Raw genomic sequence first — 72,089 nt, forward strand, 5'->3', positions numbered from 1 at the left:
GCTGGCAGGTTGTTGTACGAGGCGCCACGCCTGCTTAGCGAGCATTGCCATGTTGAAAAGCTCAAAGTCCTTAAAGCCCAGGCCCCCCAGTCCTTTTGGCTTAGTCATCTCGTTCCAAGAGACCCAATGCGGTTTCCTTTTGCCATCCTTGCAACCCCACCAGAATTTCCGGATCAGTTTGTTTAGATGCTCACATAGTCCCCTTGGCAGCTTAAAACATGACATGGAATACACCGGAACCGCTTGGGCTACTGATTTAATCAGTACTTCCTTCCCTGCCGCCGACATAGAACTCTCAATCCAACCTTGCACTTTGCTCCATAGGCGGTCTTTGAGGTATTTGAATGCTCCATTCTTGCTGTTCCCAATATCAGATGGCATCCCGAGATATTTTTCATTCAAAGTTTCATTTGGTACATTTAGAGCAACCTTGATGTTATTTCGAGCACTATCTGGCACACCTTTGCTGAAAAAGATAGTTGATTTTGCATGATTGACTCTCTGACCAGATGCTCTGCAATAAGTGTCCAAGACTTGGTTTACCTCCTCCGCTCCCTCACTATTTGCCTTGAAAAACAGCAGGCTGTCATCAGCGAATAGGAGGTGGTTAATCTTAGGTGCTGTTGATGACACCTGTAACCCCTCCATGTTGGATGACTGTCTTCTAGATTTTAACAGGCACGACAGGCCCTCTGCTGCTAACAAGAACAAGTAAGGTGACATCGGATCCCCTTGTCTTATGCCACGGGTTGGCTTAAACCCTTCAAGCCTCTTTCCATTAAAAAGCACTGAAAAATTAACTGTAGATACCATGTTCATGACAATGTTTACCCATCTGTTCGAGAATCCAAGTTTGAGCATGATTGCCTTTAGATATGGCCATTCAACCCTATCATATGCTTTCATCATATCTAACTTCAGTGCACAAGATTGGTGTTTCTTTGCTTTGTTCCTCTTCATGAAATGCAAACACTCGTATGCAATGATAATATTGTCAGTTATCATCCTCCCCGGCACAAAAGCGGACTGTTCCTCGGATATGATATCCGGTAAGATTAGTTTCAGACGATTTGATATCACTTTTGAAGCAATCTTATAAAAGACGTTGCACAAACTTATTGGGCGGAATTGAGACAGAACGGTAGGGTTTTTTACCTTCGGTATAAGGACCAAGATGGTCTCGTTAATGCTCTCCGCTGACTCTGTGCCATCAATTATCCGCAACACCATCCTGGTTATCTCTTCTCCACAAGTTTCCCAATGTCGCTGGAAAAAGTGTGCCGGGAATCCATCCGGTCCGGGCGCCTTGGTTGGAAACATTTGGAAAAGAGCTGTCTTGACTTCCTTGATATCATATGGGGCGTTTAAGGTAGCATTCATTTCATCCGTGACCTTCCTCGGCACCGTATCAAGCACTTGATCCATGTCTTGGACCCCTTCCGAAGTGTACAGGGTTTTGTAAAATTTCGTTGTCATCGCCTCCATTTCCTTCGTATCATCAGTTAACTGGCCATCATTTCTCTGGAGAGCTTTTATTTTGTTTTTCCTGCGGCGGCGGCTAGCACGTAGGTGAAAAAAATAAGTGTTTTTGTCTCCATGTTTCAACCACTCAATTCTTGCTCTTTGCCTCCACAATATTTCTTCACGATGATAGAGCTCAACCAATCGATCCGTCACCTTGATTTCAGCTCCTGTCGGTCCAGATCTACCTGGGGATCCCCGCATCTCTTGTAGCTGATTCTGCAGCTGTTTTATCTGAGCTCGGACGTTACCAAAGTGTTGGCGGTCCCACTGCGAAAGGTCAGTCGCCAGAGCCTGGAGTTTGTCGCGCATGCCAGCGACAGAATCTGTCGGGCTTCGCGCCCATGCAGCCTGCACCACTCCCGCCAGGGCTGGATCCCTCTCCCAGCAGAGCTCGTACTTAAATGTACGCGGGTCCCGTCTGCATGCATGCACTCCACCCACGTCGAGGAATATGGGTATGTGATCAGAAGACGCTGCCTCTCTGTGCTCTGTGATCGCGTTAGGAAACGCCGTGCACCACGCCATGTTTGCGACACATCTATCTAGCCGAACCCTGGTGTGTGTTCCGCCTGCTACTTTCTTCTCAAAGGTCCAATTCCTTCCCTTGTATCCAATGTCGGTCAAGCCACAAGTGTCAAGTGCATCCCGAAAGGAGTCCATCTGGGCTTGGCTTCTGTTGCCAACTCCGTCATGCTCGCTCTGCAGAAGAACTTCATTGAAATCGCCCATGACCACCCACGGCTGGGTGTTGTCTCCCGTTATCCCCCGTAGCAGGTCCCATGTTTTGTATCGCTCGGTCACCTGCGCTTCTCCGTATATAAAAGTGATTCTCGTCGGGATATTAACTAGTTCCTCCACAGCAATGTCAATGTGATACTCCGAGTAGCCAATAACTTCAAGTTTTATTTCCTCGTTCCAAAATATTCCAAGTCCCCCACTTCGACCACAACTACTAACTGCAAAACTTTTATCATAGCCTAAAGTGCCTACCAAATTCTCCACCCTGGAGCCCTCTATCTGGGTTTCAACAATACAAACTATAGAGGGGGCAAGTTGCCTCGTGAGGTCACGAAGCTCACGAACTGTCGCGGGTTTGCCAGCCCCACGACAGTTCCAGCATAGAAGACTCATTGCGCCTGGCGCGACCCCTCATGGGGGCCCGCCAAACGCGCATCATTTTGTTTGCTAGAGGCCAGGCTCTTCACTGATCCTTTCTCTGTGGCTATGGTTGTTGACTTGTTTCTCTTCGGTTCCTGTTTGGTCGATGGGCTGGGTGGTATTTCTGGCGCCGGTAGAGGTAAAGGTGGGGTACCCTTTCCGATTTGAGGAGAAAGGTTAGGGAGGGGGTCCTTGAGATCAGCAGCGCCCCTCTTGCGATTCCTCTCGCCGTCTGCCATGGCTGTGTCCATTGTGTTCACAGTGTCATCATCGCTCCTGGGCACGAACGCATTTTGCTGCATTCCCCCTCTTCCTCTGCCGCTGCCTCGGCCACCACGGCCTCTTCCTCGGCCACCTCTGTTTCCTTGATTTTCGCCAGGGCCTCTCCCGGGTCCTCGAAACCAAGTTGCTTTAAGCTCTTTGAACACTAGTGCATTGGGAGGATGAACCCCATCCCCACACTCCTTGAAAGTGTGGCCCAAATATCCACAAACCGCACACCAGTCCGGCAATCTCTCATACTTCACCCTGAAAAGGACCCTCTGAACCTCTCCCTTCTTCTTTACCACTAGGGAGACGGCGTTCTTTAGGGGTTTCGTGACATCAATGTTCACACGCACTCGAGCAAAATTTCCTTCAAAGTCCTGCGCCATTGGTTCAGCATAGATGAACTCCCCCACTGTCGACGATAGGGCTTTGATCTTGGAGAAATATCCTTGAGGGAAGTCGTGTATCTGCACCCACATCTCTATCTTATTGAGCTCGATAGAGGAGGGCTTAGTAAAGCCATCATAAGGCGCCATGACGACTGCCTTTCCTTTGAAATTCCATGGTCCGTCTTCCATGACCCGTTCCCAGTCCCCCAAACACGAAAACTGCATTGTATAGAGATTTTCCTCGAGTGGTTTAATCTTCACCTCTTGGGCTAGATCCCATGCCACCCGCATATTGCGGAAGAACCAATACTGACTGTAGGTTTTATCAGTATGAACCCTAGCAATTGCCATCCAGCGGGTCGCCTCCTCCGGGAGCTCGTCCTCTTCTACGATCACATCCTGCAGATCATCCTCCTTGAGTCCCAACTCTGCCATCATCGCCTCGAGCTCAGAGGAGCCCGAACTTTCCGCTTTATCCGCCATCGATCAGATCTCTTGCCCGTGGTCACGATCCGCGGGCGGTAGTGTCCCTAGCTGTCCCGATCTCACCCGCACCTCGGCCCGGGGCCTTGATGACCGGCGATAGGAGAGAACAGCAGGGGAGAAAGATCTCTACGGCGGAGACTGAGTCGCCGCCGAGAGGAAGAAGAAACCCTAGCGAGATGGGAGTTCTCTAGAAAAAGGTAGGCCGAGATACACCATGTGAGATTGCTGCTCCCTCGTGCATCTTTTGGTCCCTCCTCGAACCTTCTCGGGCCTCTTCGGGTTTGGACCGGTCAATTAACGAGAGCGTAAATAGGCAATAGCCCTGGCCATGTTAATCAGGCCCCATCCACTAGCGCATTGAATGTGAGTGGACGGCAGAATGGGCGCGTGGGTCCTCGACCACCATGACTCCTCGTGTTTCGCATGAGACTTGCGTGTAGCGGGGGTTTAGCACAAGACCATGGCCACGTGGTATAGCACGTGGGGCGCTGTTACCATTTTGCTGGTTATATAAGGGAGGCAATTATCAAAGGGAACTACATCTAGTTCTTTTCCTCTCCCATCTCCTTCTTCCTCGCATTCGCTTTACCATTGCCAAGTAAGGTTCGCGCACAGATTTTTTTCCTCCCGCACTTCCAGCCAAGCCGAAGCCGAATCCAGGTATGTTATGATCCAAGTTTGTTATGATATTTTGTCAAGCCCTTATCCTTGATTTTTTGTTGTTCCTCGTAAAGTTTCTCTATAGTTTCCAATTTATTCCAACTCATTTTACTAATTTTGTCAAAATAATTCCTCTATATAACAATCCCCATGCCATACTCCTTTCGGTATCTCGAGATCTATGATTCCCCATTTTTTCTTATGACCGCGATGATGCACCTTGAAGCATCGCACATGACGAGATCTATACTTCAAGTCATACCTCATTATCCATCTTGGAGAATTTACAGTGGTATTTTGGTAATATTTTTTTTGTTGCCGTGTGCTGAAATAAGGCCTATAATTAATTCTACTTCATGATCCATTTCAAAGCATCATTCTTGAGATATGAATTTGCTCCCTGCCATGAAACTATCTCAAAGCCTCACTTCTGGTGAGATATGTGCTTTCAACAACCCCTCTACTTGAACATCTATGTATGCATCTTGAAGATATGTGGCTATCATGCATTATTTTTCATCACATAATACATTCTTATGTTTTGTGTCCTCATATAAATACTTCTACAGTTTATTCTATAGTTCTTTACTTTCTTAGATCTACCCTTGATTTTATTGCCACTCTTGGCTAAAGTTCTTTAGAGTTCTCAAAGTTTTCCACTCGCTTCATAGTTTTTCCCTCAAAATCATGTTTCTGAAAGAACAATTCACACCGCATAATTCTTTTTGTGCCTCTTGATGTTCTTGTTGGTGCTACCAAAAAAAAGTTCCTAATCCACCACGATTCAATATCTTGCTTATTTTGTTATCTAGCAATCAAACATGTACATGTTTCATTCCATTTTCCAATAGATCTTATTGGGATCCATCACAACCTTTATTCAAAAACCACTTTCCCATCCACCTAGATCCAATCGTGCTCTTTTATCAACATTTATATGTTAGCCTTCTTTATATGTTCTAATTATTTCAAACTCTCTGTTCATGATCTATCAGGAATGGTCTCAATATTTCTTTGTTTTATCTACCATGTTTGGCTCGAACTTCTTACATGGTCTAAAAATCATGCCACTAAATGATTTATATTTCTCTTCACAAGATATTCGACACAATTTAATAAGACGAGGAATGCTTCGGTACAAACCCCCCCCCCCCTCACAAAGCGTATAAAGGGTAATTTAGACTTTTGACAAATCGTATCCAGTTTTGTACGTAGGAGGACCTCCTCTACGCTGGAATACGGCACAGGCACAGCTAACCTGGGCCGGCCCATTTGCGCTGGAAAATCAACAAAAATTACGCCCTATATGGGTATCGAACTCACGACCAGCCATATAATTCCAACTGCTGCTAGCCACTTCGGCTGCCTAACTCAAGTGCTACAGACTGCCACGCCTAAAGAATTAGTGAAAGCGGCAACACTTTAACACCAATTCACAAATACATAAATGGATGCGCGGATCTAACACACAAGCTCCTGCGAGTGCATAACATCACTAGTCCAAAACGATCTATTTTTTTGAAATTTCGTATGTGAATTTCTGTTTCACAAAGTATTTTTTTTAAACCCAAACATTTTCAAAATCTGTGAACATATTTTTTTAAACACAAACCTTTTGTGAACAACGTTTCAGACCCTCAAACTTTGTTTTAGAAAAATAAGAGCACAATTGAAAGTGAGAACATTTCTTGAAACTACAAAAAAAAATTAAAATACGAACATTTTCTTGTAAGAGGAACAAAACTGAAAACATGGACATTTTCTGAAACTATGAACAATTATTTCAAAATGCGAACATTTTATGAATTCCTTGGAATGGTTTTGTATTTTCAAATTGCTCATAATGTCAAAACACAAACATTTTTACAAAGAGCTAACAAAATTTTGAACCCGAACATTTTTCTTTTAACATTTTAGGAAAGTCACTATTAAATTTGGAATTTCAAGAAAACTACGAATAAAATTTTGTAACAATTTTTTTCAATTTGCTCGATTTTTTTGTATTCGTGTAGAAAAATCACCATGTTCAACGTAGGGTGTCGGGGTAGGTCAGAAGGCTCCGTTTGGGAGCATGTTTTTTCTCGACATCCGTCCAATGACCTAATTTTTTTCACTGGCAACAATTCAGGGCACCATGCCAAGGTTTTTTGGTTTTCTACAAATTTTACATTTTCTGAAGCTTTCTTTGTCAAAAAAGGGTGATAAATTGCCGAACGTGTCGCAACTTGCATACGGTGTCGAAAATCGTTCAAACTTGGCGTGGATTCCTACCATGGGTAGGCCCACCTGCTTGCAAAAGTTGGGTTATTGCAAGCGTATCCAAAAATAGACATCCATTAAATGGCCCCAATTATTCCCATGGCCTTGTATGGCCAATTCAAGACACCATGGCAAGTTGTTTTGGTTTTCAATAATTTTTGCATTTTCTAGAGTTTTCTCGGTAAAAAAAGAAAATAAATGCTCGGACATGTGGCAACTTGCATACACTGTCGAAAATAGTTCAAACTTGACATAGATGCCTACCATGTGCATGCTCAACTTCTTGGAAAAGTTGTGGTCATTTGAAGGATATCTAAAAATAGACCATGTTCAAATTAGTGTATTCAGGTAGGTCAGAAAGCTCCGCCTGAGAGCATGTTGTGTTTTGACATCCATGAAATTGCCTCAATTTTTTATATGACCTTGTATGGCCAACTAAATGCACCATGCCAACTTTTTTTTTGTTTTTTTGATGAATTTTGTGTTTTCTGGAGTTTTCTCAGCCAAAAAAGGTCGATAAATGGTCTGACGTGTCGCGACTTATATACGATGTCAGAAATCATTCAAACTTGACATGGATGTCTACCATGGGTATGCTCACCTACTTAGAAAAGTTGTGGTTATTTCAAGAATGTCCAAAACTAGACCATGTTCAATAAAGGGTGTTCGGTTGCCAGAAGGCTCTCTTTGAGAGCACGTTGTTTTCTTCACATCCTTGAAATGGCCCCAATTTTTTCATGGCCTTGTATGACCAATTCAAGACACCATGCCAAGTTGTTTGGATTTTCAACAAGTTCTGCATTTTCTGGAGTTTTTCCGATGAAAAAAGACCGATAAATGATCGGGCGTGTCGCAAGTTGCATGCGGTGTTAGAAATCATTCAAACCTATCACTGGTGCCTACCATGGGCAATGCCCACCTTCCTGCAAAAGTTGAGGTCATTCCAAGAATATCCAGAACTAGACCATGTTCAATGAAGGGTGTTCGGTTGCTAGAAGGATTCATCAATTTAGAAAAAAAATCTTTATTCATCTTGAGAAATCATTCATCTTGAATAAAGATTCATCAATTTAGAAAAAAGAAATCTCTACTCAACTTTTGCAGGAAATGAATAAAGAGTCATCTTGAATCATGCTCGGAAAAAGAAATCATGCATCTTAAAAATCATCTACTCTATCTCGAGAAAGATTCATCAATATTAAAAAAAAGGTTCATTGATTTTTTTAAAGGAAATTGAAAAAGTTTGCACATTCAAAGGAAAAAGTAAAACAAAAAGGAAAATAAAACTAAAAAGAAAAAAAAGGGAAATGAAAACCGAAAAAAATGTTTGAAAAACTAAGAAAAAAAGGAAATCAGAAACAGGAAAGAGCAAGGAAGAAAAGGACAAGACAGAACTACCTAAACACAAGTGCTCAAGTCGCCGGTTGGTTATCACGTCGAATTTTGTACAAGGTAGAACCTAGTTCGATTCCTCTTAGCCTCATATTTTTTCGCGATTTAAAATCAGAAAAAAAGAAGGGAAAGATGGGCCGGCCCAGCTCACTATACATCGTATACAGCAGATGAATGATTTCTAATATATGACCATCATGCCCTTACTTATGAAAAGGTATCGATTAATCTGGGCCGTTCACGTGTTTGGGGGGTGAGGGGGGAGGGTGTACCGAAGCAGAAGGGTAATAAGATATGTTGCTATTCTACCATTCATATATTAGAAAGCAGTCTTACACGTCCATATAGAACATTACATATTGTCTTTGTGTTATCAATGATATATTAAAGTTTGTATGATCTCTTGTTCTTTAGATCCTTTTTTTTAGAAATGTTCCTCTTTTTAATTGTCGCAAATACTTTTGTCATTTGCCCAGACATACTGAGATAAATCGAAGCATGTTGGTCCCCTATGTGAGAGAGACATTTGAGAAGAAAGATGACACACTTTTGTTTCGGTCATCACACATGTTGAAGAAGAAGATATAATGTGGCTAACATCAAAAGGAATGGAACCTCGTGTATGTTCACTTATCTTATTTATCACCATTTTCCATTGTTTCCTTTTTGTGTTACTTCTCCATTGAGATGCACTTTCATACTCCTAGCATAGAATTGAATTACACATCTCTACCAAATAAAAAATGTGGGAAGTGGTGTTTGAGAAGAAAGAACTTTTTTAAAAATCATGATTTTTTTTGAATATGCAAACATTTTAGGATTTCTTAGAAAGATAATTCACAATGTTAAATAATTGAAACTGTTTTGAAATCCAAATTATTCAAAAAGAAAAAGGAAAAATAAATAAATGCAAAAATGGTTAAAAAAACACCACTTCCTGTACAAAATGTTCATATCTGGTTATCTAAGACAAGAAAAAATGTTCATGTTTAGTTATCAAAAAATGTTCCTGATTTGAACAGATATATTTGAAAAATGTAATAAACTTCATGATTTAAAAAAATGTTCATGTAGTCAAAAAATTATCGTGAATTGAACAAATGTTTGTGAATTCCAAAAATATTCATGAATGTTTTAAGAAATGTTCACAAAATTTAAAAAATGATAGTGAATTACAAGAAAAGCTCCTCAATTCAAATTATGTTCGATGATTAAAAAAGAATGACGAATTTTGACAAATGTCCTTAAAAATTGAAAGAATGTTTGTGAATTTCGAAAATTGTTTCCCAATTTCAAAAATTATTAGTTTGCCTATATAAAGCATTTGCATTTGTCAATTTTTGGGCCGGCCCATATTCCGGACGCCCAGTTCTTTTATTTCTTTTTCCCCTTTTTTCTTCTATGTTTTTTTGTTTTTTCCTTAGTTAAATAATTAGGAACTAAAAAATATCCAAATTGAAAACAATTTTTGTTAAACGAATATTCAACAAATAATAAAATGTTCATCTATTCTAAAAAATGTTTGTAATTTTTAGGAAATGTTCACGATTTTGAAAAACAAATTTTCAATAAACAGTTGTATAATTTTGAAATTTTTTATTGTTTACGAAAATGTTCATGAATTAAGAAAAAACATCGATTCAAAAAATGTTCCATGATTAGAAACAATTCAGGAACCCAATAAATGTCCATCCATTTAAAAAGAATTCGTCATAACTAAAAAACCAATTGTGAATTCAAAAATTGTTGAAGATTTCAGAAAATGTTCACGATTTCCAAAAACTGGAAAATAAATAATATCACTACTAAAAATAAAAGAAAAAAACGTGAAAAAAATGAATAAAAGAAAAGAAAACACAAAAGTGAAAAAAAGAAAGAAAATGAAAAGGTAGAAAAAACGAAATAGAAAACACAAAACTGGAAAAAAGAAAGAAAATGAAAAGGCAGAAAAACCAAAATAAAAGCACCAAAAACGGGTTTGGGAAGGTTCTAGAAGCTGCGCGCTCGGTCGCTTTAAGCGAGACCTGTGCACCGAATAGGATTCCGCCTAATAGCCATGGATGTAGCGTGTGGGATGGAACAACGTAACGGTTTGCATAGAGCAGAGAGGAGCCATGTTCGCCCGGCCTATGTGGGCAGTTTAGGCCTCGCTTGGATTGTCGTTTCAGCAGCCAAAACCTCCGGAAAATATACATATGGAAAAGAAAACGGTTGGCGCTCGACTGCCAGCTTGGATCATCGTTTCTGGGGTGTATATTTGACACGTGTATTCCACCGGTTTCATATTTGACGCTTGTATTTCATCGGTTTTGAAGACATACCTCCACCCATCGTTTTCTCCCTGGTATTCCGTCGTTTTAGGAAATACTACTCCGCTGCTGCCGCCGCCGCGAGCCCTCGACCCCAACGGCAAGCGCAGGGCACCTACGCCGCCCCAGCCGATGCAAACCACCTCGCCGGCGCCATCACCAGAGCGGCGGGAGTGTTGGTGCTCTGCCGGCCGACAGAGCCGAGCTTCGAGCTCATCTCCACGAGCTTGTCCGCCTTCCACTTCCGGCCGCCGGCGGCGCTGGACATCGGCCTCACCCTCACCGTCAACGCCACCAGCCCTAGTGTGGTGCCCGTGCGCTACGGCGCCTCCAATGTCTCCATCCTCCACGTTGGTGCGCTCCTCGGCACCGCGCGCCTCGACGCCGGCCAGCAGCCCGTGAGATCGGAGGAGTTGTGGCGGTGAGGAGAAGAAGATATTTCAGACAGAAGAGCGCCCGGGGCAGGCGGCCGTGGGGTTCGATCTGAGAGGATAAAGGGGAGAGCGGCGGTGCTGCGTACGTTGTTGGCGGTGAATCGGCACTGCTCGAGGAGCTTCATGGAAGATTCGTACCCAAGCGCTGGTTCACAACCACCTGTAAAATACTGGTTATTTTAGTAGACCAGTAAAATACGCCTGTATGTTTTTTGCGGATGTATTAGTTTACACCTATTCCAATCGGGGCCTTAGCGGTTCCCTCCTTCTGCAACGCACATACGCCTTTTTCTGTTCTGTGTTGACCTATCGACGTGGTCTCCAGGTCAGGTGTTGTTGGACCCCGTCGATCAGGTCAAGATGCTCCGACGGATTGTCCTATGGCGTGGTAAAATGCAAGGCCTACATGGCATATCATTTTAGCCTACTATGGGGCAGCACGCCAGGTCGATGCCTGTGCATGCGGGAGTCCAAAGCTACGTATGTTTGGATCTCACTACATGAGAGAACTAGCTATCGCAGGCACTGAGAGGATCTTGTCAAAGTCTTAAGCTAGAGGGTGGCCAGGTTTGCTCGGATCTCTTGACTGCATGAATAGCGGATGGAAGAACTGTCAAAAAGGTTTTCAAAGGAAATATTAGGGTCATGTTAAGAAGTCCATCATCATTCTTGAAGCAGTTGGATCACAAGATCTTTGGATTTGGCATGCTTTCTTTGGCATGTCGGGTCTCACAATGACATCAAACTGTTGAAACGATCGCCATTTTTTGCTATACTGACTGAAGGGAAAGCTCCTCATTGTCACTACACTGTCAATGTGTATGAATACAAGTGGGCTACTATCTGTTTGACAGTATATATCCTTTGTGGACTAAACTTTGCGAAGACCATCTCTGACCCACTTGGACAGGAAAAATCACACTTTGCTCAAAGACAAGAAGCAGCTAGGAAGGATGTCCAGAGGGCATTTGGAGTTTTGCAAGCACGTTTTGCAGTTGTTCGTGGACCTGCTAAATATTGGGATCCGGATACCTTGTGGGAGGTGATGACATGTTGTGTGATCATGCACAACATAATCGTGGAGGATGAGGGTAAGGATGTGGCCGCAGCTCTTGAATTTGGGAACATGGGTGATCCTATTAAACTTCCAAAGCATAATCCGAACACATTTGATGAGTTTGTTCACATACATCAATAAATTCGGCATCGTGCAGCTCATGAGCAACTGATAGAAGATTTGATTGACCATCTCTGGGAGGTTCAAGGGGACAACTGGTACATATGTGCTAGTTAAATTCAAGTTTTAACTATTACAACTTGAATACTTTATTGGATATTGGATTGAATTATCTAAATTAGAACTACTGTTGCATTTGAACATTTGTAGCTGGAACAAGATATGCGCCTATTTTGAGCGTGCTGACTTAGAAAAACAGGTGATGGATGTATCTAGCTAGATTTGGATGGCCGACTTTTATCAGTATCCGTGGACTGGTCCCATTCGGTTCGCGGATGGATTCGATGTCTGATTTGTAAGTCAATATTGGAGATGCCCTAAGGCCTGGCACAACACGGTGTAAAGTACCATCTAAAGTGAAGCAATCGCCTTCTCGGTCAAAGCTAGCATGCCCACGCACGGTCCCATTGCCGGCCTTGCCATCCCAGGCGGCGCCTGCCCACCCGACGCCGTCGGGGGCGTTGGCAGATGAGCGGCTGTTTCGGTCAAAGCAGCTCCCCATGGTCGCCGTCCGCGTGGCGTCGGCAGCTCTCTTAGCCCTGCCTGAAAAAACGACATGTGGCCCGAAAAACCGCCCCGAGCCGCTATATCTACCGGCCGGATCGCGATTTAGGATTGCCTTGCTTTATTTCCTCCGTCGCCTCCCATTTCGTCCACCTCCTCCCTTTCTAAACTCTCGCGAGTGATTCCCTCTGGAGGCCAGCTTTTTTCGGGTGCGCGATGGCTGGATCCGGACACGGGCGTGGAGGCCGTGGCCGTGGCGGGTCACCGCCGCGCAAGATCTTGCACGTCGACACGGAGGCCAGTAGCTCGCTTTTCGCCCCCGTTGAACCTTGGCAGTCAGAGCAGGCGTGGCAGCGCGTCCTCCTCTCCCATAGCGGTGGGCAGTCAGCTTGGCCCCACTTCAACAGGCTCCACGAGGAGCTCTACCGGCAGACCCTGTCTTGCCGCAACGCGGAGATGGAGTTCCTTGCCGGGGCGAGCGCCGTCGAGGCCGGAGAACCAGGGGCCGTTGAGAGGCTTGCCGCGGCGAAGGAGGAGCGCGCCTTCGTCAATGCTTGCCGCCGCTCGGCAGAGGTGTTCTTCCTTGGAGTCAAGGACTGAGCCGCTGCCGTCACCCCTCTTGGTAGATCTATGTTTTTATCTGTATTTTCTATGTATGTGTGATGAACTCCGATGTGTTGTGTGATGAGCTATGTAGTGGGAAGAACGTTTTATCCAAGTTTTTAAATTTACAATAAGTAGATGTGAGATCTGTTCTTTCGAGACACATCACTTTCCGCAAAATCGTTTTAGAGAAACAATAAAACGATTTTAGGGGACGGGAGTAAATGACATTGGCAAGAGTTGCTCTAAAGTAGCAGCACTGCAACAAGTAACTGAAACTCACTGACTGGAGCGTACTCGACTACACCCAGGTGCATGGCCGTCCATGTGAGTGACGGCTTTTTTTTTCTTTCTTAGGCTGTAAGCTTCATGTGTATAGATGAATGATCTCACGTTGAGTTAGTAGGTGCCCCCCATCCTTAACAAGCTGCAACAAAATGCGTTTGACCACACTTGCGGACGAGTACAAGCTGCATGCCGCGCACTGTGTGCCACAGCCACTGCGCTCCCATTGTCACATGCCTGGCTTCGCGGTGGCAACGGTGCTTGTCAGGTTGTGCTTTAAGACATTGAGTTTTTTGGACATGCCCGCTTGGTTGCACCACGACACCAACTTCGCAAGTGCAATGCAGCCTCGGTTCCGTTTCCTTCCATAGGGCTCGATTCATCTACACCACACACGATGAGAAGAAAACAAGGCAACCAACCAGCTTTGGCCTTGCCACGCGAGGAGTTTGGTCTGGTTCACGATCGCTAGAACGAACTCTCCCGCATGCAGATCGCTTCACCTGATGTTGATAGAAACAATGAGTCACTGCATGGTGCCTGCCGCCTACCCTTAATTGTAGCGACAAAATGAGGTCGACCGTACCCGCAGATGGGTACATGTAACTAACATGGTCGCTTCATGAATGTTTTTACATATCTTGTTTTTTCTTATACGGTAACTAGACATGAACATTTTTACATTTTTAGTGAACATTTTTTCAAAATTATGATGCAACCGAAGTGGTCATGTTCAAAAGACTCCCTAGACACAAGCACCGCTGTTGTTGCATGCAAAGTCACTCGACCTGTACTCATCTGCGGATGCTGTCGACCGCATTTTGTCGCTTCAGTTAAGGATAGGCGGCAAGCACCAGGCAGTGACTCATTGTTTCTATTAACATCAGAGGAAGCAATGTGCATGTAGGAGAGTTCGTTCCAGCGGCCGTGAACCGGATCAAACTCCTCGGGAGGGAAGGCCAAAACTGTTGGTGGCCTTGTTTTCTCCTCATCATGTCCGGTGTAGATGAACGCGCCCTATGAAAGGAAACAGAGCCGATGCCGTATTGCATTTGTGAGGTTGGTGCCGTTGTGCAACCAAGCGGTCATGTCCAAAAAACTCAATGTCTTAAAGCACAACCTGACAAGCACCATTGGCGTCGCGAAGCCAGACGTGCGACAGTGGGAGCGCACTGGCAGTGGCACACAGTGCGCGTCGTGCAGGTTGTACTCATCCGCAAGTGTGGTCAAACGCATTTTGTCGTAGCTTGTTAAGGACAGGGGCACCTACTCACTCACGGTGAGATCATTCATCTATAGACATGAAGCTTACAGCCTAAGGAAGAAAGAGGCTGTCACTCACATGGACCGCCATGCACCTTGGTGCAGCTGAAGACGCTCCAGTCAATGAGTTTCAGTTACTTGTTGCAGTGCTGGTAGAGGCCGTCACTCACAAGGACGCTCCGGTCAGTGAGTTTCAGTTATTTGTTGTACTGTGCTGGAAAGTGCTGCTACTTTATTACTACTACTCCACAAAAGACCAACAATAATCCCCGGTCGCCAGCAAGCAAGTAACTGATCCATGGCGAGCGAGGAGCGGCGGGCGCCGCGCGGACGGCGAGATCGCGCGCTGCTTTCACGGTGAAAGTTTCACCGAAACAGCCGCTCGATCATCTGCCAACGCTCCCCGCGGCGCCGGGAAACGGCAGAAACTAGTAACCGAAGGCGAGGCGAGGGTGGGCCAGCGCCCCGCGGGATGGAAGGCCGGCCGGGGAGCCGCACACGGGCGCGCTAGCTTTGGCAAGGACGGCGATCGCTTCACTGTAGAAGTGTAGATGTACTATACAGTATACACTGCGCTGTGCTCGGCGTCGGCGCGTTACTAGCGTGCGTACACACGTTACCGGCAGTGTTTTATTGCTTACGAACATTGCGTTGTTCTCTCTTTGGTTCATATTGAAAGAGTAAAAATAGTGGCACTATTCATATGTCTAGTGTAAAAAGAACTGAAGAAAAGGAGATTTTTTGTTTTGTTTTAGTAGCGTAATAACATTGTAATGAAATAATTTAGGTTGTTTGATTTTATTTTATTTTGGTTTTAGTAGCGTAATAACATTGTAATGAAATAATTTATGTTGTTTGATTTGATTTTATTTTGGTTTTGATTTGTCTGTGTTCACTAGGATTCCAGTGTTCGGGCGTCACTATGCTACCAACTACCAACACTCGACAGCACCTTAAAAGTTGTATTCTTTTGGAAGAGGAAAACAAGTGAATCGATAAGAGAAGTGTTATACAAAGCATGGATGCATCATGCATACGAATCCGCTTTCATAATCTTAAAGAAAAATTACAATTGTACTTTGTGTCACTGTAGACACAGCGCTGCGCGCCAGCTGCATGGCCTTGAACTCGTGACAAACGGTGCTCGCGTATGTCGGGTGCTTGATCGGCGCACAACTAATGTTGCTGATGCGTTCTTCTCTTGTAATGAAGAGAAATTGATAGAGCACCATTATGCGAGATCGGCCAAACCTTGCCATCATGCACAAATTTGAAAGGATGCTACATTGCTAGCTCTGCCAACAAGGTGTTCCAATGTGGAAGTATCCAAGAGAAAAGGTGAATTATCATTCTTGATTAACACATGATTCACTATAACGAAGTAGTATTTGTGAAATCTTCTTTTGAAGTATATCCATATATGTACTAATGTTATGATCTTATATACTAGTGACATTGTTTACATGTAAAAGAAAATGCCTTTCACTTCACTAAGCGTGATGATGTATATTTGGTGTATTTCATATGCACAGACGAAAAGTGTTTTTGGGTACTGGCGTGCATGCAAGCTTGGCTTTCTGAGCTACAACAAAAGGATTGCCCTTTCTGTTATGAATATGTCAAACAAGTATCGTATGCTATTACAAATAAGTATTAGTTTCGTGACTTGGTGGATAATTAAATCCAAAGCACGACAGCTTCTCAATCGACTGAATCCATCCAAATGGTTACCCGTTCTTCGTTTGTAAGCAAAGGCAAAAAAAAAAAACCAAGTATTACAAGCAAAACTACCTAGCTGTAACCTCTAAGAGATACCAACAATTGATTCCATGAAAAGAATTGCATGCCTCTTGTTTTCGAAAAATAGTTTGCCGCTTTTCTAGCAGATTTTGATTATCAAATCGTCAAAAGTGCGTGCGTGATCGCCTTTGGTTGCTTGCGTGCCGGGAGCGTTGGCAGGTGAGCGGTGAACGTAGCAAGGTGCATGCACGTCCATGCGAGTGACGCCCTTGATATCCTCAGGCTGGGTTTAAGCGTCTGCTCGAGTCTATAGATGATGATCAAACGATGAGTCGCTGAAATTGCGACGAAATACGTCTGACCACATCTGCAGACGAGTACACGTTCAGTGACGCGGTGTGCATGCCAGTATGTGCGCGTCCTACTGTACATACAGAAAAAAAGGCCCACTCGAAGCTTCAAGCACACGCACGGGGTCACAGCTGTTGCATGCATGCGACGTGAGAAATTACAATTTTAACTTCAACAAACTTAATAGAAAACAAGTGCACTGTTATTTGAAGGAAATTAGCATTTGCCACCCCTAGTGGAAATGAGAAAATAGTAAAGCTACAACCTAAGGCACTAATTTGCATTGTGCTTTTCTCATTTTTGTTTTCCTAATAAGTTGGGGATGGTCATAATTGCTTATGACAATTTACATGGGTATGTATATATTCTAATACTATGTGCATGATGTTTTTTGTAATTTTATAAGAAGTACAAATTTTACCATTTTTTTTAAAAAAAGGGTCTTGTGTAATAGGTTCCGAAAACTCTCCTCTAACCCATGCTTACTTCATATTTTTTTTCCAATCAAGGAGTATGGGCTCCCGGTTCCATAAAAATGAGACAAAACTGTCGAGTAATACAAAAAGCGGGCATGGCGCTGCATTATCCGCTATCCACTAAAGCAACACAAATAACATAAATAACTTTACCTGGACATCTATAAGTTTCCCATGTCTACTCTGTAATCTCACAATTCTAGAAAGCTTACAATCCTTATCGCTTGTGTTTGTGCATGCAACTTTGCTTCTTCTCCCTTATGCGGGCAAAGGTGGAGTTTAATTTCATACAAGATAAAACCATTACCATCGAGCATAAGTTGCCATACGATATCCGCGGGTGTGACCGAATGCCGCGTGTATATGAGCGCTTGCGTCTATACTGGGTTCAAAAAGGAAAATGCCTTTCACTTCACTAAGCATGATGATGCATATTCGGGCTATTTCATATGCATGGATGAAAAGTTTTTTTGGGTAAGCATGAAAGCTTGGCTTTATCAGCTACAACAAAAGGATCGCCCTTTCTGTTATGAATTTGTCAAACAAGTATCGTATGCTATTACAAGTAAGTATTAGTTTCGTGACGTGGTGGATAATTAAATCCGAAGCACAACAGCCTCTTATAATTGACTGAATCCATCCAAGTGGTTACCCGTTCTTCGTCTGTAAGCAAAGGAGAAAAAAAATAACCAAGTATTACAAGCAAAACTAGGTAGCTCTAAGAGATACCGACAATTGATTCCATGAAAAGAATAGCATGCCTCTTGTTTTGTGAAACAATAGTATGCCGCTTTGCTAGCACATTTTGATCATCAAATGGTCAAAAGTGCGTGCGTGATCTCGCCGCCCAAGCGGCACCCGCCCGTTGCTTGCGGGCCGGGAGCGTTGGCAGATGAGCGGTGCATGCACGTCTATGTGAGTGACGCCCTTGATATCCTCGGGCTGGGTTTAAGCGTCTGCTTGAGTCTATAGATGATGACCAAACGATGAGTCACTGAAGTTGCAGACGAGTACACGTTCAACCACATCTGCAGACGAGTACACGTTCAGTGACGCGATGTGCATGCCAGTATGTGCGCGTCCTACTGTACATGCAGAAAAAAAAAGTCCCGCTGGAAGCTTCAAGCACACGCACGGTTGCAGCTGTTGCATGCATGCGACGTTAGGAGTGCACTGGATTAGATTAGATAGGCGCCGGTGACTCATCGTGAGGCCATCATCATCCATAGACACGAGTTCCTGACGCTCACATGGCGCCTAGGTGCAGCCGAGAACGCACCAGTCCCCTCGAAAAAAAGGGAGAACACACCAGTCACAGAGTTTCAATTACCCGTTGCTGTGCTGTAAAGCGCTGCAGCTTCACTGTGGAAAAGAACAACGAGTTGCTCGTGGATCGGCTGAGCGACGTCAGGAAACGGAAGCAACTAGTAACCCAAGGAACGAGAGCGAGGAAGGACCGGCGCCGCGCGGGCGGCGAGATCGGGCGCTGGTCTGACCGAAACGGCCGGTGGCGCGCGTCACCGCGGCTGCACCGCCTCCACTCTTCCCTTGCAACAACGCTTGCTGATGCTACGTACAGCCCGGGGATGGAAGTACACTGGCACCAGGGTGGCAGTGTTTCGGATGCTTCCTCTCGAGGTTGCCGCTCATCTCGGAACAATGGTCATAGAGAGAGACACGCACATATCTCTTGGACTCTCACTACACCTCACTCGTCCTACAGATCAAACATTTTTATACTTTGCATGAATAGATTGGAAGGGGCTCCACGGGATAAGAGGGGCACTTTCTTTCAAGAAATCACACATCAAAGAAAGGAGAGTAGCGGAGAGTGAACCCTGACTCGAAGCTTCCCACTCCATCTTCGAACCTCTACCACCCTACGTGTGCACCTGTGAGGCTAGCAAGGGAGACAATGCCGTTGATCCATGGTGTCGGAATCGGGGCTCCAGGGACCCAAGAGATTCGTACTCTGGGGTGCGCTAGTTCCTACCGCTCTACTCAGCCCTCACAACTTCACGGCGACACTGCGGCGAGCTCGAGCTAAGGAAGAAGAACAATGAACACGGCAGTTATCAGGTTCGGGCCATCTCGCGGTGTAAAACCCTACTCCTGCTTGTCTAGGATTGCTTGGCAAGAGAGAGTACAAGTGTTGGGCTCTAGTTGCTAAACGAGTCGACGCCCTCTACGGCGGCACCTCGCCCTCTTCTTACACTGCCCCTGGTCCTCTTCCCCCAAAAACAAAAGGCGGGAAGGGTTGCCACAGCGGCCAGTTTGAAGGGGGGCAAGGTCATAGCTTATCCTGACTAGAGGCAGTCTTTGCCTGCAAAAGTCTCCTGCCGCGACGCGCTGGTGATGTGGCCAAGCCAGGCGTCGTAGCCGGCATCGACTGGGCGGGAGCGGAGCAGCTCTTGCGTCGTGAGCAGCGCGCCCTGCGCGTTCGGCGGCCTGCAGTGGCCGAGGGAAGAAGAGGCCATGGCGGTGCGAACATCGGGCTGCACGGAGGGGTGCATGGAGGAGTCCTGCTGCTCGTGGGCAGCGGGGTCGGTGGCAGTAGCGGACGAGGCGTTGGCAGAGTAGCGGCGGTCGCCGCGGCCCGCAGGCTCCATCTGGGCGACGCGAGCTGCCCGATGCTTGGCACGCGCACGGCGAGCGTCAGCCATGGTATTGGTCAAGCGGGAGCTGAAACTGGGCGGAAGAACAGCAGCACACCCCTACCTGGCGTGCCAAATGTTGGAATCGGGTCTCCGGGGACCCAAGAGGTTCGAACTCTGGGGTGCACTAGTACCTACCGCCCTATCTGCCCTCACAACTTCATGGCGACGCTACGGCAAGCTCGAGCTAAGACAGAGGAACAATGAACACGGCAGTTACCCAGGTTCAGACCACCTCGCAGTGTAAAACCGTACTCCTACTTGTCAGGGATTGCTTGGCGAGAGAGAGTACAAGTGTTGGGCTGTAGTCGCTAAACGAGTCGACGCCCTCTACGGCGGCACCTCGCCCTCTTCTTATACTGCCCCTGGTCCTCTTCCCTCGAAAACACAAGGCGGGAATGGTTGCCACAACGGGCAGTTTGAAGGGGGGCAAGGTCACAGCTTATCCTGACTAAAGGCGGTCTACGCCTGCAAAAGTCTCCTACCGTGACGCGCTGGTGGGCTCAGGAATGACAACCGCCCTGGCACGCCCGTCGTCTTGTTCATCTTGTACCGATCAGGCAGCCTTTGGAGATTGCTTTGGGAGCTGGTGGCTGGCCTCGCTCCCTTAGCATGAAAGAGGAAAGCCTCCTTATCTGCGCCCACTGGCGCTACCTCTGGGATCACTTGTCGCCTCGCGCGTCACCCACGTGAAGACTCTGGATCGTGTGATCGGGCCTGGCGGCTCTTGACTTGTTTGCCTCCATGAGGGCCTTGGGAGGCGACCTCAGGAGACAGCCTCGTGAGGTTCCTGGCGATGCCTTCGATCCGCCTAGGGCGTTGCTGACGTGTGCCTCGTGTGGCGAGGGCCTCGCGAGGATCTTGCTCACGAACCTTAGTTGTGGGCCACGCACTGGGCCACAGGCAGACGGGCCTGGGTACTCCCAATCCCACGGGCCCAACACATGGCATGCCATGTGATTAAGAAAATCTTCATTCAGTCTAATATACTGGCCCATGGCACAACATATGGTTAACTAGAAATTAGAAGGGGATTTCATGTGTCTTCTTTATTTTCTATGTGCAGTCACATTAACCATTAACCCTTGAGCCGTCAACGGGTGGTGGTTAGGTGTGGATCCTCATCTACAATGTCTTACCCTAGTGGTGTGTTTCGGATCCCAAGTAATTGACAATGTCACATTTATCACACAATAATACATATCAAGCTAAGACTAATATATACCAAGTTACAATTGCATGTCATGATTAAAAATAAGTAATTTTATATGTATTATACCCATATCCATTCAAACTTATATAGAAGTGAAACTATGAAAGGCACTCCCATTTTCATATGTGAAAATGATAGTAGCATAAAAGTCTTACCCGTTATGAACCTTAAAATATGTTTAATGTTTGGTTTTTTGGTTGGAAAGAAATGTGTGTTTGTTTCTTTTTTAGAGGAATATGTGTTTCTTATTTAGAGGAATATGTGTTTCTTTCTCTTCGCGGCGAGTCATGGAGTAGTGAATAGATCAGTAACCGTGGGTTCTTGAACCAACGACTGAGATGGGGAATGTGAGATGCGAGTGATTATCCTCCCATTGCCATGTCATGCCTTGATGAGTCACGTGAACGTAGGGGTGGTCGCGCCTACGACCGCACAGGGATAATGGTGCGTGCCTATTCTGCCAAAAAATCCCATTGAATTCGATGGTATTCCCTTAGTCACGGTTGCGCCACACCCTCAATGCCGCCTCGTGCTGCGGCCTTCTCCTCCATTCCTCAACTCAGCCAAGGCGATGGGGACCAAGATCTGGGGCAGCGCGCCACTACGACGGACTACAGGAAGCCTCTTCGGTGGGCCCCGCTATGCACCATCGTCAATGGGGTTCGCCGGGCTGGTGAGGATGTGAATCTCCCTCTTCCAGCTCTCATTCACTGGTGTGGCCACCATTGGCAAGATCTTCACTACCTTGGGTGCGCTCTTTCCTGGCCGCCCTTAGATCTCTCTACTTCTCCCTGTTTCTTGTTCCATCGACCGGCAACCTCCTCGTTGGTGCGTCCGATCATGGAAATGCCCAACAAGCATAGCCTCCATGGCACTGCACACGCACATCTCATAAAGCACACCATCACCTAATTACCTTATTGGGCTAAATTTACTACCCACGGGTATGTGTATGGGCCAAATGTAGTCGTCGCAGGGTGTCGTGGGGATGGGTACAATCCAGCGCCGCCCGTACCTAATTCCCATGGGCCCATCAATTAGGCCCGATATGTGCACCCTATCATTTCTCCCATATATAAATACCACACCCAACCTTCTCACATCAGAACCCTAAATCAAACCGCACAATAGTCCTCTTTCCTCCCCTAGCCGCCGCCAACCCTCTCTTCTCCCAACCCTTCCCTCTTCCTAGATCAAACCTCACGCCACCGTGATGAGCCGACGGGAAGCCTCTTTGGAGGAGCCTTCTATGCATCAACGTTGATGGGGTTCGCCGACCAAGCGAGGGCGTGGATCCCCCTTCTCATGCTCTCAATCGTCGGCACGACCACCATCAACCAGATCTTCACTACCTCAGGTATGCTCTCTCTCTCTCTCTCTCTCTCTCTCTATCCTTTTCTCTCCTGGCCGCCCTTGGATCCCTCTCCTACTCCTTCGTTTCTCGTTACACTGATAGGTGACCTCCCTGCCGGTGCTTTCTATTATGGACATGACCATCAAGCATAGCCTCCATGGCACCGCACACACATGTCCTAGGAGGCACGCCATCAGCTAATTACCTTCTTTGTGCTCAATTTGCAACCCACGGGTATGCGTATGGGCCAAATGTTGTCCCCACCAGGTATCGTGGGGGGAGGTACGTTCCACCACTCATGTACTTGATATCCACGAGTGCCGTCAGTTAGGCCCGACATTTGGGCCCTAGCATTTCTCCCATATAAAAACACTACATCCGTCCATCCCACGATGGAACCCTAAATCAATCCACATTTGACTCATCTGTCCTCTCCTAGCCGCTACCAACCCTTCTCTCTTCTCCCAGCCTCTCCCTCTTCCCCAAATCGATCCTCCTACCACCATTCGCCACCCGTCCAGGAAGATGGTGCTACATAGCCTCGACCCTTGTAGATCTATTCTCCGCCCGTCCCTATCACGCTCACCCATCATTGGCGCATCTCGCCTCGTCACTTTGGCTGCCAAATCAATTGTGGGGACTGCGATGGTGCGCCGCTTAGAGGCCATGCCCTACTGGTCAGCTACTCGCGTGTCGCGACGGCCTCCTCTGTGTCCACCCCTCTGCACAACGACGATCGACTCTGGCGAGATCCGACATCACTTTTGCCTCTCAAATCCCAAGGTAATCATAGGCCATGCCATGGCCAAAATCTCCCTCTCGCCGCCGCGATTTCGCTCCCAACGTTCTTCCCGTGCCTTGTTCTGGGTTGTTCATTCCTTCCTGCCGAAAGATCAATTCCGGGTTCTTTTTGTTTTGTTTGTGGTGGTCGTTTCTTTCAATGTGCGTCTGTTTTTTGTTTTGCCTGGAGCAGAGTTTATCTAATCTTCAGGTCGTCGGTGCTCCGTCTGGTTCATGATCTGGTTTTGTTGCTTGCTTTACTATCTCATCTCACTGTTGGATTCATTTTACCAATCTTTCCGGGTTTGGTTGCCGGCCGAAAATTCTTTCCTTTTTCCCCACACGACGGCTGTTGTGACTGATTCCAGAATTTCCTGTCGATTTTGTTCAGTTTTAGTAAGATTTCTGTTTGGTCTGTCTTTGCAGCGGCGACATGATCATGGCGGAAGATTTATGCTTTCGCTCAATTGTTTCTCTACGGATTTCTATCGAACAGATCTTTGAATGCTCGGGGTTCACAATCCAATTTTGTTGTTCGTAGAGGTGGATGCTTTTTGGAACTGATTTTGGTTTAGATAGAATTCTCGTGATGAGGGGAAGAATTTCTTTAATGTTTGTTTCAATATGTATCCCAAGTGTTCGAAGTGGTTCTCGTGCTTGCTAACACCGTCTTTGGATTGTCTAATTTTCATTTTCCGTGCAGGTACCAAAGGATCAACCCGGAATCTGTCCGAGTCCCCAATGGAGGCGGCAGCGGCATCTTCGCCCACCAGGAAGCCAGCAGAACCAGCACCGTCATCCACACCAAGCATGGACGAGCGCGACGGCGCCCCAGCTGCGGATGCCGACAGGTCGAGCCTCACGCCCTACCTCGCCCATGCCTCGCTCAAGCAGCGGGAGCCACGAGGGCGTCTGTCATCCTCATCCGCTGCCATCATGAGGGACAACCAGCTGTACAATGCCGCCGCGCACTCCTCCCAGGGAATCAACCTCGACGGCGAGCTCTACAACTTGGCCACCCAAGCCTCCGGGCCATCCAACAGCCTCGGCGATGCGGTCTACACCTTCGCCGCCCAAGCCTCCCAGGCATACAACAGCCTCGGCAGCAGGCTCTACAACCTCGCCGCCCAGGCCACCTAGGGAGGCGACCTCGGCGGGGGCTCTACAACCTCGCCGCCCAGGCCACCCAGGGAGGCGACCTCGGCGGCAATATCTTTGTCGTCACCGCAGCTGCCGCCGTTGAGGTCGCCTCCCTGGGCGGCAAGGTTGTAGAGCCCACTGCCGAGGTCGGTCCCCTAGGTGGCCTGGGCGGCGAGGTTGTAGAGCTCACCATCGAGGTCGCCTCCCTGGGTGGCCTGGGCGGCGAGGTTGTAGAGCCAACTGCCGAGGCTGTTGTATGCCTGGGAGGCTTGCGCGGTGAAGGTGTCGACCGCGCCACCAAGGTTGTTGGATGGCTCAGAGGCTTGGGTGGCCAAGTTGTATAGCCCGCCACCGAGGTTGAGTCACTGGGAGGAGTGCGCGGCGGCGTTCTACAGCTGGTGGTCCATCATGATGGCAGCAGACGAGGATGACGGATGCTCTCGTGGCTGGCTCTGCTCAAGCGAGGCATGGGCGAGGTAGGACGTGAGGCTCGACCTGTCAGCATCCACGGCTGGGGCGCTATCGCTTGGTGTGTGTGACGGCGCGGGTTCTGCTAGCGTGTCGCCGGGCCATCCTAAGGATCAAGAAACGCCCGACGACGCAAGGCCAGGCCCAGCCGCGCGCGGAGGCGGAGAAGCTGATCCGCCGTAGAGCGCCCGCGGCCCGGTCATCCTCGACACCTCGCCACAGACTCCTCGCGCTGCCACCCTCTCGCCACTGCCACCTCGTGCCGCCACCCTCTCTCAGCATAGGTACACACGCCACGCCCCATTCTCTGTCGAGCCAGGTAAGGTAGCCACCATGGGACCTGCCCGTCGTCCACGGCCGGCAGCGTCCCCACTCTGTCCATGTTGAGTTGCGTTGCGTCGTCATGGTCGGGCCAGCCCGACCTGCTGCCCGTGTGCTCGGGCCAGGGCCGGGCCCGGTCTCGTTTGCGTGGCGTTGTGGGCCCCCTCCATTTTTAGAAATAGTGACGCGTTTCTTTACTCAATTACACCTTTTGTATTCTTGCCCTATATACGCCAGCAGTACGAGTCAGTACGTAACGCCACACGCATTAATCGGCACCTCATTATCTCCGAGATAGGTACTGATAATCTGGTCGATCTCCAGCATCGTCTGTGTTGTGTTGTGATCACTCTACACGCAAACATCAGTGTCTATCCTGGCACTAATGCCATTAATAGTTTCAATCCATTGTTTGTATATACGCGGTGCATGCCAGAGGAACTGGTGATATCACCGCTAAATTGGCATTAGTAGTAGAGATTTGATGCATGCATTAGTGGCATTAGTGTGCTTGCTTGTGCATATCCATCCATCTAATGCCATCAATAGTTTCCTTACATTGTTTGTATATATACGCAGTGCAAGCGAGAGGAACTGCTGATATCACCGCTGAATTCGTATCAGTAGTAGAGATTTAACGCATTAGTGGCATTAATTAGTATGCTTGCTTGTGCATATCCAACCATCCATCTATCCATCTGTAGAGTAGAGGTCTACTTATATATATATATATATATATATATATATATATATATATATATATGCAGTGTACTTGTACTGGCTGCGCAGGCTAGATCCTATAGACATTGTTCAGTTTTGGTCGTGTCTGTCGTCCTTGCTTACTGATGATGCCGAACATGACGGTGACCAGATCATCCGCGGAGGACCCTCATGCCGCTGCAGGTGAGCAGCAGCAGCCACAGCGGCAAGTGGCGGACAAGGCGCCTCGCACCACCGAGGAGGAGCCAGCGGATTTTACTAATACTTCGCGGTTTGATTGCTTGTCTCGTCTCACTGCTGGATTTTAACAATCTTTCTCGTCTCACTGCCTCAATTTTTTCTTTCCCCACTAGACGGCTGTTGTGACTGGTTGCAGAGATTTCCCGTCGATTTTGTTCTGTATTAGGACTTCTGTTTGGTCTGTCATGGCGGAAGATTCATGCTTTCGGCCGATTGTTTCCATGCCGTCGTTGCAGGCAGTTTCGTGTGTACTTTTTTGTGCGGATTTCCGTTGAGCAGATCTTCAAGTGCTCGGGTTTCGCACTTCATTTTTGCAGTTCGTAGATGTGGTTGCGTTTTAGAACTAATTTTGGTTTTAGTTTACATTTCTCGCGATGAGGGGAAGAAGTTTTTGCTGTTGGTTTCATGTTGGCCGTATGCATCGATTGATGTAGAGGCCGGGGGTTTTAACCTCCTTTTTCAAAAAAATGTTGTAACCCAAGTGTTTGACTTGGTTCTCATGTGATCCAAATCACTTGCTAACATCGTATCTGGATTGTGTGATCTTGTTTTCTATGCAGGTACCAGAGGATCAACCCGGAATCCGTTCCAGTCCCTAATGGCAGCGGCGGTGGCAATGGCAGCACCGCCACCAGAAAGCTAGCAGAACCCGTGCCGTCACCCACACCAAGCATGGACAAGCGCGACGGCGCCCCGGCTGTCGACGCTAACAGCTCGAGCCTCGCATCCTACCTCGCCCGCGCCTCGCTCGAGCAGCGCCGGCCAGGAGGGCGTCCGGCGTCCTCATCCGCTGCCATCGTGAGCGACCACCAACTGTACAACGCCACCGCATACTCATCCCATGGAGTCAACATCGGCGGCAGCCTCTACAACTTGGCCGCCCAAGCCTCCCAAGGATCCAACCTCGACGGCGGGCTCTACAACTTGGCCGCCCAAGCCTCCGAGGCAGCCAACAGCCTCGGCGGCGGGCTCTACAACTTCGCCGCCAAGGCCACCCAGGGAGCCGACCTTTGTGGCGAGCTCTACAACCTTACCGCCCAGTCTACCCAGGCATCCAACAGGCTCGGCAGTGGGCTCAACAACCTCGCCGCCCATGCCACCCAAGCATCCAACAGCCTCGGCGGTGGGCTCTACAACCTCGCCGCCCAGGCCATTGAGGGAACCGACCTCGGCGGCGGCAGCAGCAGCAGTGACATCGCCATTGCCGCGCTGGAAGACCCTGCGCCGCTCAAGTGGGGCTGCAAGAAGCGCTCGCGCGCCTACCGCGAGGTGCCCGCGCCGGCGCCCGCTGTCACTCCTGCACCCGCATCGGTGCCTGCTCCCGCGCCAGCAACGGTGCCCACTCCAGCGCCTGAGCCAGAGCTGACCCCCGCTCAGGCGCATCGCCGGGGAATCTTAAGGATCAAAAACCGTCCGACGGCGCAAGACCAGGCCCAGCCACGAGCGGAAGCGGAGAAGTTGATGCCACCACCGAGCGCCCGCGGCCCCGCCATCCTTGACACCTCGCCTCAGAGTCCTCGCACCACCACCCTCTCGCCGCTACCACCTCGCGCCGCCACCCTCTCGCCACTACCACCTCGCGCCGCCACCCTCTCGCAGCACAGGTACGCATGCCATGCCCCATACTGTGTCGACGCAGGTAAGGTAGCCACCATGGGACCTGCCTGTCGTCCACAGTGGCAGCATCCCCACTCCGTTCGTGTTGTGTCGTCTCAGTCGAGCCGGTCCGGTCGGGTCCGAGCCTTTGCCCGTGGGCTCGGATCAGGGCCGGGCTGGGTCTCGCTTGCGTGGCGTTGTGGGTCCCACTCCATTCTTTTAGAAATAGTGGCGCGTTTCTTTACTCAATTACACCATCTGTATTTTTGCCCTTTATACGCCAGCAGTACATCAAAGTAAGTAACGCCACACGCATTAATCGGCACCTCATTATGTCCGGGATAGATACTGATAATCTGGGCGATCACTCTACACGCAAACAACAGTGTCTATCCTGGCACTAATGCCATTAATACTTTCCTTCTATTGTATGTATACGCGGTGCTGGCCAGAGGAACTGGTGATATCACCGCTAAATCGGCATTAGTAGTAGAGATTTGATGCTTGCATTAGTGGCATTAGTGTGCTTGCTTGTGCATATCCAACCATCTATCCATCCATCTGTAGAGTAGAGGTCTCCTTTTATACGCGGTGTACTTGTAGATCGCATAGGCATTGCTTAGTTTCGGTCGTGTCCGTCGTCCTTGCTTACCGATGATGTCGGAAATGATGGTGACCAGATCATCCGCGGAGGACCCTCATGCCGCTGACGGCAAGCAGCAGCAAGCGGCGGACAAGGCGCCTGGCACCACCGAGGAGGAGCCGGCGCCCAAAGTGCATGAGCCTAAGCCGCCGCTGCCGCAGCCGTACCGTCAGGCGGCGGACAAGGCGGCTCACGCCAGCAACGGCGAGCAGGAGCCGGCGCCCAAGGCGGAGCCTAGGACGCCGCAGCCGCAGAGGCAGAGGCAGCAGCCGCCGCGCCAGGCGTCGATAAAGGAGAAAGGCAAGGCGCCGATGGTGCAGGAGCCTCCCGCGGTGGCGCCGCACGTCGCGCAGAGGCGGCGGCCGCCGCGGGGGAGGCCGTGGCCCGGCCGCCGGTGCCGCGAGTCGCGACCCAGCTCACCCGCAAGAAGAAGGAGGAGGACTGGTTCGCGATGACCGGCAGAAGGCTGCCCTACCGCCCCCTGCAGCGCCACCCCAAGGCCGTCGAGGACAAGCTCCAGGTACGCCACGCACCGCCATTCTTTTTTTTGTCTCTCTTCCATGCATGCATTCGTCTCGGTGTTACTACGAGTGGTAAGGCTGACACGATCGACGATGTGTTGGCGCAGAAACTGTTCCCGGGCCAGACGCTGCCTGAGGTGACCAGGGCCAGGTACATGGTGCGCGAGAAGAAGCAAAAGAAGGTACCGCTCCATCTCCTCCCACTGCACACTTTTTTTACCAGTCAGCTTTATTTTTACTTACATTTACACTGCACCGTCATTTCGTCATTAGAACAATGGCATTAGTTTTTATATGATTATTTAAACTTTTCAAATATTTGGATGACTAATCAATGTGTACGTGCAATGCACGTTAATTTGGAAGTATATAAAGTGCATGCGGATATTAAGTAAGATATTATTTACGTGTTATTATGTGATTAGCACTATATTTGACATGAAATTAACTGCAACGTTAAATGTGTTGAACACTCGATATTGAAGCAGTATAGGTCGTTAGATTGACATGATCTGACTGAAATTAATTGGATTACATAGATACTTATGACGATTAGTGCTATACTGTACGTAGATGATTGGATACTTATTTGTATAGAGCTGGGAGGTTTTGGGGGAGAAGGAAAGAAATCACCGGCTTACTATTTAATGGTCCTAGCCGATGTCACCTGGGCCCGGCCCATTGTTGACTGTGCATGCGAGCTCGGGTTGGCCTGTCTGTCTATGTGGCTGACTGCCGACGTGCAGGTGTGTCCAGCACAGAGATTGTCATGTCTACACGTGGCGAGCCGTCGTGGAGGTCTGGGTAGCCAAGGCCCCGTTGCATGTTTCTGTTTCAAAATTATTAAAGAAAATTGGGGGGGGGGGGGGGGGGGGGGGCTTTGTTCCTGTTTCTCTCTTTCAGCAGCCAAGCTTGATAATCTTTGTGCTGTTTTGCAGCGCCCCGGCCTGCAAGCAATGGCGGAGGAGGACGCCCTGAGGTCCGAGAGGCGCGACTCCGACAATAATGCGGCGGGAGAAAAAAAACCATTTTGGCGTCTCCGATGCGGAGGAGCGTGGTAGCCGGAGGAAGAGAGGTTGAAGGCAACAGTAGATTCATGGGCATTCTATAAGCGTCAGTTGAAACAAAAAAACCAAAAAGAAATCTAGCCGGCATTCCGCTCTTTTCCTTTTCTGAAGACTTTCGTTCGTTCGTGTCGTCGATGACAGACGGTTCGTTGATTTACAAATGGTCGGTCGAAGCCCGCCGCCGCTGTTTCCGCGCCTCCATGGTGGGGGCCGGGGTGGCGGCAGGCTATGCATATTTACCAGACTTGGTTCCACTTGCATAGCCTGGGGAAGAGCTTGGAAGAGGAAACAAACCTTTTCGCTCCGTTTCGTCGTTCTTGTTCCATTTGCATCGTTTTCCTTCTTCGTGGTTGTTTTTTGCACTGCTGGTTTTGTGCTTTGTGGGCGCTGTCTCCTGCCGATAGCCGCCATGGATTTCTGTTTTGCAGGGACTATTTGCTTCAGTTGGGGCAAACGGGATTCTCACGTGGATGGATGAGATATGGTGATGGGATATGGGCGCTGCTCGAGGCAAAATTGTTGCTAACTTGGTGATGAGCTTTGCCACACCTGCAGCTACATGACTGAAATCAGGGTACGCTCTTTGCCACACCGTGGCTCTAAGATTTACTGCTACTGCTTAGTAGAGCGGCATCCATTTCGATTAGCTTGAGCTGGAGCGAGCCTCTCATTCCTTTTCCGTGCATCCGATAGCAGTGCAAGTCGGAGAGACGGGCCCTTCTCTAAAATATGCTCCAATTCTCATGGCGTTCTATTAGGGTATGTTTGGCACTTTGGTTAGAGAACAAGTAGAGTGCAATGGATTTAGTGTGTTGGTATTTATCGCCTGAAATTGATTTGGGCGCCACTCGATTCCTACGATCGAAGAAGAGGAAGGTGAGGCACCTAGCTAGGCGGCGACGACCCCAATGAGGCAATGCCAAGTACAGTGCCGGAGACAAGGGACGGCGTGACTGACCGCTAGTGTCGCCGTGGAAGCGAGGCGGAATGTTGAAAGGTGTTCGTGGGAGGGGGTAGGGGGTGTTCAAACATGCATGGTGGGCTACCGAGGCGATAGGGCAGCGTGGCACCAGCCACGAATGGTGGTGCGGGGGGGGGGGGGGGGGGGGGGGGGGGCGAGTGAGAAATCAGGATGGTGGGTAGTGACTATAGCCAGCAGCAGCGAGGAGTACATGTGTACAGATTGAATCTGGTTGCCTTCTTTCCCCAAAACAAGAGATATATCCATACCCAAAATTTCAGCAATCCAAAGAATTGGTTTATCTGCTTGCTATATATGTCGATATTGGTGACAAATTTTGGCAATAAGTTGTGTACTTGTTAGTTCCTACTAATGCTCATTGTGCATTTTTTAACCATTTTTGGGCGTCCATTCTTTAAATTGCTTTGAATGGTAGTTGGTACTTAGACAAGAAACATTGTAATAATGGTAGTTGGTACATACAGAAGATGCTGAAATTACCGGTCATTGTTGAGATTAAACATGCATGGGAGAGACTAGCATACCTTTGTTTGCTGCGTGGTGGCTCATTCAAATCAATTGCTTTATCCCCTCGTCTAGTTATTTTTTACTCCTATAAACAAAACAAAAAAAAGTAAAATACGAGTAACATATTTTTGCAAAGTGTGAGATGCACATACTCCCAAAGTAAATCAGGTCTATTGCACGGAACCTGTGTTGTATTATTAAGTTGAACAAGAACAATAGCGTGAAACAAAAATTATAGGTAGGCAAGACATGTACATAAAAATATGAACATTCTTACAAAAATTCACAAGAGAAAATGGAGGGACCATCAAACAAACCCAACATATGCAACAAAATGATATTCTGACCTCAAAGTTACCCACAAAAGAGATCCCAATGCGAGAACAGATACTAGGTGGTAGTGAGCATTATCTATTGCACAAAAGGTAATCGGACATTATCCTTATACATTATGAATCAACCCCCCAAATGATATGGTTGTGGCCAACGAGAGGTCGCTGAGGAGGCAACCGGGATCCTCCCTGCTGGTAGATCTGGTCGTCATTGTCCACTAGGCCAAGATCTGGAGTGGCCATCCCGCGCACGGCCACAAAAGAGATCCCAATGCGAGAACAAATACTAGGCGGTAGTGAGCATTATCTATTGCACAAAAGGTAATCGGACATTATCCTTATTCATCATGAACCAACCTTCCAAATGATATGGTTGTGGACGACAAGGGGTCGCCGAGGAGGCAACCGAGATCCTCCCTGCCGGTAGATCTGGTCGTCGTTGTCCACTAGGCCAAGGTCTGAAGTGGCCATCCCGCACACGGCAACAAAAGAGATCCCAATGCGAGAACAAATAATAGGTGGCAGTGAGCATTATCTATTGCACAAAAGGTAATCGGACATTATCCTTATTCATTATGAACCAACCTCCCAAATGACATGGTTGTGGCCGACGAGAGGTCGCTGAGGAGGCAACCGAGATCCTCCCTGCCAGTATATCTGGTCGTCGTTGTCCACTAGGCCAAGATCCGAAGTGGCCATCCTACGCACGGCCACAAAAGAGATCCCAATGCGAGAACAAATACTAGGTGGTAGTGAGCATTATCTATTGCACAAAAGGTAATCGAAAATTATCATTATTCATTATGAACCAACCTCCCAAATGATATGGTTGTGGCCGACGAGAGGTCGCCGAGGAGGCAACCGAGATCCTCCCTGCCGGTAGATCTGGTCATCGTTGTTCACTAGGCGAAGATCCGAAGTGGCCATCACGCGCATGGCCACAAAAGAGATCCCAATGCGAGAACAAATACTAGGTTGTAGTGAGCATTATCTATTGCACAAAAGGTAATCAGACATTATCCTTATTCATTATGAACCAACCTTCCAAATTATATGGTTGTGGCTGACGAGAGGTCGCCGAGGAGGCAACTGAGATCCTCCCTGCCAATAGATCTGGTCATCGTTGTCCACTAGGCCAAGATCCGAAGTGGCCATCAAGTGCACGGCCGTTGGGGTCGTCTGGTGTGCGGCCACCATGGATGCCGAGCACGTGGACGTCGTGGCCATCCCGCCTAGCGGAGGCGTCGCCAGATCTGTAGGGAGGCTGCGGTGGAGTGGGTGTGGGGGAGGGAGAGGTAGAGGTGGGGGATCGCCGTCGGCTGTGGAGATTGGGAGAGGGGTGGATTTAAGGTTGAGAATTAGGTTTAGGGGTCAAATTTATAGGGTAGGGGACGCGATGGGCCATTCTGGGCTGACACACTATTAGCCTCGCGGACCAGTGATAGGCAGGCCAAGAGAGCATGTCATTGGTAAAATGGGTTTAGGTTAATTATCTTTGCTCAAATAAAAATTATGTTATGGTATGGGTATGGGAATAAGGCTTCATGTCTGGGACTAGACTAAATCTCAAATTTAGGCATCTTTCGAAAACCATTTGCAATTTTGTAGGCATTAAATGCATTTCTATCTATTTAGTGGATATATTAGAAGTTTGAACTACATGTACCTTAAAATGGTATCTAAATTAAAAGAAAATCATGTTCAAGCACTTATGTAACTCATAGCCTTCTTTCAAAACATGATTTTCTTTTGAATATTTCTGTTGAAAATTCCATACAATTACAAGCATCCTATTTGTTTTATTTTTCTATAAAATCTAAATGCGTTTTAAATACAATGAGATTTTGTATGGTTTCATCATATTACCTAATGAGATTGCGTTAAAAATTCATACATTTTAGTAACGGTGTAAGCATACATTGATTTATAATTCAAGCATCTCCCTATAAGTGATTTAGAATTCGAAGGGGAAGTAGGAAGTCTGTACTCCACATCATGGTTTGTTCATCATTTTCACTTGATTTTGTACTGCAACTAGATATTGTGGTAATGTACACTAATATACCTGCATGTTCCATCTTTTTATGTAATGATTTGTATTTCTTATTGTTTTGAACACATCTAATTAAGGTACCATGTGGGATGCCTATCAAAATTATTGATTTCAAATTCCCCAAACTTTTCTACATGCGACATACCTTATTTGTTTGTTCATGTCAAATTTAGATATTTTTCTTAAGTCATTTCTATTTTTGAGGCACTAACACTTCTATGTATTTACTTGATATATTTGAAATTTGATTCGCATGTACCATAAAATGGCCTCTAACTGGAAACAAGAAACCATGTTCAAGCACTTATGTAACTGAAAGCCATCATTCAAAACATATATGAAAATTTTGAACAATTGCTTTGGAAAATTTAGTCTATCACATGTAGTGATGGAGGCAGGGGGAGCTAGGGCCATGGGCCACGCCAACATTGATAAACCAACATTGTTAGAGCTACTAATATGATGTTTTGGGAACAAAAATGTATTTTTGTGGTTCCTGCCCTCCCCAGTGATGGTGTTGCAGCAATAGGATCCCCTCATACAATTTCCCTGACTCCGTCTCCGGTCACATGTATCCTGCCTAGCCCCAGGTGGCGAGGGGTGTGTGGGCCACTGAAGCATAAGCCTCCTTGTTGTCACCTTTTTTCTTGAGGAACACCTTTGTATCACTTCACTAGGCATGGTCACCGTTTATTGTGTGCCGGGGGGTAATCAGTCAGTGGAGGTAGGGCTCCGCTGTCACTCTTGGCCGCTCCATTTTCCCTTGGTTCAGCTCACTGGCATGTGGGACTAGTAGAAAATAGTCCATGGATAGGCACACTAGCACTCAACCTAATAAAAAAACAACAAAAAGAGCACCTCCACACTACCGATACTAGCTAGCACTGCAACACAAACGAGTCGAGGTAGATTTTCAGTCCTATTGATATCCTGGTGGGGCCAAGAGGTCAGGTGTCATGGGTCCATAAGGTACAAGAGATCCTTTCTTTGGAGACAGTTTGACTTCTCTCTTACCATCTCAGGGCAATAGTTCCTACTGCCAAATATGGTTATCGTTGGCCACTAGGCTGAGATCCAAAGTTTCCCTCGCGCGTGCAACCGTCGGGATCATCCAGTTGCGGCCACCGTGAATGTAGAACATGCGGTCATCGTGGCCATCCTGTGTAGTGTAGCGTTACCAAATGTGTAGGGAGGCTGATACCTCCTTTTATTGACCGGGTATTGGAGCAGAAAAGAGTATCTCACACATATTTCCCTAGAGGTGACCATGGTTATCGCTTGAAGAGATGGTCTCTAGCAAGCTTTTTTCTAAGTGGCAAATCCATATTTTGACCGGATCAACAAGCAAATAGTGATTCAAACACTTGTAATAAAAAGAGGTATGGGTATGAGGTCTTATGCTTACAACCTTGTATTTGCGCTCGGATCAAATAGGAATTTTAATTTGTGCACTGGAAGTCACCTATCAAGATGTGCTTATTACGGATCGAAGTGGGGGATGTGTCCAAATAACATCTTGACCGGCACGAGTCTTGCATCAGGAATCAGTTGTCCGACCACAGGCCCTATCCGTTCGTGGAGTTACCTAAAAAATTAAGATAATGAAATTAGGCAAGAGCTTTGAGCATTTAATGAACACACCTCATTTATCCCCAAGGATATGATCCATGTTGCCCTACTAAACCTTTTTGTCATCGGTGCTCAGTATAACACTTCGGGGTCTCCTTGCTCCTAGCCTCACCTGTGCTCAATCTCCATGATCCAGGGTACCTGCGGGGATGAAGATCGCGGAGAAGACAAGAGGCATCTTCATGGAACAATTTTATTTCACACATAGGGGATGTTATGTCAAGGTTTTCCATTGATCTCCTCAGCAAATACCTCGAGTTGCAAGGCTCATGCCTCAACTCATACCTTACCAAACTACTCATACATGGAGATCAGATCACGGGAAGAAAATATTGAAGAACACATCTTGAGATTGATTGATTGCAATATGTCTTACAATGGATTCCTTGTGCAATGCACGATTACAAGTATGAATGAGATGGGAGAGCACTATGGTGGTGGTGGAGATGGCTATGGCGATGGAGATGGCGGCGGCTAGGGTTTGTGGATGAAGATGATGCTGAAGAGGTTTTGGCTTTACGTACATGTCTTGCCTACCTATAATCTTTGTTTCACGCTATTGTTCTTGTTCAACTTAAGAATACAACACCGGTTCCGTGTAATAGACCTGATTTACTTTGGGATTATGTGCATCTCACGCTTTGCAAAAAATGTTACTCGTATTTTATGTTTCTTTTTTTGTTTTGTTTATATGATTAAAAAATAACTAGACGAGGGGATAAAGCAATTGATTTGAATGAGCCACCACACAGCGAACAAAGGTATGCTAGTCTCTCCCATGCATGTTTAATCTCAACAATGACCGGTAATTTCAGCAGCTTCTGTACGTACCAACTACCATTATTACAATGTTTCTTATCTAAGTACCAACTACCATTCAGAGGGAAGTAGGAAGTTTACAGTGCACATCATGTTTTGTTCATCATTATTCACTTGATTTTTGTACTACAACTAGATATTGCGGTAATGTACACTAATATACCTCCACATTCCATCTCTTTTATGTAATGATTTGTATTACTTATTTATTTTTTGAACACACCGGGTTAACATTGTTGGGGATCGTAGCAGAAATTTAAATTTTTCTACGCATCACCAAGATCAATCTATGGAGTCATCTAGCAACGAGAGAGAGGGAGTGCATCTTCGTACCCTTGAAGATCGCTAAGCGGAAGCGTTCAAGAGAACGGGGTTGATGGAGTCGTACTCGTCGTGATCCAAATCACCGATGATCCTAGCGCCGAATGGACGGCACCTCCGCGTTCAACACACGTATGTAGCAGAGACGTCTCCTCCTTCTTGATCCAGCAAGGGGGGAGGAGAAGTTGATGGAGATCCAGCAGCACGACGGCATGGTGGTGGAAGTAGCGGGATCCCGGCAGGGCTTTGCCAAGCACAAGCGGGGAGGAAGAGGTGTCACGGGAGGGAGGGAGGCGCCAGGGCTTCAGGTGTAGCTGCCCTCCCTCCCCTCCACTATATATAGGGGCCTAGGGGGGCGCCGACCCCTTGTAGATCCCATCTAGGGAGGGGGGCGGCAGCCCTAGGGGTGGCTTGGCCTCCAAGCCAAGTGGAGGCGCCCCCACCGCTTAGGGTTTCCAACCCTAGGCGCATGGGAGGCCCAAGGGGGGAGCACCAGCCCACCAGGGGCTGGTTCCCACGCCCCTTCAGCCCATGGGGCCCTCCGGGATAGGTGGCCCCACCCGGTGGACCCCCGGGACCCTTCCGGTGGTCCCGGTACAATACCGATGACTCCCGAAACTCTCCCGGTGGCCGAAACTGGACTTCCTATATATAAATCTTTACCTCCGGACCATTCCGGAACTCCTCGTGACGTCTGGGATCTCATCCGAGACTCCGAACAACTTTCAGTTAACCGCATACTAATATCTCCACAACTCTAGCGTCACCGAACCTTAAGTGTGTAGACCCTACGGGTTCGGGAATCATGTAGACATGACCGAGACATCTCTCTGCTCCATAACCAACAGCGGGATCTGGATACCCATGTTGGCTCCACATGTTCCACGATGATCTCATCGGATGAACCACGATGTCAAGGATTCAGTCAATCCCGTATACAATTCCCTTTGTCTACCGGTATAGTACTTGCCCGAGATTCGATCGTCGGTATCCCGATACCTTGTTCAATCTCGTTACCGGCAAGTCTCTTTACTCGGTTCGTAACACATCATCCCGTGATCAACTCCTTGGTCACATTGTGCACATTATGATGATGTCCTACCGAGTGAGCCCAGAGATACCTCTCCGTTTACACAGAGTGACAAATCCCAGTCTCGATTCGTGCCAACCCAACAGACACTTTCGGAGATACCCATAGTGCACCTTTATAGCCACCCAGTTACGTTGTGACATTTGGTACACCCAAAGCATTCCTATGGTATCCGGGAGTTGCACAATCTCATGGTCTAAGGAAATGATACTTGACATTAGAAAAGCTTTAGCATACGAACTACACGATCTTGTGCTAGGCCTAGGATTGGGTCTTGTCCATCACATCATTCTCCTAATGATGTGATCCCATTATCAACGACATCCAATGTCCATGGTCAGGAAACCATAACCATCTATTGATCAACGAGCTAGTCAACTAGAGGCTTACTAGGGACTTGGTGTTGTCTATGTATCCACACATGTATCTGAGTTTCCTATCAATACAATTCTAGCATGGATAATAAACGATTATCATGAACAAGGAAATATAATAATAACTAATTTATTATTGCCTCTAGGGCATATTTCCAACAGTCTCCCACTTGCACTAGAGTCAATAATCCAGTTCACATCGCTATGTGATTAACACTCAAGGTCACATCCCCATGTGACTAACACCAAAAGAGTTTACAAGAGTCAATAATCTAGTTCACATTACCATGTGATTAACACTCAATGAGTTCTGGGTTTGATCATGTTATGCTTGTGAGAGATGTTACAGTCAACGGGTTTGAACCTTTCAGATCCGTGTGTGCTTTACAAATCTCTATGTCATCTTGTAGATGCGGCTACCAAGCTCTACTTGGAGCTATTCCAAATAACTGTTCTACTATACGAATCCGGTTTACTACTCAGAATCATCCAGATTAGTGTCAAAGATTGCATCGGCGTAACCCTTTACGACGAACTCTTTTACCACCTCCATAATCGAGAAAATTCCTTAGTCCACTAGTTACTAAGGATAACCTTGACCGTTGTCCTGTGATCCATTCCTAGACCACACTTGTACCCCTTCAGGTGCGGTACACAACATAGCATACTTTAGAGCCTATGTCTAAAGCATAGGGGACAACCTTCGTCCTTTCTCTCTATTCTGTCGTGGTCATGTCTTGAGTCTTACTCAACACACATACCTTATAACACAGCCAAGAACTCCTTCTTTGCCGATCTATTTTTGAACTCCTTCAAAATCTTGTCATGGTATGTTTTCGTTTGAAAGTACTATTAAGCAATTTTGATCTATCCTTATAGATCTTGATGCTCAATGTTCAAGTAGCTTAATCCAGGTTTTCCATCGACAAACACTTTTCAAATAACCCTGTATGCTTTCCAGAAATTCTACATCATTCTGATCAACAATATGTTAACAACATATACTCATAAAAAATTCTATAGTTCTCCCACTCACTCCTTTGGAAATACAAGTTTCTCATAAACTTTGTATAAACTCAAAATCTTTGATCATCTCATCAAAGCGTACATTCCAACTCCGAGATGCTTACTCCAGTCCTTAGAAGGATTGCTGGAGCTTTGCATACTTGTCAGCATCTTTCAGGATTGACAAAACCTTCCGGTTGTATCACATACAACCTTTCCAAGAAAAATGTCGAGGAAACAATGTTTTGACATCCTATCTGCAAGATTTCATAAATAATGCAGTAACTGCTAACATAATTCCAACAGACTCTTAGCATTGCTACGAGTGAGAAAGTCTCATCATAGTCAACTCCTTGAACTTGTCGGGAAACATCTTAACGACAAGTCGAGCTTTCTTAATGGTGACACTTACCATCATTGTTTGTCTTCCTTTTAAAATCCATCTGCACCTAACAGCCTTACGACCATCAAGTAGTTCTTTCAAAGTCTATACTTTGTTTTATACATGGATCCTCTCTCGGATTTTATGGCCTTGAGCCATTCGTCGGAATCCGGGCCCACCATCGCTTCTCCATAGCTCGTAGGTTCATTGTTGTCTAGCAACATGACTTCCAAGACAGGATTACGTACCACTCTAAAGTAGTACACATCCTTGTCGACCTATGAGGTTTGGTAGTGACTTGATCCGAAGTTTCATGATCACTATCATAAGCTTCCACTTCAATTGGTGTAGGTGCCACAGGAACAACTTCCTGTGCCCTGCTACACACTAGTTGAAGTGACGGGTCAATAACCTCATCAAGTCTCCACCATCCTCCCACTCAATTCTTCCGAGAGAAACTTTTCCTCGAGAAAGGACCCGTTTCTAGAAGCAATCACTTTTGCTTCCGATCTGAAATAGGAGGTATACCCAACTATTTTTGGGTATTCTATGAAGATGCATTTATCCGCTTTGGGTTCGAGCTCATCAGCCTGAAACTTTTTCAAATAAGCATTGCAGCCCCAAACTTTTAAGAAACGACAGCTTAAGTTTCTCTAAACCATAGTTCATACGGTGTCGTCTCAACGGAATTGTGTGGTGCCCTATTTAAAGTGAATGTGGTTGTCTCTAATGCCTAACCCATAAACGATAGTGGTAATTCGATAAGAGACATCATGGTATGCACCATATCCAATAGGGTGCAGTTATGATGTCCGGACACACCATCACACTATGGTGGTCCAGGCGGTATTAGTTGTGAAACAATTTCTACAATGTCTTAATTGTGTGCCAAACTCATAACTCAGATATTCATCTCTATGATCATATCATAGACATTTTATCATCTTGTCACGACGATCTTCAACTTCACTCTGAAATTACTTAAACCTTTCAATAATTCAGACTTGTGTTTCATCAAGTAAATATACTCAGCATCTACTCAAATCATCTGTGAAGTAAGAACATAATGATATCCACTGCGTGCCTCAGCACTTATTGGACTGCACACATCAAAATGTATTACTTCCAACAAGTTGCTTTCTTGTTCCATCTTACTGAAAACGAGGCCTTTCGGTCATCTTTCCCATGTGGTATGATTTGCATGTCTCAAGTGATTCAAAATCAAGTGAGTCCAAACGATCCATCTGCATGGAGTTTCTTCATGCATATCTACCAATAGACATGGTTCGCATGTCTCAATCTTTTCAAAACGAGTGAGTCAAAAGATCCATCAACATGGAGCTTCTTCATGCGTTTTATACCAATATGACTCAAATGGCAGTGCCACAAGTATGTGGTACTATCATTACTATCTTATATCTTTTGGCATGAACATGTGTGTCACTACGATGGAGATTCAATGAACCATTCATCTTAGGTGCAAGACCATTGAAGGTATTATTCAAATAAACAGAGTAACCATTATTCTCCTTAAATGAATAACCGTATTGCGATAAACATAATCCAATCATGTCTATGCTCAACACTAACACCAAATAACAATTATTTAGGTTTAACACCAATCTCGATGGTAGAGGGAGCATGCGATGCTTGATCATATCAACCTTGGAAACACTTCCAACACATATCGTCATCTCACCTTCAGCTAGTCTCCGTTTATTCCGTAGCCTTTTATTTCGAGTTACTAATACTTAGCAACTGAACCGGTATTTTAATACCCTGGTGCTACTAGGAGTACTAGTAAAGTACACATTAATATAACGTATTTCCAAAATACTTCTGTCGACCTTGCCAGCCTTCTCATATACCAAGCATCTAGGGTAGTTCTGCTTCAGTGACCGTTCCCCTCATTACAGAAGCACTTAGTCTCGGGTTTGGTTCAACCTTGGGTTTCTTCACTAGAGCAACAAATGATTTGCCGTCTCATGAAGTATCCCTTCTTTCCCTTGCCCTTCTTGAAACTAGTGGTTTAACCATCAACAATTGATGCTCCTACTTGATTTCTACTTTCGCGGTGTCAAAGATCGCGAATTGCTCAAGGATCATCATGTATATCCCAGATATGTTATAGTTTATCACGAAGCTCCAATAACTTGGTGGCAATGACTATGGAGAACTATCACTATCTCATCTGGAAGATTAACTCCCACTCGATTCAAGCGATTGTAGTACTCAGACAATCTGAGCACATGCTCAACGATTGAGCTTTTCTCCCTTAGTTTGCAAGCTTAAGAAACTTGTCAGAGGTCTCATACCTCTTGACGTGGGCACTAGTCTGAAATCCCAATTTCAGTCTTTGGAACATCTCATATGTTCTGTGACGTTTCAAAAATGTCTTTGGTGCCACAATTATAAACCGTTAGCATTACGCATTGAACTATCATGTAGTCATCAAAACGTGTATGTCAGATGTTTCCCAACATCTACAGACGACGCTCGAGGTTCAGCACACTGAGCGGTGCATTAAGGACATAATCCTTCTGTGCAGCAATGAGGACAATCCTCAGTTTACGGACCCAGTCCGCATAATTGCTACTGTCAACTCTCAACTAAATTTTCTCTAGGAACATATCTAAAACAGTACAACCAAAGCGTGAGCTATGACATAATTTGCAAAGACCTATTGACTATGTTCATAATAATTAAGTTCATATAATCAAATTATTCAATGAACTCCCACTTAGATAGAAATCCCTCTAGTCATCTAAGTGATACATGATCCGAGTCAACTAGGCCGTGTTCGATCATCACGTGAGACGGACTAGTCATCATTGGTGAAAATCTTCATGTTGATCGTATCTTCTATACAACTCATGTTCGACCTTTCGGTCTTCCGTGTTCCGAGGCCATGTCTGTACATGCTAGGCTCGTCAAGTTAACCTAAGTGTATTGCGTGTGTAAATCTGGCTTACACCCGTTGTATGCGAACGTTAGAACCTATCACACCCGATCATCACGTTGTGCTTCGGAACAATGGACCTTAGCAACGGTGCACAGTTAGGGGGAACACTTTCTTGAAAGTTTAGTGAGGGATCATCTTATTTATGCTACCGTCGTTCTAAGCAAATAAGATGTAAAAACATGACAAACATCACATGCAAATCATAAAGTGACATGATATGGCCAATATCATCTTGCGCCTTTGATCTCCATCTTCGAGGCGCGGCATGAACACCATCGTCACCGGCATGACACCATGATCTCCATCATCATGATCTCCATCATCGTGTCTTCATGAAGTTGCCTCGCCAACTATTACTTCTACTACTATGGCAAACGGTTAGCAATAAAGTGAAGTAATTACATAGCGTTTTTATTGACACACAAGTCATAAATAAATTAAGACAACTCCTATGGCTCCTGCCGATTGTCATACTCATCAACATGCAAGTCGTGGTTCCTATTACAAGAACATGATCAATCTCATACACCACATATATCATTCATCACATCCTTTTGGCCATATCACATCACACGGCATATGCTGCAAAAACAAGTTAGACGTCCTCTAATTGTTGTTGCAAGTTTTTTTACGTGGCTGCTATAGGTTTCTAGCAAGAACGTTTCTTACCTACGCCAAAACCACAACGTCATATGCCAATTTCTATTTACCCTTCATAAGGACCCTTTTCATCGAATCTGATCCGACTAAAGTGGGAGAGACAGACACTCGCTAGCCACCTTATGCAACTAGTGCATGTCAGTCGGTGGAACCAGTCTCACGTAAGCGTACGTGTAAGGTCGGTCCGGGCCGCTTCATCCCACAATGCTGCCGAATCAAGATAAGAATAGTAACGGCAAGCAAATTGAACAAATCATCGCCCACAACTACTTTGTGTTCTACTCGTGCATAGAATCTACGCATAGACCTAGCTCATGATGCCACTGTTGGGGATCGTAGCAGAAATTTAAATTTTTCTACGCATCACCAAGATCAATCTATGGAGTCATCTAGCAACGAGAGAGAGGGAGTGCATCTTCATATCCTTGAAGATCGCTAAGCGGAAGCGTTCAAGAGAACGGGGTTGATGGAGTCGTACTCGTCGTGATCCAAATCACCGATGATCCTAGCGCCAAACGGACGGCACCTCCGTGTTCAACACACGTACGGAGTGGAGACGTCTCCTCCTTCTTGATCTAGCAAGGGGGAGGAGAAGTTGATGGAGATCCAGCAACACGACGGCGTGGTGGTGGAAGTAGCGGGATCCCGGCAGGGCTTCGCCAAGCACAAGCGGGGAGGAAGAGGTGTCACGGGAGGGAGGCGCCAGGGCTTCAGGTGTAGCTGCCCTCCCTCCCCTCCACTATATATAGGGGCCTAGGGGGGCGCCGGCCCCTTGTAGATCCCATCTAGGGAGGGGGGCGGCAGCCCTAGGGGTGGCTTGGCCTCCAAGCCAAGTGGAGGCGCACCCACCCCTTAGGGTTTCCAACCCTAGGCGCATGGGAGGCCCAAGGGGGCCGCACCAGCCCACCAGGGGCTGGTTCCCATGCCCCTTCAGCCCATGAGGCCCTCCGGGATAGGTGGCCCCACCCGGTGGACCCCCGGGACCCTTCTGGTGGTCCCGGTACAATACCGATGAGTCCCGAAACTCTCCCGGTGGCCGAAACTGGACTTCCTATATATAAATCTTTACCTCCGGACCATTCCGGAACTCCTCGTGACGTCCGGGATCTCATCCGAGACTCCGAACAACTTTCGGTTAACCGCATACTAATATCTCTACAACTCTAGCGTCACCGAACCTTAAGTGTGTAGACCCTACGGGTTCGGGAATCATGTAGACATGACCGAGACATCTCTCTGGTTAATAACCAACAGCAGGATCTGGATACCCATGTTGGCTCCCACATGTTCCATGATGATCTCATCGGATGAACCACGATGTCAAGGATTCAGTCAATCCCGTATACAATTCCCTTTGTCTACTGGTATAGTACTTGCCCGAGATTCGATCGTCGGTATCCCGATACCTTGTTCAATCTCGTTACCGGCAAGTCTCTTTACTCGTTTCATAACACATCATCTCATGATCAACTCCTTGGTCACATTGTGCACATTATGATGATGTCCTACCGAGTGGGCCCAGAGATACCTCTCCGTTTACACGGAGTGACAAATCCCAGTCTCGATTCGTGCCAACCCAACAGACACTTTTGGAGATACCCATAGTGCACCTTTATAGCCACCCGGTTACGTTGTGACATTTGGTACACCCAAAGCATCTCTACGGTATCCGGGAGTTGCACAATCTCATGGTCTAAGGAAATGATACTTGACATTAGAAAAGCTTTAGCATACGAACTACACGATCTTGTGCTAGGCTTAGGATTGGGTCTTGTCCATCACATCATTCTCCTAATGATGTGATCCCGTTATCAACGACATCCAATGTCCATGGTCAGGAAACCGTAACCATCTATTGATCAACGAGCTAGTCAACTAGAGGCTTACTAGGGACATGGTGTTGTCTATGTATCCACACATGTATCTGAGTTTCCTATCAATACAATTCTAGCATGGATAATAAACGATTATCATGAACAAGGACATATAATAATAACTAATTTATTATTGCCTCTAGGGAATATTTCCAACAAACATACCATGTGGGGTTCCAACAAAAACTATTGATTTCAGCTGCCCAAACTTTTCTACAAGTGGCATACCTTATTTGTTTGTTCATGCCAAATTTTAGTTATTTTTCTTAAGTCATTTCTATTTTTGAGGCACTAACAACATTTCTATGTATTTACTTGATATATTTGAAATTTGATTAGCATGTACAATAAAAATAGCCTCTAACTGGAAACAAGAAACCATGTTCAAGAACTTATGTAACTGAAATCCATCATTCAAAACATATATGAAAATTTGAAACATTTCCTTTGAAAAATTTAGACAATTACATGTATCCTGCGTGGCCCATGATGGCCAAGGATTTGTGAACCATTGACACGTAGGTCTCTTTGGTGTTCTTTTAGGAACTCCCTTGTGTCACTTGACCATGAGAGTACGTGTTGGGGAACGCAGTATTTCAAAAAAATTCCTGCGATCATACAAGATCTATCTAGAAGATGCATAGCAATGAGAGGGGAGAGTGTGTCCACGTACCCTCGTAGACCGAAAGTGGAAGCGTTTAGTAACGCGGTTTATGTAGTCGAACGTCTTCACGATCCAACCGATCCAAGTACCGAACGTACGACACCTCTGTGTTGAGAACACGTTCAGCTCGATGACGTCCCTCGATCTCTTGATCCAGTTGAGGACCAGGGAGAGTTTCGTCAGCACGATGGCGTGTTGACAGTGATGATGAAGTTACCGGCGTAGGGCTTCGCCTAAGCACTACAACGATATGACCGAGGTGTGTAACTGTGGAGGGGGGCACCACACACGGCTAAGAGAAGACTTGGTGTGCCTTTGGGGTTCCCCCTCCCACGTATACAAAGGGGGGAGGAGAGGAGGCCGGCCAATAGGGGAGTCCAACTAGGATTTCCAATCCTAGTTGGAGTCCCCTTCCTTCCCAAGAGAGGGAGATAGAGGGAAGGAGGAAGGAGGGAGAAGGAAAGAGGGGGCGTCGCGCCCATCCCTAGTCAAATTTGGACTGGCCATGGGGGGGCCTCCCTTGTTGCCTCCTTTCCTTTCCACTAAGGCACATAAAGGCCCATGAACTTTCTGGGGGGGGGGGTTCCGGTAACCCCCCGTACTCCGAAACTCATCTGAAACGACCCGAACCATTCCGGTGTCCGAATGTAACCTTCCAATATATGAATCTTTACCTCTTGACCATTTCGAGACTCCTCGTCATGTCCGTGATCTCATCCGGGACTCCGAACAAACTTCGGTCATCAAATCACATAACTCATAATACAAATCATCGTCATTGAACATTAAGCGTGCGGACCCTACGGGTTCGAGAACTCTGTAGACATGACCAAGACACATCTCCGGTCAATAACCAATGGTGGAACCTGGATGCTCATATTGGCTCCTACATATTCTATGAAGATTTTTATTGGTCAAACCGCATAACAACATACATTGTTTCGTTTGTCATCGGTATGTTACTTGCCCGAGATTCGATCATCGGTATCATCACACCTAGTTCAATCTCATCACCGGCAAGTCTATTTACTCGTTCTTTAATGCATCATCCCGTGACTAACTCATTAGTCACATTGCTTACAAGGCTCATAGTGATGTGCATTACCGAGAGGGCCCAGAGATACCTCTTCGATATACGGAGTGACAAATCCTAATCTCGATCTATGCCAACTCAGCAAACACCATCGAAGACACCTGTTGAGCATCTTTATAATCACCTAGTCATGTTGTGACGTTTGATAGCACACAAGGTGTTCCTCCGGTATTCGGGAGTTGCATAATCTCATAGTCAGAGGAACATGTATAAGTCATGAAGAAAGAAATAGCAATAAAACTTGGGAAAACTTTGTTTTTGCCACTCTAGTTTTTCCCAACTTTGCTTATGCCACTCTAGAATTTGATATTTCATTTTTGCCACTCTTAGTTTTTGACAACACATCACAATTGCCATTCTGTGGCAAAAGCAATAATTTTACAGTGGAAATTGTGATACATTGTCAAAATCTAATAGTGGACAAGGTGAAATAAAAAGTTATTGCTTTTGCCACGGAAGGCATTTGTGATGTATTGTCAAAAACTAAGAGTGGCAAAAGTGATATGTCAAATTCTAGAGTGGCATAAGCAAAGTTGGCAAAAACTAGAGTGGCAAAAACAAAGTTTTCCCATAAAACTTAACAATCATTATGCTAAGCTAACGAATGGGTCTTGTCCATCACATCATTCTCTAATGATGTGATCCCGTTCATCAAATGACAACACATGTCTATGGTCAGGAAACTTAAACTTTGATTAACGAGCTAGTCAAGTAGAGGCATACTAGGGACACTTTGTTTGTCTATGTATTCACACCAAACTAGCTAAACTTAAACTTTGATTAACGAATTATTGTACTGCGTATATACATAATTTTCGAACAATATATTTTTGCAAGATATGTTCCTGATTTTTTTAATGAATGCCCATAAATGTGGATGCATTCAAATCAGCAAGATTTGCCCATAACTGAGTATGTGATGATGACCAATGAATGTGCAGGACTTTAGCATTTGTTGTTTTTGAATTACATAGACTTTAGTTAACCGGGGTGGGGGGCTTGGAAATCATACTGACACTAACATTGTTGACCTTGCCGGTGCGCACGGGGCGGTCTTTGTACAGGAAAAGGTGCATCATAGTTCAAGTTTAATTTCAAGTCATGGCTATATACCACCCCGGGAACATGATTTGTTGTTGCATTAAACTGGAACCCATGTTTCCGCAGAAATTGTAGAAATGCATGCTCTAGCCAATGCAACCAAAAAACCGATCTGATGAAAAAGACTAGGCAGTACATTATACATCAACACTCCCCCTCACGTGTGGCTTCCTCAGGCCTCAACATGGACCGAAAGTGGGCTGCAATTTAATTGCGCTAGCCGGGTATTGAACTCAAGACCTCTTGGCTCCGATACCATGTAGAAGTACATGCTCTAGACAATGCAACCAAAAGACCGATCTGAGGGAGAGGGCCGGACATTATACTCCAACACTCCCCCTCACATCTATGCTCCTTTGGAGTTATATGACTGGGCAGCAGAAGCGGGGGCAGGCCGCAATTATTTATTGCGTTTACTGGATTTTGAACCTTGAACCTATTGGTTGTAAGTTTATGCACCAAACCAGTTGACGTATAATGTGTTGCCTAGTCTTTTCCATCAGATCGGTCTTTTGGTTGCATTGGCTCGAGCATGCACTTCTACATAGTATCAGAGCCAAGAGGTCTCGAGTTCAAGACCCAGCTGGCGTAATTAAATTGCAGCCCATTTTAGGTCCACTTTTAGGCCTAAGGGAGCCACACGTGAGGAGGAGTGTTGACGTATAATGTGCTGCCTAGTCTCTTGGTTAGGTGCATAAACTTACAACCAATAGGTTCATGGTTCGAAACCCAGTAAACACAATAAATAATTATGGCCTGCCCCCTCTTCCGCTGCCCACGTCATATAGCTCCAAAGGAGCATAGACGTGAGGGGGAGTGTTGGAGTATAATGTCCGATCTTCTCCCTCAGATCGGTCTTTTGGTTGCATTTGCTAGAGCGTGCACTTCTACATATACGATGCAGACATAGTAGACGTGTAGAACAAAAGCAGTGTGCATCACCACTCGTCTTTGAAAGTCAAATTGTACAGAACAATAGCTAAATTCGACCATCACACATGTAACTCCTAGCTAGCACTTGGGGGTAAAGGAGCGGCAATTTGCCTGGCACTCCTTGAATGAATGCCAGCACGGAACACCCGACATCACGAGGCAGCAGACGCAGTGGGTACTCCAGGCCTCACCTTTGGTCTTGCAATCCCTATAGCCACTAAACTTCAGGGAAAGATTGCACTCTCCAGCAGCTGCGAGCCATCCGAACGCGACGAGCAGAACGATGGCCGCGCACACGAGGCTGCTCTGCTTCATGTTTGGTCTTCACCGGCCAACTGCAGGGACTTCAAAGCATAATGCATCTTATTCAGTTCTATCATGTTGAGCATACGATATTTACAGAGTAATTGGCCTTAATGTTGAGCCTGAGCATGATCGCACCTATAATATATCACATGTGTGTATTTGTGGAGTTACAGATCCTTTTTTTCGAGGAATCAGCAGGAGTTCTGCCTTTGCATTAAGAAGAAGAGAATTGGCCAGTTTATAAGCAAAACTGGCCGAAAACCGATACATCGATACACACCAGCCTCGAGGCTGCGTACCTAACGAGCCGACTTCCCTGTCGCCCAAAACGTCCAGAGTTGCCACTCCACCACCCGACCCAGAGCCGCCACTCCGGCTTACAAACCACATAAATTCACACACGTCGGCCCCGAGGCCGCACCCCGCACGAGTCGACGACTCTGTCATCCACACGACCAAAACTGACACTCCACAGCACAGAGGTGCACTCCGGAGCCGCCGCTCCGACTTCCCCGCCGGCCCCGAGGCCGCGCTCCACCTGAGCTGACGACGCTGCCGCCCACACGACCAGATCCGACACTCCACAACATTGTTTTCCGGAGCCGCCGCTCCGACTTCCTCACCGGCCCCGAGGCCGCGCACACGCCTGGCCGACGATGAACCCGCAAAGCCACCCGAGCCATCGTGAACTGACGAAGGACCAGACCTCCAAGGCATCGCCCCCAAGAGGGAAGCGACAAGTATGCCGCCGATGCCCGCTCCGACCAAAGGTCGAAACTCGGGTTTTCACCTGAGAGCCCGAGACTGAGGCGACAATGGTGGTGAAGGGGCTGCACGACGACGCCTCCAAGGAGGGAACGACGTCCAAGGACGCCGTCGACGCCAGCAACGACCGAGGTCAAGCTAGGCTTTCACCCGGAGCTCACCAAATCCATCCTCACCGCAGCCTGCCCAGCAAACCGTCTCCGGCATCATGTCGACCGTCCTTGTCCAAGACACATGACCAAGCAAGCAAGGCAGCACGCCGTCGCCAACCACCACCGGCTGCAGAAACCATTGCAGCCCTCCTTCCTCCACAGCAGCGCCGTGGATCTAGGCCAGCCGCACACCACAGGTAGAAGTCCCTCATTGATTCGGTTGTCCTACCAGAGATGATCCCTAAAAATGTATGAAGACATTGAAGTCAAAGGTGGTAAGTGAAGACATTCACCTTGAAGACTATGACAAGAGAAGACATCGCATAAAGACTATGGAGCGCGAAGACTTAGATCTTTCGTAGTTCTTTTTCTTCTTTGTTGAGTCATAGGAACCATCGTACTGTTAAGTGGGGTCCAAGAAAACCAGTCAGAATGACTGAAGTGATGCTTAACCAAAATCCTATGTCTTCGAGTGAAGACTATGAGAGGGAATCTTGTTCAGAGTTGGACAAGTCAGCTTTGCTTGTAGCCCAAGTAAAGTTGCCCTGTGTGTTTGAAATCTGACTGTTGGAATACGTGTCAGTTCCTTAGTGACCCAGGGTCATTTCGGACAAATCAGGTTGGGTTGCCTAGTGGCTGTAAATAGCCCACCCCCTACAACCATAAACGGTTGGCTGCTCAGAGTTAAAGTACGGCTTTTGTCGTTTGAGAGTAACCCACCTCGAAGCCTTTGAGCGAGAATTCCTTGAGAGGATAAAGCCCTAACCAACCAGAGCCAAAGAGTGTTAGGCATCACTTAAGTCTTCTTGTCTGTGTGATCTGAAGACTTATTACACTTGAGGACTGTGAATCCTCCAGCCGGTTAGGCGTCGCGTTCTGAGCATCCAAGAGTCATTGTGGATCGCCGGTGAACGAAGTCTGTGAAGGTTTGGAAGTCTACCTTGAAGACTTACCAGAGTAATTGGGCGAGGACTGGGTGTCCTTAGCTCAAGGGGAATAAGGTGAAGACGAGGTCTTCTGAGTTGAATCTCAGCCTCCCTAACCAGACGTACAGTTGTCACAGCAACTGGAACTGGTCCAACAAATCATTGTCTTCAACGAGTCACTGGTTTCATCCTTCCCTTCCCTTTACTTACTGTTGGTTCTTGTGAAGTAATTGTACGATAGCATCACCATTCGACTTCACTAAGTGATTAAGTGTACTGATTGGCTTCTCAACATCTTCCTACCTGATCCTTACTGACTAGCTGCTATTTGTCATTGTGCTTTCACTTCATTAAATACATGACTATGGTTTGCCTAGTGTAGTCTACCTTCCGCTGCATGATAATAGGTTTATTTCTATCGTTTGTCTTCGAAACTCACATGTTTTGAAGACTTTCATAAAAATCGCCTATTCACCCCCCTCTAGTCGATCACTAGCACTTTCAATTGGTATCAGAGCAAGGTACTCCCTTGTTCTGTGTGATTCGGTTTAACCACCTGGAGTTTTAGCTATGTCGACTGCAGGGATAATTAAAGTCTCCGCTGCGTGCCCCGTCTTCGATGGAACTGAATATCCCTACTAGAAGAATAAGATGCGCATGCATCTTGAAGCCATTGATGTCGACCTATGGTATGTCGTCAAGAACGGCGTTCCCAAGGCTGGAGAAGGTGTCACTGCCGCTGATGTCAAGAAGTTTGTTCAACTGGACTCTACTGCCAAGAATATCATCTATGGTCATCTGACCAAAGGACAGTATGGCCGCGTGAGTGCTTTGGAAACATCTAAGCTAGTCTGGGACTGGCTATCCAAGGTCAACGAAGGCGTCTCAACCCAGAGAGATCAGAGAATCAGTGTCCTTCGCAACCTCTTCAACCGCTTCAAGAGAAATGACAATGAGAATGTCCAGCTCATGTTTGATCGACTCAATGACATCACAAATGAACTTCAAGCCCTCGGCGCTACTGAGATCACCAAGCATGAAGTCGTCAAGACACTCCTGAGATCACTTGACAGTTCGTTTGACACCCTAGCCCTGATGATTCAAGAACGTCCTGATTTCAAGACACTCGATCCGTCTGACATACTTGAAAGGCTCAACACACACGAGTTTCAGCTTTCTGAGAAAAGAGACATCTACGGTCCCAACTATGGGTGAACTTGTGCCTTGAAGGAAAAGGTTGTCTCCTCATCTGAAGAAGAGTCTGACAGCAGTTCTGATGATCCTGAAGACATTGGAAGGGAGCTTGCTATGCTTGTGAAGAAGTTCCAAAAATTCACCAAGAAGAAAGGCTTCAGAAAGTCTTCACGATCAAGCTCAAGGAATGATGAAGCTTCTGCTCATGACTACAAGAAGAGAACATGTCACAAGTGCAAGAAACCTGGCCACTACATCTCTGAGTGTCCACAGTGGGACAATGAGAACAAGAAGAAGAAGAAGAGCAAGGAGTATGACTCTGACGACAAGAAGAAGAAGAAATACTCAAAATCTTCTTCCAAGTCTTCCTCCAAGTCTTCATCACACAAGAAGAGCTCATCTGGCAAGGCACGTGCGTTTGTTGGCAAGGAAATGGACTCTGAGGATGAGTCCGCTTCTGAGGAGGCGGAGGTGGAGTCTGAGGAGGAGTCCGATTCTGGCATTGCAAGTCTGGCTACAGCATACGTTGCCAAGTCCATCTTCAACACTGAAGAAAATGACTTCATCACCGACACCGATGCAAATGACAAGGACTACTCCGCTCCTTCCTACTGCTTCATGGCACGTGGTGCCAAGGTAAACACACGCACTACTCACTATCAAACATCTAGTGACGATGACTCTGATTGTGTTTCCAAACCCAGCTACAAAACACTTGCTAAAATTGCAACTGAACAACAGAAAACCATGGAACACATTCAAAAACTGTTAGACAAAAGCGATGATCTGTTAGACGCTGAAATGACTCGATCTCAGTCCTTAATTGAAGACATAAAAAATCTTCACGTTAAGTATGAGGAACTTGAAAGTCGTCATGAAACGCTCTCAACAGCTCATGAAAGGCTTTCCTATGATTATCTTCAAAGGAAGCAAGATCTTGAGAAATTGAGAGCGGCTCATGAAGATCTTCAAAAAGAAAACGAGTCACTTCGCGCCGAACAGATCAGTTCAGCTCAGGAAGGATTTGAACCACCATGTCTTAAATGTATTGAGCGTGATAACGCTACTTCTGTTGCTGAATGTTCTACTGCTGCTACTGTTGCAATATCTTCAACTGTTGATGTGGAAACTAACCCCTCTGCTGAGGACACCACTGCTATTGCTGATGAGAATGCTAGGTTGAAGACACTGCTTGAAACAGGGATGTACAAAAGTCTCAAAGGGCATCAGACACTATGTGATGTCCTCAAAAGGCAGATCCTGAACCGAAACCCTAGGAAAGAGGGTGTTGGGTTCGTAAGGAAAATGAATGCTGATGGCTCTTACTGGAAACCTGAGCAGTACCCCAAAACCACATGGGTTGCTGCAAAGGAACCTTCAGCAGATCCATCCACTCTATCTGGCTTCACTTGTGCTAACCCCATTGTTATTGATGAATCCTTTGATGCAAACTATAAACTGTTTAAGAATCAGAATGGTGAAGTGTTTGCCAGGTATATTGGTACTAACTGCAGGAATGGACCGCCTATGAAGAAGATCTGGGTGCCGAAAAGGTGTTTGGAGAATCTTCCTGTGAATGTCATCATGACACCACAGGTGAAGAAGACAAACCCCAGACCACAGGCCTTCATACGGTCCAAAGGCTTCATACAGACAGAGGACTCACCTGAGTCACACTAACGCAAATGTTTTGCAGGGAAGCCATACTCAGGCCTATGAATATGAGCGCGGTTCATCAAACCGCCATGTTCATAAGACCAAGAACTATTCTGCTTATTCTTATGAATACTATTGTCCACCTGCAAGACTTTTTGCTAGGGCTCCAAAGCCAAAGTTCTCAGATGCTGCACTTAGACTTATTGCTTCGAAGCCACCCCTGAAGATGTGGGTGGCTAAGAAAGCTTAACTCTCTTTTGCAGGGAAAGGTCTCCAGCCGAAAACCAAAATCGTCTGACACTATTGCTGGGGACCTTAAACATCTTGTAGGGCGCAAGATCAAATGCCCAAATGGTCTTACTATGTACTTTGTTTCTGAATCGCTTGCAACTTGCTCTATCTGTCCTAATCTCGATCTAAGCTTTAATAATCCACTGGTTCGTCAAATGTTTTTGCTTCACAATTCTCTTCGTGAAGCCTATCCCCCTAACTGCACTGTAGGGTACGACACCAGCTGCTTCAGAATGGATTATTGATAGTGGGTGTACAAATCACATGACTGGCAAGCGAAGCCTTCTCATGGACTCAACTTTACGTCCATCAGACAAAAGTCACATCACATTTGCTGACACTGGTAAAAGCAAGGTATTGGGTCTAGGTAGAGTTGCAATCTCAAAGGATCAACACATGGATAAAGTCATGCTTGTTGAATCCCTTGGTTTCAACTTAATGTCTGTCTCAATGCTTTGTGATTTAAACATGATTGTGATGTTTGGAAAATATCGTTGCCTTGTACTAATGGAATCTGACAAGTCTCTAGTGTTTGAAGGGTATCGAAAAGATGATTTGTATGTTGTAGATTTCTCAGCAGGACCACAACTTGCAGTATGTCTTCTAGCAAAAGCTTCTGAATGCTGGCTCTGGCATCGAAGGCTAGGGCATGCTGGCATGAGGAACCTCCACACCCTTGCAAGGAAGAAGCATGTCATAGGCATCGAGGGCGTCAAGTTCAAGAAGGATCACTTATGCGGTGCCTGTGAAGCAGGAAAGATGACGAGGGCCAAGCATCCCTCGAAGACAATCATGACAACAACTCAACCCTTCGAACTGCTACACATGGATCTTTTCGGTCCCACTCATTACTCAACTCTTACTACTACTGCTTGTCTCTATGGCTTTGTCATTGTTGATGATTATTCAAGATATACTTGGGTGCATATAATCCTTTACAAGACTGAAGTGCAGGATGTCTTCAGACGCTTCGCCAATCGAGCAATGAACAACTATGGCGCCAAGATAAAGCACATCAGAAGTGACAATGGCACTGAATTCAAGAACACTGGCCTTGATACATATCTTGATACTTTGGGCATCACACATGAATTCTCAGCTCCGTACACGCCACAGCAGAATGGCGTCGTCGAACGCAAGAACAGAACACTTATTGAGATGGCTCGGACGATGCTTGATGAATACAAGACTCCAAGAAAATTCTGGCCTGAAGCCATTGACACTGCATGCCATATCATCAACCGTGTTTATCTTCACAAGCTTCTGAACAAGACATCCTATGAGCTCCTTACTGGCAAGAAGCCAAATGTCAGTTACTTCAGAGTATTTGGCGCCAAGTGCTGGATCAAGGATCCACATCACACTTCAAAATTTGCACCAAAAGCACATGAGGGTTTTATGCTTGGATATGGAAAGGATTCGCACTCCTACAGAGTCTTCAATCTCTTTCATTACAAAGTGGTTGAAACAGTGGATGTGCGGTTCGATGAAACTAACGGCTCACAAAGAGAGCACTTGCCAAATGTGCTAGATGAAGTTCCATCCAGTGAATCAATCAAACTTATGGGAACTGGAGAAATCATACCTTCTGAAGCTCAACCTGAAGAAGAACTTATCATCTCCGCACCTGATCAACCTGAAGACAATGCTCAGCCTGAAGACAATCCCTCTAACAATGACAATGATCAGCAAGAGCAAAATCTTCGTCCTGTACATCCTCGTGTTGCAAATGAAGTGCAGATTGAGAGAATAATCGATAGCATCAATGCACCAGGTCCACTCACTCATTCAAGGGCAACACAGCTAGCAAATTTCTGTGGGCACTTCGCATTCGTCTCAATAACAGAACCCAAGAAAGTAGAAGAAGCCTTCATGGAACCTGAATGGATTCAAGCTATGCAAGAAGAGCTTCAACAGTTTGAGCTGAATAATGTATGGGAACTGGTTAAGCGTCCTGATCCTCGGAAGCACAATATAATAGGCACCAAATGGATATATCGCAACAAGCAAGATGAGCATGGTCAAGTTGTCAGAAACAAAGCTCGTCTCGTTGCTCAAGGATACACTCAAGTTGAAGGGATTGACTTTGATGAAACATTTGCTCCTATGGCTAGACTTGAAGCCATACGCATAATGCTGGCCTATGCAAATCATCACAACATACTTCTATATCAAATGGATGTGAAGAGCGCTTTTCTCAATGGCAAGATTGAAGAAGAAGTGTATGTTGCACAACCGCCTGGCTTTGAAGATCCAAAACATCCTGACATGGTATACAAGCTCAACAAGGCACTGTATGGCCTCAAACAAGCCCCTCGGGCTTGGTATGACACACTCAAAGACTTCCTGAAGAGCAAAGGCTTCAAATCTGGTTCCCTCGACCCCACTCTCTTCACGAAGACATATGATGGTGAACTGTTTGTGTGCCAAATATATGTGGATGACATTATCTTCGGCTGCACCAATCAGAAATACAGTGAAGAGTTTGGATATATGATGCAAGAGCAATATCAGATGTCCATGATGGGTGAGCTGAAGTTCTTCCTTGGTCTTCAAATACGTCAGCAACGCAACGACATCTTTATATCTCAAGAGAAGTATCTCAAAGATTGCCTGAAGAAGTTTGGTATGCAAGACTGCAAAGGCTTCACGACGCCAATGCCAGCCAAACATCATCTGGGTCCCGACGACAATGGTAAAGAGTTCGATCAAAAGGTATACCGCTCCATGATTGGTTCTTTACTTTATCTATGTGCATCTAGGCCAGATATTATGCTTAGTGTTTGCATGTGTGCTCGATTCCAAGCGGCACCAAAGGAATCGCATCACTTAGCTGTGAAGCGAATTCTTCGATATTTGGCTTACACCCCAACTCTAGGATTATGGTATCCAAAGGGCTCAGAGTTTGATCTGGTTGGATTCTCGGATGCTGATTATGCTGGTGACAAGGTGGATCGCAAGTCTACATCAGGCACATGTCATTTTCTGGGACGATCACTTGTATGTTGGTCTTCAAAGAAGCAGAACTGTGTATCTCTCTCCACTGCTGAATCTGAATACATTGCTGCTGGATCTTGCTGCGCTCAGCTTCTGTGGATGAAGCAAACACTCAAAGACTATGGCATTCATCTGAAGCAAGTGCCACTCTACTGCGACAACGAAAGCGCCATCAAGATTGCCAACAACCCAGTTCAGCACTCGAAGACAAAGCACATTGAAATTCGTCATCACTTTCTCAGAGATCATGTTGTGAAGGAAGATATTGATATCATACACGTCAACACTGAAGAGCAATTGGCAGATATCTTCACCAAGCCCTTGGATGAGAAGAGATTTTGCAAGTTACGGTGTGAGCTAAATATCTTGGAATCCTCAAATGTCCTGTGATCAGGCACACATCCTAACACTTATGCATATTGATGACTTAGATGTGCAACACACGAAGTAAAGTATATCTTCAATCAATGAAGACATACATTCTAAGTGTGAATACATTAATGTGGAATTTGACTTCGGAGCGCCACGATAATTGTGCGCCGTGTCTGGGTCTAATACTTCCTATACGGTGGGTAATGCCACCACAAAATTCGTCTGTTTGAAGTGTTTTACCCATGGTGTTACATTTGTGTGTCTTCACATTTGGTTTGGCTTCAATCTCAACATGTCTTCATGATTATCTTCATTATGTTGATCATATATATATATATATATACTAGTGTTCTGTCCTCTACAACATTCACTTATAGCTATGTCCTCTTGTTGAATCTTTTGAACTAAGTGAATGTGATCGGACCCTAACCTCTCTATGCTTTCTATCTCAAACTCTATCTCTCCAAATCATATGCATTCTATTGAAACTGTCGAATGTCTTCTCTGCGTCCTTGTCAGCAGAAGATATAGAGACAAACATTAAATCTGTTTTCAATGCTAATTCCTTCACCTGAAACCCGGAGAAGTGGGAACGACCACCCGACAATCCAGGCGTGCGTGGGAACATGGAACAACCTCCGATATGTTGCATGATGGCCACGTGTTCTTCAGATGTGAATCGCCAGGGGCACCTGTGTAATAACGTTGTGCCGTCCCTGTCCCTATAAATACACGCCTCACCACAGTCATTATCCTTTCTTCCACTCTCGCACGAACCCTAGCGCCACCGCTAGCCCTCGACGACGCCGGCGACGAAGCGCTTAGCTGCCGCGACCTCTCCGACGCCGTCTTCACGCCGGCCGCGGACATCGTCTTCTCTGCCGTCGCCGTAGGTGTCCTCCGTCGCCAAGTTAGGGCACGGATGATCCAACTGCTCGGCCTCCTCTTCCACTCCATCTAGCAGTTCCTTGTGTGGTAAATAAAACTTCCTTTTATGGCCCCTTTGATCCTATAGATTCATCACTTTCTACCACAAGCAGTTTCTGTTCACACATGTTGGATCCACTTCATACTGCATCTCATATTATGCCTAGTATGTTCACTTATGCTTCACAAAGTAGTTAGATTCCTCACTTGTACTGATCCGTGGATTCGTACAAATCTGGAACCAACTCCTTATCTATGAGTGAATGTCTTCGCACGATGAGGTCAATGTCTTCTAAACTGATTTGTCTTCAAAATCTTCTGAGAATGCACATGACCTCTTCCCCTTCCCTCGCACCTTAATGCTGTCACAGGTACATGTCCATGGGAGAATCCCTTGGTTCTCATAGTCTGCATTCATTTGCAGAATTCTTACAACATCATATAAATTCTCCCGAAGCTAGTTCATGTTTGTCAAGCAAGCGAAAGTCCTTGAAGCCTTTGAACATATTGAAGCCATTCAGTTTAAAGTTCATGGCTGCAGAGAAATCAGCAAGGAAGGGTGGCAGAAAGCGTCGAGGTGAAACGTCAAGAGATCTGCCCGATGACCTCTCAGAACTGTATAAGACAGATCTAGAAGAGGATTACAATCAACGCAAGACACGAATCCAATGGATTCGACGATATTGGGCAGAACAGTGGTTCAAGTACAGGTTTGTGACAAAGGAATATGCTGAGAAGAATGCCATCAAGCGACCATGGGGAGACATCCTATACAGAAATCTTCAACCCAGGTCCAGAGATGAAGCCATTGAACAAGGCTTCTATCCCTGCATGGTCCGTGGACCACAGCCTGCGGATGCTGACCCATCGTCATTGTTATGGTGTCGTGACGACAATCTGTTCAAGTGCAACTTCCAGTTTGCCCAGAATTCGACGAAGCAGAATAAGAAGTCATCGGGACTAGGCTTCAACCCTGGTCCCTCTGCTCCCCGTGCCGATGGCACCCGCGAAGCTGAACCCAATCTTGTTGGGCCCTTCTACAACCTGGATGGCCTCATCACTCACATCTCAGTTCAAGGTGCCAAAGTGGATCATTCTGATGATGATGCTGACACTGATGAAGCCCCAGCTCCTACTCCAAAGTTGCAGACGCCAAAGCAACCTAAAGCTTCAAAGCCTGCCTCAGCACCAAAAATCTCACGGGCGAAGCCACTGGCTACTGCACCTCCTGAAGATAGTGTGCAATCTGAAGATCTGTCACGTATCTCCAAGCCCCCGAGAGTCAAGATGCCTCTGCCACACACCAGCCTAGAACTGACTGCTACTGCCATTCTACGCAACGATGCCATTGATCTGTCCAGTGATGAAGATCTTGCAGATGACGCTCTTGAGCAACTGATCAAGAGCAAAGAAGAAGCAAAAATCTTCAACAATTTGCCTCTCTTTGATGTGGCAATCTTCCACGACTTCATCAATGAGTGGTTTGACACGCCCAACCTCAGCATTGAAGATCTGCAACTTCCCATTGGCCTCAGTGTCGCCTTCCATGGTGTCATTGCTTCAGAGCTAGCTCTAGCTCAGCGCATCGTCGAACTGAAGCAAAAGATTGACTTTGAGAAAGCTCAGTTCAAGAAGCATATGGCCAAGCTCAGCGTGCAAGAGGTCAAGAACTTCAAGATCATGCTGCATGAGCTCAAAGAAGCCTTTCTCACGATGCGTGAAGAAGCTCAAGGTTCTTGTGAGCGCATGAAGAGCCTGGCTGCAAGCCTACAATGAGGCTGAGAAGCGCAAGGCTCTTGGGCGTCCTGGCATCGACCCCAGGATGGCTGCAAAGCAGCAGAAGAAGAAGCCCGCTATGGCCGAACCCGACGCACCAAGGCAGGAAGCACAACCCATTGTCTTCCCAACCAGCATGACTGGCTCGAAGCCAAAAGCCAGGTCTACCGCTTCAGAACTGAAGAAGACAAGGACTGCTGAGGCTGAAGCCAGAAAGAGGAAACATCCTGAAGCCTCTGCTGCTGCTCCCTCCAAGAAGAAGCGCAAGACCAAGAAGGATCGGGCTGCTCCCACAGAGCCCTTAATTGTTGAACCTATCTCCATGGTTCGCCCTGCCGCTGAACATCAAGAGCGCCAACTGACTGTCCATGAGCCTGCTTTCACAGAGGCTCATGAAGCTGAAGACATTCCAGCAGCTGATCCCACCGCTGCTGAAGACATTGGTCACCATGACAATGTTGACGATGATGTAGTTCTTCCTCTGATCGAGCACCAACAGGTATCATCGCCTGTGCTTATGCACAGCGAACTCATCAGCATTGGTCGTCCTCTAACGCCAATTGCTCAGGATGCATCATGGTCTGATCACCCACAACAACGAGTCACACGACCCCGGCAAGAAGAAGAAGATGACTTTGAGACCCAGCCAACTCCATCTCCAAAGGCGTCGCCAGCGTTACGCAGGCTTCGCAAAGAACCAAGGTCTCAAGTCTCCGAGTCTGAGGCTAAAACTGCTGAAGACATTCCGGCTGCATCAGCCGATAACACCAAAGAAGAAGAACGTGTCCCTACTCCCCCGACTACTGAAGAAGCTGTTCTTGAGGAGAACGTGTCTGTGCCCGACCCTCCAGCTCATCAAGTGGAGGTAGAAAATCTTGAGGCTGCCACCACCAACACCAATGAAGCCACTGACGTTGTCATGGCTGAAGCAAATGTGGAGCCTACACCAACCCAAGAACCAGAAGTCAGCGAAGCCAATGATGCTACTGCTTCTGTTCCTGCGCCTGCTGTTGGTCCTCAGTTTGACTATCATATTGAGCATAGGCCTCAGGTACAGAAGCCAATGCCAAGGTTGCCCAGGTTTCCAGGTCCTGCAACAGCACCTGGATCCTTCAATGTCAACGGCTTCAAAGCAGACAACACCTTCTTCAATAGCTCCAAGAACCCCTACTCAAGGGAACGAATATCTTCTGATCGGTTCTGGAGCTATCCGCAGCGAAGCTATTACTCCTGCATTCTGTACAATCAAGGTCGCATCTTCCCACATATGCGTCTTGACACCGAAGCAATAGCTGGTCTGCCCTGTTTGGAAGAAGCTCTGGATTGCTTCAAAGAGGTTGGATTGTTGCCTTTCGTCACCGACCAAGAGCACTGGAACGAAGAGTTGCTGCTCCAATTTTATGCCACACTTCACATACGTGGTTACAACAGAGATCCGAAGACTTGGGTCCTTGAGTGGATGACAGGAAATGTTCATCACGAAGCCAAAGCCTTTGATATCATTGAGCTCACTGGTCTGCCCACTCCTGGAGATCTCTATGAACCTGGCTGTCAGCTTCACAGTGAAGCTATGGAGAGCATCTTTCAGAAGCCTGAACCGAACATGAGTCAGATGCTCAGTATGATGAAGCCTTTGCCACAAGACGCTGCATATCCTAAGGAGTTCTTTGTTGAAGACCTGGAGTATCTGCCAAGGACCATCTATCACATTATAAGGCGAACTCTCTGGCCCATCAAAGGACATTCTCCACATGCAAAGCTGGAAGGTGCAATGAAGACTTTGGTCTTCTATATTCTTCATGGAAAATGCTTGAAGTTCGCCAACTTGCTGCATCAGGATCTGATCTTTTTGGCTTGAAGTTCTATGCTCCATGGATAATGCGGCTGATTAAACTCCACCTAGCTATCTCATATTAGCAATCTGCTCGCAATCATCAGATCTTTCTGCCTGATGTGGATATGTCCGTTGAAGCCATTTATCCAGAGCCTGCCAAGGAACCTCTTAGTCTTCAGAATGCGGAGCATCAAAGTTTCACTCAGAACATTGAAGGAGTTGAAGCAGTAACTCATGTTTATCCTCTGGCTGGTACTACACGTGCACCTCATCGTGCTCTTACTGAAGCCACTGAAAGCACTATTGCCCAATGACGCAAGAAGCGATCTCGTGTTCTCCATGACCGAGAGCTTCTGGTTGCTCTTCATCAGAAACAGGATAGGCATCATGACTAGCTGAAGCGCCAAATGCAAAGCCTCTTGGTGGATGTCAACCGCATTCGCAATCTTTCCACCAAGAATGCCTTTGTTGCCCATGAAACCTATCGGCATACATGGAAAGGGCTGACGCTTATGTGTTCTGAGGATGATCTTCAAGAGGATGGCTTCTCTGAACGTTTCAAGTTTGACTCCACACCTCCCCAAAGGGCTGTGTTGCGACAAACTCCATCTCTTGAAGACTCTGAGTTCTCTTCCTCTGCGGCAACTGTGAATGCCAGAGTGATCGAGGACGAAGATGATGCCACTTCACCGCCCCCTACTTCTGCACGCCTCGACACTGCCCCAAGTTCTTCTGCACCGCTGAACACCACCGACGACCCTGTTGCTTCACCTACTCTTCATGGAAACGAGTAGATGCTCTATGTCTTCAAACCTTTTTGGTCCTTACTGACAAAAGGGGGAGAAGCATATGAGTTTGATAGTCTTCAAGCGGGTCCATATGGGCGGTTACTTTATGTTTTGCCTAGTGTTTACAACTCTCATTTTGATACATTTGGTTCTTTGAGTTGTAACACTTAAACTTGATGGTCGTCTGCTATTTATTTGCTATTTTGTGATGCGATGATAAATCCCGCATGTGTGACGATAAATTCCGCACTTAGATCATTTTGCAGACATCCATTTTTCATTATGCATGTCATTATCTTCACATACCTTTCATGCATGATGAATTGTCATCATAAGTTGAAGAGGATCTCCACAAGTACAACCTGCCATGTGCATTTGCATTCCAAAAGCAAATTACTTATATGCACATCTTCAGGGGGAGCCCTTGCAACTTATGAAGACAATTCCTTATCCTTTACAATTTCACATATTATATTCCCCGTTGAAAACTTCAACTAGTTTGTCATCAATCACCAAAAAGGGGGAGATTGTAAGTGCATCTAGTGCCACCCCTAGTTAGTTTTGGAGTATTGACGACAAACCTAGTTGAGGGACTAATTTGTTTGTGAGAATTGCAGGATAACACAAGTAGAAGTCCCTCATTGATTCGGTTTTCCTACCAGAGATGATCCCTAAAAATGTATGAAGACATTGAAGTCAAAGGTGGTAAGTGAAGACATTCACCTTGAAGACTATGACAAGAGAAGACATCGCATGAAGACTATGGACCGCGAAGACTTAGATCTTTCGTAGTTTTTTTTCTTCTTTGTTGAGTCATAGGAACCATCATACTGTTAAGTGGGGTCCAAGAAAACCAGTCAGAATGACTGAAGTGATGCTTAACCAAAATCCTATGTCTTCGAGTGAAGACTATGAGAGGGAATCTTGTTCAGAGTTGGACAAGTCAGCTTTGCTTGTAGCCCAAGTAAAGTTGCCGTGTGTGTTTGAAATCTGACTGTTGGAATACGTGTCAGTTCCTTAGTGACCCAGGGTCATTTCAGACAAATCAGGTTGGGTTGCCTAGTGGCTGTAAATAGCCCACCCCCTACAACCATAAACGGTTGGCTGCTCAGAGTTAAAGTACGGCTTTTGTCGTTTGAGAGCAACCCACCTCGAAGCCTTTGAGAAAGAATTCCTTGAGAGGATAAAGCCCTAACGAACCAGAGCCAAAGAGTGTTAGGCATACCTTAAGTCTTCTCGTCTGTGTGATCTGAAGACTTATTACACTTGAGGACCGTGAATCCTCCAGCCGCTTAGGCGTCGCGTTCTGAGCATCCAAGAGTCATTGTGGATCGCCGGTGAACGAAGTCTGTGAAGGTTTGGAAGTCTACCTTGAAGACTTACCAGAGTAATTGGGCGAGGACTGGGTGTCCTTAGCTCAAGGGGAATAAGGTGAAGACGAGGTCTTCTGAGTTGAATCTCAGCCTCCCTAACCAGACGTACAGTTATCACAGCAACTGGAACTGGTCCAACAAATCATTGTCTTCAACGAGTCACTGGTTTCATCCTTCCCTTCCCTTTACTTACTGTTGGTTCTTATGAAGTAATTGTACGATAGCATCACCATTCAACTTCACTAAGTGATTACGTACTGATTGGCTTCTCAACATTTTCCTACCTGATCCTTACTGCCTAGCTGCTATTTGTCATTGTTCTTTCACTTCATTAAATACATGACTATGGGTTGCCTAGTGTAGTCTACCTTCTGCTGCATGATAATAGGTTTATTTCTATCGTTTGTCTTCGAAACTCACATGTTTTGAAGACTTTCTTAAAAATCGCCTATTCACCCCCCCCTCTAGTCGATCCCTAGCACTTTCACGCTCGGGCTGGAGTCGGGGTCGCTGCCCGTGTCGCCCCAGGGAGAGAGCGACGCGGGGGCCTGATACCACTTTCACACACGTACTCGTTTGACCTTGTGAGCAACCGGAGCTACAGATCCTAGCTTGTCAAATAAAGGTTGTCAATTCGAGCTTTGATCGAGCCCAACTCTGTTCCCGCTAGTTGGCAGGCATGCCTAGCATAGTAGTATATGATATATCTCAGCAACAATAATGTATATTGCTTAAACAATCCTCTGAGGTACATTGAAAATTTCTAGTGTTGAGTGGCTTGTACTCAGTTTGATGTGCTGCTATTCATCATTAATTGTTGTTTTAGTTTGTGGCAGGGAACTATAGCTGAATGAAAATGATGTTATGTGAGCTCATTTTGGTTATGTCAAAAAGCCTCCATTTATATTCTTGTAAACTACTACCTCTGTCTTGGTTTGTAAGTCCCTTTGTAGTTTGCTCCAAATTTTGACTAGAGATTTAACTAACAAAATATTAATGCATGTCACCAAAAATTATATCATTGAATTCGTATTTGAACATAGTTTCCATTTATATAAATCTTTTATGACATACATTAACATTTTGTTGGTTAAATTTGAGGTCAAAATTTGGCACAGAATATGAAGGGGACTAATAAACCAAGAAGGAGGTAGCAAGATTGAGTTCGCAAACCCTATATATTTATTCTTAAATATGCACAATCATGCGTACCATCACATTAAAGAAGGAGCGGCAAAGAAGCCAGATACAAGGCCTTTGGGCCATTACAATGCTAATCACAAGAATTAGCCACCACACACACCCACTCTGCCTACTACGAAACACGCTACCCTAGTCCAACGTCATGCCAAGGTGATTTTTTTCCAACCGGGCTCACACCCCTTTCCACTAATTTTGCAATCAACGGAAATACATTAGTCTGTTTTTATCAAGTCTGTTTAAGCACCAGGATGACCACTTAACTAAAGGAGACTAGATCGACCGATAAGACTGACTGCAAAAGCTAAATGAGACTGAAAGGGGGGAGCGAGCTAGTGCATCATCAGGAAACCCACCGCATGATGATCCTCGAGCGGATCATCCGCCATGGGGCGAAAACCGGATGACACAAACAAGCCACTACCCAACTAAAGACAACGGTTCCCAGGAACAAACTACAAGTATACCTCGACGACTAGCCAAAATAAGACCAGGAGACATAGATCCAGCGGGCATCAAACCCTAGTGGATAATAGGACTTAAAAGGAGACCCAAGCAGCGAACCCAGCTAACCAATCTGGATCCCATCCCTATCGCCCAAGAGAAGCCTGTCATGAATGAAGGTCCTGTCCGCCAGTGCAGCAGCCACGTGAGCCAACCTCTTCACGCCAGCTTGGAATTTCGCCTTGTCTTCAGCTTTAAGTAACCCCGCCCAATACAACATAAACGAGCAGGTAGTGAAAACAGCCTCCAGGGGAGTATGAGCTACATATTTATCAAAGGTAACTTTATTGCGGAGACACCAAATTCCCCAACATATGGCAGCAGTAATCATCATATAGAATTGATTCCCTCCTGGAAAGAATCTATAGAACCAGGCAAAGCTTTGCCAAAGTGATCGGGGACAGCAAGAAACCCCAACTGTCATACCCAGCGCGCCCCAAACTGTACGAGCAAGAGGGCAGGTAAAAAACAAGTGGTTCGCAGTCTCTATATTTGTACAAAAGGAACACATAGGATTTCCAAGCCACTTCCTATTGCGCATATTGTCTCGCGTAAGCACATCATTCTGAAATAACTGCCATAAGAAGATTTTAATCTTCAATGGAACAGGGGATTTCCAAACCCAATTATAATTGGGGCTAGCCAAGTTTCTTTTCAGCCATTCATACATCGTTTTAGTCGTAAATTTCCCTCTACTACTAAATGCCCAGGAAATAGTATCTGAAGAATTACTCAGCGATAGCTTTTTAGCCTCCATGACCATCCAAGCCCACTGCTCTCCCAACACACCTGTCAATCTGCATCTGAAGTCTAGATCATAGTTACTCGTTACCCAGGATGCCAGAGTACTCTCCTGATCATGGCAAATACTGAATAGATCAGGGAACCGATCTTTCAAAATGATATTCTCTACCCAAGGATCATGCCAGACCCTAGTCAGGTTACCACTATTGATGATGATTTTCCTACCAGCCATATATGAGTCCTTGACTTTCATGATTGCTTTCCAGCAAGGGGAATCAGAGAAACGACCTCGTATATTGGCTACTGTCTTGTTATTAAAGTATCTAGCTCTAACTATACGCTGCCATAACCCATCGCTTGTTTCGAGTTTCCACCACCATTTAACGGGTAGGGCAACATTCTGTTTATGAAGATCCTTAATACCCAACCCCCCTGTTTTCTTAGATCGACAAACTCTTGCCCATTTAACCATATGATACCCATGTTTCTTGTTCTTCCTCCTCCAAAAGAATCGTCTATGATGTTTGTCCATCTTTTCAATAAAGGTTTTATTGAAAAGAAACATCGACATGAGATAAGATGGAATCCCATCAAGACTGGAACCCAATAAAGTGAGTCTAGCCCCGGAAGAGGCCGCATAGGCCACCCATGCATCAAGCTTTTTAATCATTTTACCATCAAGGAAATCTAAATCTGCATTCTTGAGAGCGGAGTATGTTACTGGGACCCCAAGGTACTTCATAGGTAAGGTGCCCACTTGGCAACCAAACATATCAGCGTAAACTAAATCAATATCATTATCTCCTCCGATATTAAAGACCTCACTTTTCTCAAAATTGATTTTTAAACCTGACATGAGTTCAAAAAGATAGAGCAAGAGTTTGACATTGATGACTTTGTCGATATCATGTTCAAAACAAAGCACCGTGTCGTTAGCGTACTGTAGGATGCCCACCCCATCCTCAATAAGATCAGCAGCTAACCCCTTAATAAGACCGTTTTTGAGCTGTCAGCACCATCTTAGTCAGGCACTCAGCTGCAATATTAAAAAGAAAAGGGGAGTGAGGATCGCCCTATCTCACCCCCTTAGCACTTTGTATGTATGGCCCTACCTCATCATTGATCTTGATGCTGACTGTGCCATTCATAAGAATTTGAGAAACCCACCCACACCACTTGGAGTTAAACCCACGTTTCACATGACAATTGAGTAAAAACTCCCAATTAACTTTGTCATAAGCTTTCTCGATATCAAGCTTAAGTATTACGCCCACTTGCTTCTTGATATGAGTATAGTGTAAAATCTCATGCAAGGATAATATGCCATCAACTATATGTCTCCCTTTAATGAAAGCATTTTGTTGCACACTGAACAACTTATGTGCATATTGGCTGGCCCTAATGTCCATGGCTTTGGTGAGTAATTTGTAGGGACAACGCAACAAACAAATGGGCCTATATTGCTGAATTCTATTGGCCTCTGATGACTTAGGTAACAGAGTTATAATGCCATAATTCAGCCTCTGTACATCTAGCTTGCCCTCATAAAACCACTCAAACATGCTCACTAGATTCGGGGAAACTACCTCCCAGCAATGTTGATAAAACTCAACAGGGATGTCATCTGGTCCAGGGGCATGGTTAGTTTTCATGTCAAACAAAGCCTTTTTGATCTCCTCAAGAGAGAAAGGACGGGTCAAGTCATCATTGTCATCAGGAGTGATATTTTCTTCCCGAGACCATAATGTTGCATCTTGACAGAGATTGCCAGGAGCCGGTCCAAATAGGTTTTTATAATATTCAGTAGCATGAGCTAATAAATTTTTGGTTCCTTCTATGGTCACTAATCCACACTCAAGGGATACCATGGAATTTTTCCTACGACGCCCATTAGCTACCTTATGGAAAAAATCAGTGTTATTGTCCCCTTTCAAAATCCACCTCTCGTTAGAGAATTGGTGCCAATGAAGCTCCTCTTCAACACACATCTCATTAAGTTCTACGAGGATATCAAGTTTCCTAGTATAAGTTTCCCCACATAGTCCAACCTCCTCCTCCAGTTTTTCCAATTCCTGAAGCTCAAGCTTAATAATCCTCTTTCTAATTTTGTTATGTCCAAACAGATTAAACCCCCATCCTTTAAAGAATTTTTTGAACCTCTTTAGCTTAATGTTCAAAGAGTCGATGGGATTGATAGTGTATACCGGTCTTGACCAGATCTCAGATACCAAGGGAAGGAAATCTGGATTCTTAAGCCAAGCATTATCAAATCTAAAACACCTATTACCTGGTGCTTTAGAAGAAGCTCTCCCTCCATCCAACAGTAGGGGGTTGTGATCAGAATTTTCTTTGACAAACTTATTTACTAATGCAAGGGGATATAAATCTTCCCAGTCAGGAGACATAAGGACCCTATCCAATTTTTCCAAAGTTGGGTTTGCCTGTTTATTGGACCGGGTATAACAACCACCTGTCATGTGAATTTCCCTCAACCCAAGCAGGTGTATGACAGAATTGAACACTTCAGAGAAGTGAGATATGGCTATTTTTTATTCTTCTCCCCACTGTGTCGAATGATATTAAAGTCTCCCCCAACCAAATATGGCATGTTAGTATTATGGCACATAGAAGACAGCTCTGCGATGAACTCAGGTTTATGTTCATCATGAGCAGCACCATATACAATCATCAAAGACCAACTACAATTCTTGACCCTATCAAACAGATCTAACTGTAGGATGTAATTACCATGCCTAGTCGTAAGGATATCAAATTATCTTTACTAAGCCCACAAAGAATTCCTCCAGACTTTCCCCTAGAAGGAACCCACTCCCAATGAAACTTTTGGCTCACGTCAAGCTTCCTAAAAAAGGATGGCTTATATGTCTCTTTCATAGTCTCTTGTAACCCAATAAAATCAATCTCATTGGCATTAATCATATCTGTGAGACAGGTAGACATGCCTTTCTTACCTGCCCCCCTGCAATTCCAAAAGATGCCTTTCATTTACATCGTTCTGGTTTATCCCTAACTCTGGTAGGTTTGCCAGGGTCCATAGCAGCCTTACCCTCTCCTTTTTTCATTTGACTTCTTGTCATAGGTCTGACAAATTTATTAGGAGACATAACCACCACTGATCTTTCGCGGCAATTTTTCTTTTTCTTTTGTCTAGACTGAACAAGGATAAAAGGGTCCTCACTATCCTTATTGTCATCGTCCCAAGTAAAAGAGAGGGGCACATCATTACCTAACCCATCATTGATGGTTATCTTAGGGGGATTCACATCATTATTTTTATCATGCAATAGATTTCTAGAAAGTTCAAGTTAACGTAGAATATCTATAGCAGCAAAATTATCATCTGGAAGTTGCACTCCCATCAATGAAGCACACAATATAATGGCATAATCAGACAAAACAGAAAACTGATTTTTTTAGTTGGGCACTTTCATACCTTCTGAATCCCGCTTCCTCATCCTGTTGGTGGCCGCATCCTCCGCTTTTTCCAGTTTCTGCATCTGCCTACGTGGAGCATATTCCTCATAATCATATTATCTTGAGTTGGGGACCCAGATGGAGACTCAACTGTATAAGTACTAAAGTTCTCTCCCCCTTCCATAGACCCTTCCTCAAGTGGAAAAATGTGAGGCAGGGATGGCCATGCGACATAATCTGCCAAAGGAGGAAAAGTACTCCCATAAGTTGTATCATCATAATGGAGATATAGAGGTGAGGGAGGAACAGGAGTCAAAATTCCCCAAGCACCTTTATGAACATCAACATCATGGATGGGAGATCGAGTTATCTCTTCCATTTCCAGCCCTCATGGACTTTTTCATTAGTAATATTACCAATTTGAGGATCACAATATGACACTCTTTCAGTAGCATGTTATCTAGCCATGGTTTCGATAAGCAGCTCCATATGGTTACCCTCATCACTTTCCTCTTCTTCTTCACTCTCAGCAACAGCAGCCAACCTCTGCCCCCCTTTGTCATAGTTCTGGGATGAATAAGTACCAACCATGGAAGCACTTGTTTCCCCTTGCCCAGCAGAATAAGCAGGATATGATTCAATCCTTGCTTTCTTGGGGAAGGAAGGAGATGCACTGCTATCAACCGCAATGGAGGACTGGTTTTTGTCACTGATACGTCTCCAACGTATCTATAATTTTTGATTGCTCCATACTATATTATCTACTGTTTTGGACTATATTGGGCTTTATTTTCCACTTTTATATTATTTTTGGGACTAACCTACTAACTGGAGGCCCAACCCAGAATTCATGTTTTTTCACCTATTTCAGTATTTCGGAGAAACAAAATATCAAATGGAGTCCAAACGGAATAAAACCTTCAGGAACGTGATTTTCTCACCGAACGTGATCCAGGAGACTTGGACCCTACTCCAAGGAGTCAAAGAGGCGGTCACGGGGGTGGGGGCGCGCCCACCCCCCTAGGGCGTGCCCCCTGCCTCGTGGGCCCCTCGGTGCTCCACCGACGTACTCCTTCCTCCTATATATACCTATGTACCCCGAAACAAAGAGAGAGGAGCCAAAAACCTAATTCCACTGCCGCAACTTTCTGTATCCATGAGATCCCATCTTGGGGCCTGTTCCGGAGCTCCGCCGGAGAGGGCCGTCATCACGGAGGGCTTCTACATCATCATAGCCCCTCTGATGAAGTGTGAGTAGTTTACCTCAGACCTTGAGGTCCATAGTTAATAGCTAGATGGCTTCTACTCTCTTTTTGGATCTCAATACAAAGTTCTCCCCCTCTCTTGTGGAGATCTATTCGATGTAATCTTCTTCTTTTTGCGGTGTGTTTGTTGAGACCGATGAATTTTGGGTTTATGATCAAGTCTATCTATGAATAATATTTGAATCTTCTCCGAATTCTTTTATGTATGATTGGTTATCTTTGCAAGTCTCTTTGAATTATCCGTTTGGTTTGGCCAACTAGATTGGTAGTTCTTGCCATGGGAGAAGTGCTTAGCTTTGGGTTCGATCTTGCGGTGTCCTTTCCCAGTGACATAAGGGGCAGCAAGGCACGTATTGCATCATTGCCATCGAGGATAACAAGATGGGGTTTATTTCATATTGCATGAATTTATCTCTCTACATCATGTCATCTTTCTTAAAGTGTTACTTTGTTCTTAACTTAATACTCTAGATGCATGCTGGATAGCGGTCGATGAGTGGAGTAATAGTAGTAGATGCAGAATCGTTTCGGTCTACTTGTCACGGACGTGATGCCTATATACATGATCATGCCTAGATATTCTCATAACTATGCTCAATTCTGTCAATTGCTCAACAGTAATTTGTTCACCCACCATAGAATACTTATGCTCTTGAGAGAAGCCACTAGTGAAACCTATGACCCCCGGGTCTATTCTCATCATATTAACCTCCATCACTTTAATCTTGCTTTGCTTTTTTACTTTGCCT

General features: G+C 46.0%; 2 long non-coding RNA genes and 1 pseudogene across 3 annotated transcripts; 2 read left to right on the forward strand and 1 right to left on the reverse strand.

Annotated features, from left to right (window-relative positions):
- Positions 1-4,193: 4,193 nt before the first annotated feature.
- On the forward strand, positions 4,194-16,266 carry LOC123067446 (uncharacterized). 2 transcript variants are annotated; one of them, XR_006431535.1, is made up of 3 exons: positions 4,194-4,484; positions 8,612-8,755; positions 15,670-16,266. It is a non-coding gene; the product is annotated as an uncharacterized lncRNA (long non-coding RNA). The 2 variants fall into 2 exon arrangements; XR_006431536.1 differs by lacking the exon at positions 15,670-16,266 and adding an exon at positions 10,497-13,350.
- A 9,837-nt stretch (positions 16,267-26,103) lies between these two features.
- On the forward strand, positions 26,104-30,348 carry LOC123049281 (uncharacterized; annotated as a pseudogene).
- A 133-nt stretch (positions 30,349-30,481) lies between these two features.
- Positions 30,482-33,201, reverse strand: LOC123181011 (uncharacterized). The gene is made up of 5 exons (XR_006491442.1): positions 32,689-33,201; positions 32,461-32,575; positions 32,233-32,333; positions 31,561-31,628; positions 30,482-30,603 (listed from the first exon to the last, which is right to left on the reverse strand). It is a non-coding gene; the product is annotated as an uncharacterized lncRNA (long non-coding RNA).
- Positions 33,202-72,089: the final 38,888 nt, after the last annotated feature.

The sequence above is a fragment of the Triticum aestivum genome, chromosome 1A, assembly GCF_018294505.1.
Source record: "Triticum aestivum cultivar Chinese Spring chromosome 1A, IWGSC CS RefSeq v2.1, whole genome shotgun sequence".
Taxonomy (NCBI): domain Eukaryota; kingdom Viridiplantae; phylum Streptophyta; class Magnoliopsida; order Poales; family Poaceae; genus Triticum; species Triticum aestivum.